This window comes from Miscanthus floridulus, chromosome 13, assembly GCF_019320115.1.
Source record: "Miscanthus floridulus cultivar M001 chromosome 13, ASM1932011v1, whole genome shotgun sequence".
Taxonomy (NCBI): Eukaryota; Viridiplantae; Streptophyta; class Magnoliopsida; order Poales; family Poaceae; genus Miscanthus; species Miscanthus floridulus.
In genome coordinates, this window is record NC_089592.1 from 77,346,042 (window position 1) to 77,417,685 (window position 71,644).

General features: G+C 45.7%; 4 protein-coding genes and 1 pseudogene across 5 annotated transcripts; 4 read left to right on the forward strand and 1 right to left on the reverse strand.

The window, feature by feature from the left end:
- LOC136500084 (receptor kinase-like protein Xa21) overlaps positions 1–704 on the forward strand; it is a 3,077-nt pseudogene extending 2,373 nt beyond the window's left edge.
- An 11,109-nt stretch (positions 705–11,813) lies between these two features.
- On the reverse strand, positions 11,814–16,030 carry LOC136500693 (bZIP transcription factor 29-like). Its single transcript, XM_066496103.1, has 4 exons — positions 14,867–16,030; positions 14,648–14,780; positions 14,479–14,563; positions 11,814–12,443 (listed from the first exon to the last, which is right to left on the reverse strand). Exons 1-4 carry the CDS (start codon positions 15,853–15,855, stop codon positions 12,199–12,201), a joined length of 1,452 nt encoding a protein of 483 aa, XP_066352200.1. The 5' UTR covers positions 15,856–16,030; the 3' UTR covers positions 11,814–12,198.
- Positions 16,031–32,848: 16,818 nt separating this feature from the next.
- Positions 32,849–37,850, forward strand: LOC136500852 (pentatricopeptide repeat-containing protein At3g29230-like). Of its 2 annotated transcripts, XM_066496313.1 has the most exons (4): positions 32,849–34,992; positions 35,250–35,298; positions 35,404–35,618; positions 36,496–37,850. In XM_066496313.1, the coding sequence occupies exon 1, from the start codon at positions 32,976–32,978 to the stop codon at positions 34,821–34,823; it is 1,848 nt and encodes a 615-aa protein (XP_066352410.1). In that variant the 5' UTR covers positions 32,849–32,975; the 3' UTR covers positions 34,824–34,992; positions 35,250–35,298; positions 35,404–35,618; positions 36,496–37,850. The 2 variants fall into 2 exon arrangements, with proteins under 2 accessions (XP_066352410.1, XP_066352409.1); XM_066496312.1 differs by lacking the exon at positions 35,250–35,298 and having other exon boundaries at positions 36,496–37,848.
- An 839-nt stretch (positions 37,851–38,689) lies between these two features.
- LOC136500085 (uncharacterized) lies at positions 38,690–39,358 on the forward strand. The gene is made up of 2 exons (XM_066495502.1): positions 38,690–38,813; positions 38,900–39,358. The coding sequence occupies exons 1-2, from the start codon at positions 38,690–38,692 to the stop codon at positions 39,181–39,183; spliced, it is 408 nt and encodes a 135-aa protein (XP_066351599.1). The 3' UTR covers positions 39,184–39,358.
- A 4,335-nt stretch (positions 39,359–43,693) lies between these two features.
- Positions 43,694–43,996, forward strand: LOC136500086 (uncharacterized). Its single transcript, XM_066495503.1, has one exon. The coding sequence runs from the start codon at positions 43,694–43,696 to the stop codon at positions 43,994–43,996; it is 303 nt and encodes a 100-aa protein (XP_066351600.1).
- The last annotated feature ends 27,648 nt before the right edge of the window (positions 43,997–71,644 follow it).

The following is a 71,644-nucleotide window of genomic DNA, read 5'->3' on the forward strand; positions in this document are numbered from 1 at the left end:
TTCTATTTGGGACCTACTGACTTTCTAATTCTCAATTTCTCACCATCAAAGAACAACATAACATCTATTCATCATAAATTGATCAGAACAAAACCAATATGACCAATTTACCATAGCAAAGGCAAAATTAACAGAACAAGATCAATCTGGTTAAATTGCTGTTGCAAAGGGTTTTTTTCCCCTCTGTAGAGAACACAACACCCAAATCAACATCACAAATTTGACGAATTGTTTGAATTTGCCAAAGAAGATGGCAAGGGGGGACTCACCTCGGGGAGCCACCGGTCGTCCTCAGCGTCAGCGAGCACGAAGCTGGCGGAACCACCGGCACCGTCCTCGAGCTCGCGCACGAGGCCCTGCAGCGAGGCGCACAGGCGGCAGCACGGGGGCGGGCGTCGGGGGCCGGGCGCGGGACGCCGGTGGTCGGCCGGCGCATGGGGGAGGGCACCGGGGGCCAGGCGCGGGACGCCGGGGGTCAGCGCGCGGGGGCGGGCGCCGGGGGCCGGGTGCGGGACGCCAAGCGCCGGGCGCCGGGGGCGGGCACGAGCGCGGGCGTGGGACCGGGGGTTGGTGTGGGCGGGCGCCGGGGGCCGGGTGCGGGATGCCGAGCGCCAGGGGACGGGTGCAGGACGCCGAGCGCCGGGCGCCGGGGGCGGGCGAGGGCGCGGGGGTGGGCACGGGTGAAGGGTCGAGATGGCGACTAGAGGGGGGGTGAATAGTCTTTTCTAAAACTTAATCGCGTCGGCTAACCGATATAAATGCGGAATTAAAACTATCGGTCTAGCCAAGACTATACCCCACTATATATGTTCACTAGCACCTTGCAAAGATAACAATTATGCAACAAAGGTGCCGGGCTAGCTAGAGCTCTCCTAAACAATTCTAGGAGCAAGGTCACACAAACCTATGCCACTAGTACTTTAAGCAACAAGGGAGCTCCTACACTTGCTAGTAAGCAAAAGCACAAAGCTAACTAAGCTCACTAGCAATGCTCAATAACAAGGCAACCAATGCCTAATTAGAGAGCGCAAATACTTAGCTACACAAACTAAGCAATGTGACTAACAAGGTTACTAAAACCAAATTAGGCACGCAAGGGAGCTACTTCTATGCTACACAAGCAAGAAGGTAATTAGCAAGCTACACAAGCTATCTAATTACAAGAGCAACTACACAAGCTTAATATGTATAAAAGTAATGGCAAGCTTGTGTGATGGGGATGCAAACCAACGGGAAGAACAAGGTTGACACGATGATTTTTCTCCCGAGGTTCACGTGTTTGCCAACACGCTAGTCCCCGTTGTGTCGACCGCTCACTTGGTGGTTCGGCGGCTAATTAGCATCACCCGCTAAGCCCGCACGTCGGGCGCCGCAAGAACCCACCCCGATAGTGAGGGTAGCTCAATGACACGCTTTACTAAAGTTGCTCTTCGCGACTCCCGCGGGGCGAGCACAATGCCCCTCACAAGCTCTTCTCCGGAGCGCCGCACAAGCTTCTTGCGGGCTTCCACGGAGACCACCACCAAGCCGTCTAGGAGGTGGCAACCTCCAAGAGTAACAAGCACCACCGGCTTGCAACTCGATCACCTAGTGCCACTCGATGCAACCTCACGATGCAATCGCACTAGAATCGCTCACTCACACAATCGAATGATCACTATCAAGTATATGTGTGATGGAGGGCTCCCAAGCACTCTCAAGCATGGACACAAAGTCCCCTAAGGTGCTCCACCCAAGCCATGGCCGAGGGCCACTTCTATTTATAGCCCCAAGGGCTAAACTAGCCGTTACCCCTTCACTGGGCAACGGTCGGGACGACCGGACGCTCCGGTCGTGTTGACCGGACGCTGGACCTCAGCGTCCGGTCGCCCACAGACGACCACGTGTCCCGGTTCCAACGGTCACTTGACCTGACCGGACGCTCCAGCTTCAACTGACCGGACGCTGAACCCCCAGCGTCCGGTCGTTTCCAGTAAGCTCCCGAGCATGACCGGACGCGTCCGGTCGAGCGCGATCAGACGCAGCCAGCGTCCGGTCACTCTCCAGCTTCTGCGTCACCGTACGTCAGCCTGACCGGACGCAGCCTTCCAGCGTCCGGTGCATTCAGATCCAGCGTCCGGTCAGTTGACCGACGCCGGCATCTTCGCGACCAACTCGTTTTCACTTCTAACTTCTTCACCCTTGCACCAATGTGCTAACCACCAAGAACTTGCATCCGGCGCAATAGAAAATAGGCATTCCATTTTCCCGAAAGCGCCGAATCCCGCCTCGCAAGCTCGGCGGGAGGGAGAGAGGGACCCAAACCCATCTCAACCCTGCAAACACCACCGCCTTTGTAAATGTGCCAACACCACCAAGTGTACACCACCATGTGTATGTGTGTTAGCATTTTCACAATCATTTCCCAAAGGATGTTAGCCACTCAACTTGCCACGCCACTCGATCCTAGCGACCATGCAAAGTTAGATCACTCGAGTGGCACTAGATGACCGATATGCAAACAAGTTTGCCCCTCTTGATAGTACGGCCATCTATCCTAAACCCGGTCATAAACTTCTCTACACACCTATGACCGGTGAAATGAAATGCCCTAGGTTTTACCTTTGCCTTGCGCATTCCATTCCATCTCCTTCAATGTCGATGCAACACATGCACCAACACGATCAACAATGATATGATCCACTTCATATCATCACATGATCATATTGGTTCATCGATCTTGACTCTACTTGCTCTTCACCGTTGCCATCGTCCATCGGCGCCAAGTCTTGCTCAAGCTTCACCGCCACGCGGTCCATCACTCCAAAGCCTTCGACTTGCCCTTCACGCTTGCAACCGGTCTATCAAGCCAAGTCTTGTCTTGATCTTCTCCACCTTGATCACATGACTCAATGTCATGTCTCATGTGCATTTAAGCTCCTTCATCATCACATGTGTGAGCTTTGCAACATCTCCAAGCCATTTTCACCTCCATGGCATATGTTGCTCACACACATGTACCTGTGGACTAATCACCTGTGTATCTCACATAAACACAATTAGTCCACCTAGGTTGTCACTCAATTACCAAAACCAAACAAGGACCTTTCAACGGGACTAGCGGCGGAAACCCTAGGCGCGCGGGCAGCCTGACGGCGTCGGTGGAAGAAGACAGCGCCCAGACTGACTCCCGTGTGTCAGTTCTCCTATTTATACTCCCTCCTATTTGTAGGAGCGGTTCCTAATCTAGCCGCCCCTACAAATACATTTGTAGGGGCGGTTCCTGATCTAGCCGCCCCTACAAATGCATTTGGTCAAATGAAAAAATAACACTTTGACTCTAGTATTATGAACTCTAAATGACTTCAAATTGAAAAGTTTTGAATACCAAGTTTGTTAAACGAATCAATATCTACAATTGTTGTTTTGGTCAACCTTCCATTTGAGAAAGTTTGGACGGTTCAAATTTGTGATTTTTAAATTTCAACGCCTACAAACTAGTTTTTGAAACCCTAGGTTATCTCAAATTGAAAAGTTTTGAATACCAAGTTTGTTCAGCTCATCAAGATCTACAATACTTATATAGTCCATTTTTTCATTTGAGAAAGTTTGAACAAAATGTAGTTCAAATTTCACAAGTGTATGACATAGTTTCAGAAAGTCTATATGAGATTCAAGAATTTGTGACTAGTGTTTGATAAAACTTTCTCAAATGCGAAAATAAGCTATGTAACAATTGTAGATCTTGCTGAGATGATCAAACTTGGTATTCAGAGTTTTTTCATCTGAGGTCATGTAGTGTCTCATTTGAGCAAGTTTGACCAAGTCAAATTTGGTCAAATGAAAAAACAACACTTTGACTCTAGTATTATGAACTCTAAATGACTTCAAATTGAAAAGTTTTGAATACCAAGTTTGTTAAACGAATCAATATCTACAATTGTTGTTTTGGTCAACTTTCCATTTGAGAAAGTTTGGATTGTTCAAATTTGTGATTTTTAAATTTCAACGCCTACAAACTAGTTTTCGGAACCCTAGGTTATCTCAAATTGAAAAGTTTTGAATACCAAGTTTGTTCAGCTCATCAAGATCTACAATACTTATATAGTCCATTTTTTCATTTGAGAAAGTTTGAATAAAATGTAGTTCAAATTTCACAAGTGTGTGACATAGTTTCAGAAAGTCTATATGAGATTCAAGAATTTGTGACTAGTGTTTGATAAAACTTTCTCAAATGTGAAAATGAGCTATGTAATAATTATAGATCTTGCTGAGATGATCAAACTTGGTATTCGGAGTTTTTTCATCTGAAGTCATGTAGTGTCTCATTTGAGCAAGTTTGACCAAGTCAAATTTGGTCAAATGAAAAAACAACACTTTGACTCTAGTATTATGAACTCTAAATGACTTCAAATTGAAAAGTTTTGAATACCAAGTTTGTTAAACGAATCAATATCTACAATTGTTGTTTTGGTCAACTTTCCATTTGAGAAAGTTTGGATGGTTCAAATTTGTGATTTTTAAATTTCAACGCCTACAAACTAGTTTTCGGAACCCTAGGTTATCTCAAATTGAAAAGTTTTGAATACCAAGTTTGTTCAGCTCATCAAGATCTACAATACTTATATAGTCCATTTTTCATTTGAGAAAGTTTGAACAAAATATAGTTTAAATTTCACAAGTGTGTGACATAGTTTCAGAAAGTCTATATGAGATTCAAGAATTTATGACTAGTGTTTGATAAAACTTTCTCAAATGCAAAAATGAGCTATGTAACAATTGTAGATCTTGCTGAGATGATCAAACTTGGTATTCAGAGGTTTTTCATCTGAGGTCATGTAGTGTCTCATTTGAGCAAGTTTGACCAAGTCAAAATTGGTCATATGAAAAAACAATACTTTGACTCTAGTATTATGAACTCTAAATGACTTCAAATTGAAAAGTTTTGAATACAAAATTTGTTAAATGAATCAATATCTACAATTGTTGTTTTGGTCAACTTTCTATTTGAGAAAGTTTGGATGGTTCAAATTTGTGATTTTTAAATTTCAACGCCTACAAACTAGTTTTTGGAACCATAGGTTATCTCAAATTGAAAAGTTTTGAATACCAAGTTTGTTCAGCTCATCAAGATCTACAATACTTATATAGTCCATTTTTTCATTTGAGAAAGTTTGAACAAAATGTAGTTCAAATTTCACAAGTGTGTGACATAGTTTCAGAAAGTCTATATGAGATTCAAGAATTTGTGACTAGTGTTTGATAAAACTTTCTCAAATGCGAAAATGAGCTATGTAACAATTGTAGATCTTGCTGAGATGATCAAACTTGGTATTCAGAGTTTTTTCATCTGAGGTCATGTAGTGTCTCATTTGAGCAAGTTTGACCAAGTCAAATTTGGTCAAATGAAAAAACAACACTTTGACTCTAGTGTTATGAACTCTAAATGACTTTTGAATGTTGCAATAGAGTGGATGTTCAAATAGAGTCATCTGGATGGCCCCTCCGCCAACCTACTGATGGTAATAGAGTCTATGGTTTCTTCAGGCGGTATGTTTTGGTCCTTCAACCATATAGTTAGTCGTTGCTTGTGCTGTTTCATGACCCAATCATCCGAACGGCCATTTCTCTCCGCCATAATGATAGCCAAGTGTTCATCAATATACGGTTGCATCAGTTGTGTACTCTACAAGACACTGTAATGCGCCCGACTCATCTCTTTGTAATCATGGTCGATGAATACTTTTCTACCACTGGTGCCCTTCCCAGCCAGCCTACCCTTGTGACGAGAATCGGGTTTACCAATCACTTTCTATACTTTTAGGTACTCTTTACAGCACTCGACGACTTCTTCAGTACTGTAACCCTCTATCATAGAGCCCTCTGGGTATGCTTGATTATGCACGTATCGACTTAAAACCGACATGAACCGCTCATAGGACCACATTTCATGCAAGTAGCAAGGGCCAAGCGCCTGTATCTGATGAACCATGTGAATCATAAGATGTGGCATTATATAAAAAAAAGCAGGAGATAAACACATCTCCAGTTGGTTTTGTGTCTCCACCACAAATTCATGTAGGTCACTTAGCTCTTCCTTGCCAATCGTCTTCTGTGAGATCTTCGAAAAGAAGTAGCACATGCGGGTGATGGCCATTTTCAAGAACTCTAGCTTTATAGCCCTAATTACAATAGGTAGAAACACTGTCAGCATCACATGGCAATCGTGAGCCTTGTAGTGTGTTATTGACAAGTCCTTCATCGACACTAGCTTCTTCACATTTGCTGAAAACCCAGTCGGGACTTTGATCCCCCTCAGGAAAGTGCATATAGCTCTCTTCTCGTCTGGTGATAGGTTGAAGCACGCTGTGGACAGAGTGTATTTTCCATTAGCCTCAGGTACCGGGTGAAGCTGTGGCATCATGTTTAGCTGCACCATGTCTTTCCATGCTTTCAGGCCATCCTTTGACTTGCCTATGTCCATCAAGGTAGCAATGAGACTCTCAAAGACATTCTTCTACACGTGCATAGCATCAATGGCATGGGGGACCTCCAAGTCTGGCCAATAAGGCAAATACTGAAAGAAGATCGATTGTTTCTTGAAAGGTATGCCTTCGATAGGAGGTGTGCTTCTATCTCTGTTTGTCCCATCCGGATTCTTCTTTCCATAGACGACGCGTATGCTTTTCACCATTCTGTACACATGTTCTCTGTTATGACGTCTCTTTGGAGGGGGTTCAATCTCCGGGGCGTTGTCATAAAATCTAAAGAATAATTTGCTACGGTACTTGTGATTTGTCTTTAAGAAGCATCGGTTTCTTAGGTAAACTATCTTCTTGGATGCATCCAAGTAAACCCATGTAGTACCATCCAAGCAAACCAAGCATCCCGTCTTCCCTTTGATCTGTCCAGACAAAGCAAACAGCACGAGGTAATCATTGATAGTAACAAATATTATTGCTCTACATATGAAGTCCTTTCAGAACGCATCATACATCTGCTCCCCATGCCTCCATAGTCTCTCTATTTCTTGCATCAAGGGCTCGAGGAACATGTCTATATCAATGCCTGATTGTTTAGGGCCAGAAATAAGAATAGCGAGGAGAAGGTACTTTCTCTTCTAACACAACCATGTTGGGATGTTGTACATGGTCAAGATCACTGGTCATGTGCTATGGTTGCTCATCCTCTCATTGAAGGGATTCATTCCATTGGTGCTCAGGCCAAACCGTACATTCCTTGGGTCATCGCTGAATTATTTGTGCTTCTCATCAAACCTTTGCCACTGACTACAATCAGCCGGGTGTGCAATCTTATCATCATCCACCTTGCGCTCATCATCCCACCATATCATGAGTGTGGCTTCTTTAGGGTTTAGAAACATACGTCTCAAGCGGTCGGTCACTGGCAGGTACCACATTACTAGGGCAGGAATTCTTCTCTGCTTTGCATCGTTGCCTAATGGAGTGTCCTCTAGGGGCTGAGATTCTTGTACCACCTTTTTTGTACCCTTCTTATTCCTCTTTTTCCCCGTGGATGGTTCGTCCCCACCATAAAGGTCATTGTTCTTGTACCGACTGGCCCCACACCGGGGACATTTATCCAATGACTTGAACGTTTCACCACGAAAAAGTATACAATGGTTGGGTCATGCATGTATTTTTTCAACCCCCATTGTCAATGGACTTATGATCTTCTTCGCTTGGTATGTGTTGGCGGGAACTGAGTTTGGTTGTGGCAGCACTCATGATAGGAGATGTAATAGATCATTGAAACTACAGTCTGACCAGTCGTACTTAGCCTTCAGGATGAGCAGCTCAAGCACGAAACGTAGCAATGTCCAATGTGTCGGACAACCCTTTTCAACACCATACACAGTCTCCTTTGATGCTTTTGTCACTCTTTCCAAATTTTCTAGACCTTTCGAGCTATTTAGTAAAATCTCTGGTCCAAGAGTTCGAATCATGTCATCTAAATCATCTTCAACTCCGACACGTGCTCCACCATCATTATTGGCACCACCTTTGTCGTTACCATCCCAACCACCAGCATCACCACCTTGTTTATTGCCAAACTCAAAATCCATTTGTACATCAAGCTCGGCTGAATATTGGGACAGGGATTCTATGGTTTCATCGTCGTATTCCTCCTCATCCTCGTCGTTAACAATAACCGTTTCACCATGATGAATCCACACTATGTAGTCCTCAACAAATCCTCGTATAATCAAATGTGATTTGATGATAGTCACATCTATCCATGCCATACGGTTCTTGCAATCTTTATAGGGGCAAATAATTGTATCCTTATTCTCTTTCAATGTCGTTGCATGCTTCATTGCGGCTTCAATAAATTTATCCACCTCTTCACAGAAATCTGCCTTGAACCTTAACGAACCATACATCCAAGAGTTCATGTACTCCATCTTTTACAACAACAACAAAACAAACATTAAAGGACTACTTATTCATATATATATATATAAATTAATCAAAGTAATAATTATTTGAGAATAATTGTATATACCTCAGATATATATGAATATAAATCTAATATAATTACATGAAGCATACAAACACACCATGGTAGAGGAAAATTAATTAATGGCCTATTTATCCATAAATAATTAAAATACATATTTATTGATTACAATAAACAATTTCAAAGACAATAATTAGCAATAATTATACTTTATCCAATATCTTTCGTACAAACCCTAGTCCAATTTTATCAAACATAAATTTACAAAAACAAAATTAATAAAAAAACCAAACCCTAGATCTAGATCACATGCACATGAAACCTAATGGTTCACTAAAATCAAGAAACATGGACCAAATAAGGGTATGGTCTTGTTTCCTTCCCTAATTTACCCTAGTACATTTAAAAGTTGGGTCTAATTTGCTCATAAATAGCTCAAGCACCATAGAAGAGAGAGAAAAACAAAACTCTAATTATTCACTAATCAACCATTAAAACTTCAAAAAAAAGTGTGGAATAGCATTTTCTTACCTTCTACAACCTCTTCACCAAAGGATTTGAGACCAAAACCTTCCCCCCTTAGTAGAGCAATTTTTGGGAGGTGCCCAAGGCCTCCCCACCTTTCTTTCACGGGTTGGAGTGAGTGACCCGAGGAGAAAGAAGGTGCTGCCTCAGTTTTATATGGGGGCCATTTGTAGGGGCGGCTGGTGATTGAGCCACCCCTACAAATAGGAGCTATAAATACGGGGCCATTTTTAGGGGCGGCTCAATCACCAGCCGCCCCTACAAATAGAATTTCCAGGGGCGGCTGGTGATTGAGCCGCCCCTACAAATCAGACCCTATTTGTAGGGGCGGCTCGTAACACCAGCCGCCCCTGCTGTTCCATTTGTAGGGGCGGCTGGTGTCTGAGCACCCGAGCACGTCACTGTAGGGGCGGCTCCATAACCAGCCGCCCCTAAAAAAAATCGATCCATTGCTAAAAATTGTTTTCTACATAGTGATGAGAACCCTAAGGGTTCAAGACTTCAACCCCCAGAGTTTTTTAAGCAAAAAACTGTAGGGGAGGTCCCCCTCAGCACTTCATTTTCATTTTATAAATTTAACAGAGTTATGAGGGCGAAACTAAAAAGAAAATGCTTTCCCAATCATTTTATACGTGACTACATCCATCTGCATCATGACGTCTATTCACCGTATGAGTATATCGCATGAGCTGAAAGGGGCACCTTAGCATCATATAGCTTCCCAATATCGGCAGAAACATATTTTCGTGTAGTAGACATAAATCGTTGCATGAATTCTTTTCGATCTCTATGTACACATGGATCTGATAAAAGCTCGATGTTTTTGTGTAGTCACAAAAATGCGCAAACGGAGCATAGTGATATGAAAGAAGCACAATGACCTCACATTGCCAAAAGTCGCCGAGGGGCTCATTTTGCGACCCTTCACCCCTCGCCGAAAAGGTGTGAGGGGTTGGCGCCAAAGTAATCTAAAAGCTAGCTCCGAGGGGCTCATTTCACAAACCTTCGCCTCTCGCCAGAAAAGGTGTGAGGGGTTGGCACCGAAGTAATCTAAAAGCTAGCACTGAGGGGGCTCATTTCACGACCTTTCACCTATCACCCGAAAAGATGTGAGGGGTTAGCGCCAAAGTAATCTAAAAGCTAGCACAGATGGGCTCATTTCGCAACCCTTTGCCCATCGCCTCAAGGTACAGTGGTTGGCGCCGAAATAAGCTAAAATCACCGAGTGGCTCCTTTCGCCTCTCATAGCCCCGTCGCCTCGAAAGGTACGGGGTTGGCTCCAAAAAAATCAAAAAGTGCTGCTTTCGCCACCAATCGAATCGGGAGGATCTCCATTTATGACATTTCTGACATCTACCATGCCTGCGGCGTTCAACTCAACCATGCGAAACAATTTCTAGCAAGAACCGGTCACCTTTTCAAAGGATAAATGTTCGTTAATAAAATTTTATCTAAATATATTCATGTGAGGTCTTGTTTTGAAGGATTTATCGCAAGAAACACAATAATGTAATCGGAATTTAATATGGATACTTGGTTTAGCAGCTACTATTTTTTTAGTTTGTAGAAAACTGACATCATATCGTCAGCCATGCAACCTCACTACCCGAAAAAAAAAGAATCTGTCAATAACTTTGCATCACAATATCGCATTCTACTACTAAAGAAACAGTCCAACGTGTTTATATTGATCCATTAGAATGTATGTTGGCCCACTACCGAAATCGTCTTAGTAATCGGGCCGGTCACTCAACGCATGGCAGCGGAAAAATATTTGTCGGCGCGTTGCTAGCCTCCGGCCGCCCAGTCCATAACAGCTCCCGAGCATTTCCAACAGCTCCCCGATATCATCCCTTGTCCCTGTAAAACTGTTGTATTGGGGGAGAAGGCAATTTCATTACTTCAGCAACTCCCCAATAGTTCTTCCTATTTTTCTGGTCACCGATATCTCCTCCATCTCCCCTCAAATAAAGGGAGAGTTGCATCTTCCCAATAATGTTAGGACCACAACAACTGTCATCTTTTTTCTCCCACATCCTCTATTGTGATATGTGGGTCCCATGTTTAGGGAAGATTTATTGATGATATGTTAGAGCATGTCCTTCAATATTTCAAAAAAGTATTATTAGTGACCACCAATACCATTCTATACTATTGAGGATGATTTGCTGACGAAGATGCTCTAATTCAGCAGCCGCCACACACCCCCTGGCCCACATCTCGAAAATCGCACAAGATTTCAATCCGAAGAAAAAACTAATAGTTTCCAAAATTCTGATTACACCATTGTGATCCTCGTGACGAGATCTTCGAAAGAAGACTACACTTAGATATATTTAGCTAATTTTCTGTGTGAACATTTTTTCTGAAGGCGGAACAATTTATTATGAAGCTAGAACAATTGTTCTAGCATTTAAAAAATTTGTTCCTAAAAAATTTCATCCAAATATGGTCAAGTGTGGTCTTATTTCAAATATCTCACCATAAGAAACGTAATAGTGCAATCAAAATTTAATTTAGATACCTAATTTGAAAATATTGAATTTTTTGTTTGTAATCATGGTGGGCTTTATTGCTACTGGGCCTTATTGAGCCACAAATCACAGCAGGGAAGGGACATATATATCCAGGACACAAGGATCTCCCCCTGCATCACGTCTCATCTATCATGATGCATACTATCACAAGTCAGCAGAAGATCACTTCACAGTGTGCAGCACAGCCAGGCACCATGTGCTGTTGCTGCTTGCCCCCAGGCCCCAAGGTCCAGTGACCAACCCACAGCGGCCTGCAGTGAGCAAGCAACGCAACCAACAGCAGCCACTGACTGATGATCAACGAACACGCATGTTAAGTTGGGAGCCCTTCCACAGTCCAGACTCTAAAGGTACACTATAGATAATAATTACACTATTACGCTGGTACATTGTGACACCCTAGCCCTCTTAGACAAAGAACAGAAGAAGAAGCACCTCCGAGAGAACGTTCAGGGACGCTACCAAGACGCCTCAACACTAGGCAGGCAGGCACTCATGTATGGTACGACACCAAGACGACATACTCCAGCTAAGGTACTTGATTCGGCGAAAACAACTCAAATCACGGGACCACGGCGTCTCTCGCCCTACTATTGCTGCTATCCTACAACCTGTCTGATATACGCAAAAGATTGGGGTTTTTTCTTCCCACCCAGCATCCTTCAATTGGCCATGCTCAATTAGCTTCCGCGTCCCTTCTCTCAACCCCGGTCTGTGATGATTTCTGGGGCTGCTGCTGCTGCTGTCGCTGGCCTTGCTGCTGCTGTGTCTGGGGCGCCTGCTGCTGTATTTGCAGCTGCTGGAGCTGGAGCATCTGGGAGTTCATCTGCTGCTGTAGCCCCTTCAGCATCCGGCCATCGGTTATCTCCCCAGTTGCGAGTTTCAGACGCTGGACCTCGGCGGTTAACGCTTCGTTCAGGGCTGCACAGAGCATTCACATGAATCAGATCACATTACAAGAAGAGAAAATATAAATGGATGTAGGTAGTGCAACAGATTGGCAAAACTAAATAATACAGCAGGCAGTCAGGCACCCAGCATCGTGAAAGCAAAATGGCTATATTTGTAACTAAGCAAACATTGCAACTTGACTATATTTGTAACCCAGAATCTGAAGACTTGAAACAATGAAAGAAATACCAAATGAAGGGTGAGCAAGTACCAAATAGATCACAACATGACCATGAACAAGTAGAGAGTGGCACCAACCATGGCGGTAATGCAACATTACAAACATATAGGATTCCTATGTGGAAGTCTTTCTGCAAACACGCATGCAAGTTCTAACGGTAGGCCTAGCAGTCGCTAAAATAGTACCATCATGAAAGAAGAATCAACTTGCCGTACACAGCAACCAACGTTTTATCATGCCATTTAGAGTCACCCCTATGATTGGGAGAACAGTAGTACCTCTGCCTATGCTTTATCAGTGTTTAACATGAGTCGATAATGGTTACACTGCAAACTTGTAATACACCTTAAGTAATGAACTAAAATCAACCAATAGCACGGCATCATGGCAATTCATTCACTAGTGCTATTTACTGATCCTGAAATCCTACCCTCAAGGCAGCATTTGCTGAAACCAATTTTGGTACACCAGAAATAACAAATAAGCACAAAAGATAGGGCATGCATGGTGCAGGGAGAGGCAAGAAAACAATAAGCATCCTTCCTGTAAAATTTCAGAAACAATAAATAGAAAAAGTTCATTTGACACTCAAACTTCGTCTAGCTATCAAATAATGTTTTGATAATTGCTAAACTAAATTATGTTCATTAATATTAATAAGAAAAGAGAAGAGAAGTCTCTTACTAACAAGTTAGCAAATGTTAGCATACATCTATGCAGAACTTGTCAAGATAAGCAATGAACATCAAATCAAAACATGGCATACATGTGAGTGTGTTTGGATGCCGCTCTAGCCTGGGGGCTCTCGCCCAGGCATGCGCTGTGCATCTGACCCCAAGTGCTCGAAATCAAATGTCCTGACGCAGACAAGTTTCCCAAGCCACAATCCAAACACGCCCACAGTGCACCAGACTAAACTGGATATGGCTCATATACTATGTGATCGTGATAATCCGCAAATGATACTTTCACCCTTCATGAAAGACCACGTAGCATGTTTGGTTCAACCAAATAAGCATGCATATAAAAAAAACTTAAATAAATATATAGATGAGTTCCTTCAAGATGCTAAGAGCCATGCTCGTGATGTGTAATCTCCGCACAAGCCTTCTGTATGATATGATTGTGCTGTTTCTGATCATCCATCAAATGATCAAATTTGAAGTTACCGGCCAATCTGGAACTAACAACCCATTCATGGTTCATATCAAAAGCCCATGACCAAAAGAAAATTATGTATCTACCTAGTAATTGACAAATTATATGTCAGGGGGATTTCACTCTAGGCCATTTTCACATACTAGCATTAAGAGAACCAGTGTCATAGGTGTCGTCATGAGTTTAGCTCTAAAATTGAGGATCAACAAAAAGAATTAACAAATCAGGTTCTTTTTCATGTCAGATTGGCTGTAGTGTCCGCACAAAAAGGCTGTAGAACTTAGCATTTGCATCCAGTTGTGATGTATAAAGTACAATGTTAAGGATGCAGCTCAAGTAATAGCAAAACTCAACCCAGCAGAAGTATTCTCTATTATATCCCACGTGGAAAATCTCCAAATGACTATATACTCTATACTAACATTAAGCTGAAGAATGAGATGCATCAACCACAAAAAATACTGCCACAAGATTTACAACAGCAAGCAACCCATGCATAAGTAACTCTGTGAGCAACTTGACAACTGGATTTTGGAAATCCAACAGAATGAGCCATGCAAGGTACATTAACCATTTGCTAGCTTTTGAAGCAAGAAATTCTTGATTTTGTCCATTGCCACTAGAAAACTTGGGACCAATGCGGACGAGCATTACAACAAAGCTTACCATCTCTCAGCTGTGCTTGTTGCTCCATTGCTTGCAGCCTGATTTTCAACTCGTTGTTCTGAGTAGCCAGTCCAGCTGAGTCCCTCTGCAAACAAGCACAGCAAGGTTAACTTAAAACCATCACAATCAGAGGTTGAATCAAAATCCCCAGCAGTTCAACAGAACAAACCTGCAGCATTGTCAACTGTGCTGAGAGTGTTGTAGCCTCTGTCTGCAGCACTTGCACCTTATGCTCAAGCTCCTGAATGTACCTCATCTTGCGCTCCTTTGACCTTGCTGCTGACTGCCGATTCGCCAGAATCCTGAAAAAAAAATCCACAAGTCAGAATGCCCAATTTCAGGAAAAGAGAGAAATGTACCCAGTATATGAAGAAGAAATGCACTCCACCTCTTGACCCTCTTAGGATCCGTCAAAGCTATCTCAGCAAGTCGCTCATTCGCCATGATCTTCTTCTTCTCAGACTCGGTAAACTCTCCGTTGGCAAACTCCATATCAAACAGCGCGACAGCACCACCTTCCAGTGAGCCACTCCCACTCCTAGTGAGGCTGCCACCAGGAGACGGCAGCGGCAGCTTAGGAGACTCATCCCCCGCGGCGAAGTTGAGCTTGCCCATGAAGCTGTCCATGGACAGGCTGCGACAATGCCGCGAATTGCCCCCGCCCTTCCTGTCCGCGGACGTGGACTGGCTCTCCGCCTCGTTCTCGCTGCTCTCCGCCGCGCTCCCGGCCCGCGTGCCGCTGGCGCGGCTGTCGCGGTCGTCGTGGCGGTCCTCCGAGGAGTTGAGCGGGTCCAGCCCGTCCAGGTCCATGTACGAGTTGACGAGGTCGTAGAGCGCGGCGTCATCGCCGCCGCCGACGCCGTCGGCCGCAGTGGTGACCTCGCGCTTGACCGGCGCCGGCGGGGGCAGCGGCGGGCTGAGCTGCGCGAAGCCGAAGGGGATGTCGCTCTGCGAGCGGCGGTGGCCGGCCCTCCGGGGCGGCAGGCCAAGCGGCGGCGGCGGCGGCGGGTCGGCGGAGGTCGACGGCGGCGGGGAGGGCGGTATCGCGGGCGCCGCGCCCAGATCGGCGTAGGGCGGCAGCGGCGGCGGGAGCGAGTCCAGCGAGAAGAAGAGCGGCTGGGAGAGCGAGCGCGCGTGGTGGGCGCCAGCGCCGGGCGAAGGGATCTGGCCGTAGGGCGACGGGAGGCGCGCCTGCGGGTGCGCCGGCGGCCGGAGCGACGGCGAGAGGCGGCGGTACCCGGACGCCGCCGCGGCGGAGGCCAGGTCGAGCGGGGTCGGGGAGCGCGGCACCGGCGGCTGGCCCCCGAGCTGCTGCTGCGGCGAGAGGTGGTGGCGCGCGGCACCGGCGGGGTCGGCGGAGGCGCCCGGGTCGTCCATCCCGGCGCTACCCTCTCGAAGGCACGGAGCAGGAACTGCCGGAATGCCGGCGGCGAGCGCGAGGGGGAGACAAAGCCAAGGCGCCGCTCTGCAGCTGGAGGAGATGGCGAGGTGGATGAAGGAGGCAGGCGCACACGGAGCCCCAGTCGCCCAGGCGAGAGGAGAGCGAGCAAGAGCAAAGCTATCACTAGAAACAAAACACACTCAAAAAAATAAAAAGAGGAAATGTTTTTTTCGCAGAAGCAATTGGAATTTTCTGATTTAATTTTTTTTGCGGGGCTTAATCGGCGGTGGGTTCGCGTGTGCATGTGGCCCGACGGGGTTACGTGACGCGTGATCCTATTGGATGAAATGTCTAATCAGTCCCTCCTTTCCAGCGCTTATTTTATTCCCTTTCCGCGTCCCTAGTTTTTTCACACCGGATGCGCCGCTGGCCCGCATGGAGGAGGGTGTTTCGGATAATTTCGCCGTGGGGTTTGGTCGTTAATGATTGCCGGCGCCGCAATTAGTGGGTGCGTGTGCGTGGGGTGACTGGTGTGTGTGTGTGGACCATGGACTACGCTTCCTCCCACGCTCCACATGGGGGTTTTGACTTCCTCCGTGATTGGAGAATTGCGATTTTACAGTCATCCTCGTGCCCTGATTTTCTGGTAGCAGATGGGACTTGTTTTTGAGGTAAATAAGTGGGTACTTGTTTGCAACACGATTCAAAGGTTTCTATTTGCATGGGGAAATGATTTCGTCAATAGCATGAACATATATTATATACGACATTGCTAGCGCCCGGTCGTCGGACGTTCTACGCCTGCGCCGGCATCTGCCGCTCCCACAAAACTGCGCCCCCTCTGCTTGCCGCACCCACACGTCGCATGGGGACCGCCTCTGCCCCTACCGCCATCGGTCCTGTTCGCTTCGCTGAAAAGACAAGCTGAAAAATATTGTTTGCTGATTTATTGTGAGAGAAAAATATTGTTCTTTCACTGAAAAAGTACGGATGAAAAAGACAAGCGGCCCTCCGCTTCCCGAGCCCACTGCCGAGCAGCACTCCATCCCTCCGCTCCCCCCACGTGCATGCACGACGCCCAAGCAGCTACAACAAGCGGGTGTGGCAGGGTGGGTCACATTGCAATATGTTCAACATTTCAATCTACCTTTCAAACATCCAGATAAAATACTTGCAACATACGTACGAAACAACTGAAAACACTTGCAACATGCGTCTGAAAACACTTGAAAACTTTTGAAAAACCACTACAACACATGCAATATCCTGATAAAACACTTACAACATATGCAACATCTAGATCAAACACTTGAAATGAACGTCTGAAAAGCAGATTCAACATTTGGAACATACACTTGAAACAAACGTGTATAGCCATTGCAACATGTGTAACATAACGATATACTTTGTAACATCTAGATGAAACATCTTAAGCACTTAAAACATAAGCTTGCAACATGCGCTGCGCAAAAATATCACCTTGCTACTTGGACAAGCTACCCGAGTAGCATGGGCACACTGGCGAAGGAGAGCGCCGCGATGGCTAGGAGCTTTCCACGCGCCAAGGTGGAGCTCCCCTCTAGGGAGGTCTGCGTTGATGAGCGCCCGGAGGTGTAACATCCCTGGTGTTAGGCTTGCCTAATTGCACTTACATTTTATGAACATGAGCATCATTCATCCATTCATGAGCTTATATCACGTGAAACATGTGAAACATGACTATGAAACAAAAGTATCATTTCAATTGTTTTTCATCGTTTTAGTACATTCAGTGTTTGATTCTTGTGTGGCCAATGTGTGGTATGGCTAAATATATTGTTAAACAACTTAGCTATACTTAGAATGTCATTAGGAATAATGTTCATGTTGATCATTTTGCCTGATTAAGTTTCCAAGTCATGGTTTGACTTGTTTTGACCCTAGGACTTTTTGGTTTGACTGTTCAAAAAGTACCGCTTAGAATGTTTGCATGTCTGAGCAACCTAAAACAAAGTTGTAGCAAATTATATAAAGAACAAAAGTTATTTTATGACCAAGTCATGAAAATGTGCACAACATGCTCTAAATGGGCTCACAAGTCAGAAATTGGGTTGGATTCAACACTTAGAAATTTTCTAAGTACAAAACTCCACTTTTCAGTTTCTTGAACACGACTTTGGCATGATTTTACTCTTTGTCCTTTGTGAATTAGACATTGATCTCTAAATAAGTTTTGTAGCTGGTATGTAGGTGTACAACTTTTGTTTTGATTTCTTTCGCTAACGATCAACGGATTAGGAGATAGAGCATCATCAATTGGCGCTGTCAGTCAGCCCTTTGTTCTCTGAATCGCGCTACAGTGTTTCGGCTTCAGACCGGTCATGGCCGACCGAGGTCAGATGGCGGCCGCCGCGTGCCCGCCACGCGCTCAGCTCGCCCGGACCACACCGCGCGCTGGCTGGCTTGAAGAGGAGCGCGCCCTGCTGCCCTCCGCACGCGCTCTGCCCTCATCCACTCCTCCATTGCCTTCCCCATTCACAGCCGCAGCGCACCACCGACGCCATCAGCTCCACCGAGCTCGCTTAAGCTCGCCGCGGTGCCACAGCCACCACCATCCCACCTGTAGCTCCGCCATCGCCTCACGGACCTCGTCAGCGCCCTCACGGAGCTAGCCAAGCTTTAGGTGAGCGGCATTGCCGAACCATGCACCACCGCGGCATGGCCGCCATGGTCGCCGCCGGTGATCTCACGTGGTCTTGCCTGACCGCTTCACCGTAGCCGGTAGCCATAGCGTAGGAAGGTCCGTCTTGTTCACTGAAAGCTTACACGCGCCTTGTCTGGCCACCAAACGCCGGGGTTCACCAGAGCACCACCGTGCGCCATGGCCAAGCCACCGTGGGCCATGGCCGACGTCCCTAGAGTCCGCTAGAGCTTAGGGTTAGTAGGTCTTTTGGAGTGGTAGGTCATGGCGTGCACGGAGGTACCCTCCACGTCGCCGGTGAAGCCACCGCCGGCGATCTACGCCGTCTTCCGCACCGTCGAAGCCGCCTCCTCTGTTTTGGTGTGGATGACATGCGGGCCCGATTTGCTGGAGGGCCCCAGCTGTCAGCGTCTATTGAATGAAAAGCTAGTGCATTTGTTCTGATTTTGATGCTATTTTGTGAAATTTGTATCTCAAGTTTTGTAAATCCAATTTAAGTGAGTCTAATTTTGTTAGGATCTGAGTGGAGTCTAGTATTTAAGAAAAATATAACATCAGCACTTATAGTATAATTTTTGGATGAATTAAATAGGAACTTGAAATGTATTTTTAGATGCATGCAAACTTGTTTGAATTTTATCTTGAGTTTCTGTGGTCCAAAAATTATGAAATTTTGTGGGTATGCTAGTGACTGCTTAAAGCAAGAGAAGAACAACAATGTGTATGCTACTTCCAAGACTCGCAAGAGAGCTTTTGAGTTGGGTCCGTCCTAGCCAAGGGCCCCAATGGCAAACCATTCTACGTATCGTTCGCCTGCCCCTGGTGCGAGGTTCAGGCCACCCCAACATAGGAATCAGAATGCCCAGCAACCTCAGAGGAATCAGAAGCCATTCAAAATGGCGGTGCCACAAGCCAAGACTGGACAAGGCAATTCTTCTAGAGCTGCTACTCAAGTAAGAGGACCGTGTTACAACTGCAATCAATCTGGGCACTTTGCGAAGTTTTACCCATATCCCAAGAAGCAGCAGAATCAGTACCAAGCTTGTGTGCACCACACCACCATTGATGACATCCCAGAAGGAGAACCCATGACAGCCGGTATGTTTTCTATCAACAATCATCCTGCAGTCGTTTTATTTGATTCTAGATCGTCTCATTCATTCATAAGTCAAGCATTTGCAAGGAAGTATGAGCAAAAGATAGTTGAAATGGAATATGCTTATCGGATCAGTTTAGCTGGGGCTGATCTGTTAACTAATCAGATAATCCGGGGGGTAACCCTGTGTGTAGCAAACAGGCAGTATAAGCTTAACTTGATAGTTATGCTAGGGTTAGTTCTGGATGTAATCTTGGGAATGAACTGGATGAATAAGATGGGAGTAGTAATTGATGTTGGAGGAAGGAACATTTCTCTCAAGGAACCTGTTGGAGAAGGTACATTTCAAGTAACTTTACCTCAGAGAATAGAGCTGGCCAGTACAACTTGTGCAGTCCAAACTACACTTATAGTAAGATTCCAGTAGTGTGCGAGTTTCTGGACGTGTTTCCAGATGAGTTACCTAGTCTTCCACCAGACTGAGATGTTGAGTTCGCCATTGAGTTAATCCCTGGAACACCACCAATCTCAAGAAGGCCGTATCGGATGCCTCCAAATGAATTAGCCGAGTTGAAGAAGCAACTCAATGATCTATTGGCTAAGGGTTTGATTTGTCCTAGTTCCTCGGAATGGGGATGTCCCACACTGTTCGTGAAGAAGAAGAAGGATAACTCCTTACGAATGTGCGTGGACTACCAGCCACTGAATGCAGTGACAATTAAAAACAAGTATCCTTTACCTTGGATTGATATCTTGTTTGATCAATTGTCAAAAGCCAAAGTGTTCTCCAAGATAGATTTGAGATCAGGGTACCATCAGATCAAGATTAGACCACAAGATATATCCAAAACTGTGTTCTCCACCAGATATGGTTTGTACGAGTATCTTGTCATGTCTTTTGGTTTGACAAATGCTCCTGCATACTTTATGTATCTGATGAATTCGGTCTTTATGCCAGAGTTGGATCAGTTCGTGATTGTGTTCATTGATGATATTCTGATATACTCTACGAACGAACAAGATCATGCCGAGCACCTAAGAATTGTCTTGACTAGACTCAGAGATCACCAGTTGTTTGCTAAGTTTAGTAAATGTGAGTTCTAGCTGAAGACAGTTCCTTTTCTCGGTCACGTGTTATCCAAGAATGGAATCTCAGTAGATCCGAGCAAAGTACAAGAGGTTATGGACTGGAAGGCACCAAGCATAGTTCATGAGGTTCGAAGTTTTCTCGGATTAGCCAAATACTATCGCTGTTTTATCCCAGACTTCTCAAAGATTGCCAAGCCGATGACAAGTTTGCTACAAAAGGACCATAAGTTTGCTTGGACAGAGGAGTGTGAGGCAGCTTTCTGCACCTTGTGGAAATTGCTAACCACTGCTCCTGTTCTGGCGCAACCAGACATAGAGAAGCCGTTTGATGTGTTTTGCGATGCATCAAAGAATGGTTTAGGATGTGTCCTGATGCAAGATGGAAGAGTTATTGCATATGCCTCACGTCAGTTGAGGAAGCATGAGGTTAACTATCCTACGCACGATTTAGAGCTTGCAGCTGTTGTGCATGCTCTAAAGATTTGGAGACACTACTTGCTTGGGAATGTGTGCAATATCTTTACAGATCATAAGAGTCTCAAGTATATATTTACTCAGTCTGAGTTGAATATGCGACAAAGAAGATGGTTAGAGTTGATAAAGGATTATAATTTGAATGTGCACTATCATCCGAGAAAGGCAAATGTAGTAGCAGATGCCTTAAGTAGGAAGTCACATTCTCTTGCTGTGTAACCATTGTTTGAGGATGAGTTCAATTTGTTACATCCTGCTGTGTTGCATAATATCCAGGTTAGCTGTACCTTGGAGAGCAAGATCATTGAGGGTCAGAAAACAGATAAGGGAATATTCTATATCAAGGAGAAAATAAAGAAAGAACCAACTAAGCACTTTAGAGTGGATGAACAAGGAGTGTTATGGTTTAAGGACCATTTGGTTGTACCGAAGGATCGAGAGCTCAAGAACAAATTGATGGATGAAGCTCATCACTCTAAGTTATCTATCCATCCTAGAAGTAACAAAATGTACCAAGAATTAAGACCTCGTTATTGGTGGACAAAAATGAAGAAGGAGATTGCAGCTTATGTTGCTCATTGCGACATATGTTGTAGAGTGAAGGCTCTTCATATGAGACCTGCGGGAATGTTGCAACCTTTGTCAATACCAGATTGGAAATGGGACGATATAAGTATGGATTTTATCATCGGATTCCCTACCACACCAAAGGGAAATGATTCGATTTGGGTAATTGTAGATCGCCTTATCAAATCAGCTCACTTTTTACCAGTCAAAACAACATTTCAACCACCTCAGTATGCTGAGAAGTATATTGCAGAGATTGTCCGATTACATGGTATACCAAAGACTATCATGTCTGACCGTGGGTCACAATTTACTGCTCATTTTTGGGAGCATCTTCATAAAGGTTTGGGTACTAGCTTGATTCATAGTACAGCTTACCACCCACAGACAGATGGGCAGACAGAGCAAGTTAATGCTGTTCTTGAAGATATGCTTAGAGCTTGTGTGTTGTCGTCTAAGGGTTCATGGGAATCATGGTTACCTTTGGCAGAGTTCGCTTACAACAATAGCTACCAAGAGAGTATAAAGATGGCTCCATTTGAAGCATTGTATGGTAGGAAATGTAGGACACCATTGAATTGGGTAGAGCCGGGAGAAAGAAGGTTTTACAGAGTCGATTTTGTGGACGATGCTGAGAAAAAGGTCCATATTATCCAACAAAACATGAAGGCGGCACAGTCACGCCAGAAGAGCTATGCTGATAGGAGAAGGAGACCGCTAGAATTTCAAGTTGGTGACTACGTTTATCTGAAGGTCACTCCAATGAAGAAAGTGCAAAGGTTTGGAGTAAAGAGAAAACTTGCTCCTAGGTTTGTAGGACCATACCAGATCATAGAAAAGAAGGGTCCCGTGGCTTATAAGTTACAGTTACCAGAAGCGATGGGTTCGATCTTCCCAGTCTTTCATGTATCATAATTGAAGAAGTGCTTGCGTATTCCGAAAGAGAGAATAGAACCTCAGAGTATTCAGCTCAAATCAGACTTGGAATACCATGAGCAACTATTTCGAGTTTTGGACACTAAGGACAGAGTCACTCAGAATAAAGTGGTAAGAACATATAAGATACAGTGGAGCCATCATGGTGATGGTGATGCGACATGGGAAACAGGAGAGTATCTTCAAAACGCTTATAAGGATTTTTATAATAAATGGTTCGTAACTCTAAATCTCGGGACGAGATTCTTATAAGGGGGGGGGGGGGCTGTAACACCCCTGGTGTTAGGCTTGCCTAATTGCACTTACATTTTATGAACATGAGCATCATTCATCCATTTATGAGCTTATATCATGTGAAACATGTGAAACATGACTATGAAACAAAAGTATCATTTCAATTGTTTTTCATCGTTTCAGTACATTCAGTGTTTGATTCTTGTGTGGCCAATGTGTGGTATGGCTAAATATATTGTTAAACAACTTAGCTATACTTAGAAGGTCATTAGGAACAATGTTCATGTTGATCATTTTGCTTGATTAAGTTTCCAAGTCATGGTTTGACTTGTTTTGACCCTAGGACTTTTTGGTTTGACTGTTCAAAAAGTACCGCTTAGAATGTTTGCATGTCTAAGCAACCTAAAACAAAGTTGTAGCAAATTATATAAGGAACAAAAGTTATTTTGTGACCAAGTCATGAAAATGTGCACAACATGCTCTAAATGGGCTCACAAGTCAGAAATTGGGTTGGATTCAACACTTAGAAATTTTCTAAGTACAAAACTCCACTTTTCAGTTTCTTGAACACGACTTTGGCATGATTTTACTCTCTGTCCTTTGCGAATTAGACATTGATCTCTAAATGAGTTTTGTAGCTGGTATGTAGGTGTACAACTTTTGTTTTGATTTCTTTTGCTAACGATCAATGGATTAGGAGATAGAGCATCACCAATTGACGTTGTCAGTCAGCTCTTTGTTCTCTGAATCGCGCTACAGTGTTTCGGCTTCAGACCGGTCATGGCCGACCGAGGTCAGATGGTGGCCGCCACTCGCTCGGCTCGCCCTGACCATGCCGCGCGCTGGCTGGCTTGAAGAGGAGCGCGCCCTACTGCCCTCTGCACATGCTCTGCCCTCATCCACTCCTCCGTTGCCTTCCCCATTCACAGCCGTAGCGCACCGCCAACGCCATTAGCTCCGCCGAGCTCGCTCGAGCTCGCCGCGGCACCACAGCCACCACCATCCCACCCATAGCTCCGCCATCGCCTCACGGACCTCGTCAGCGCCCTCATAGAGCCAGCCAAGCTTTAGGTGAGCGGCATTGCCGAACCATGCACCACCGCAGCATGGCCGCCATGGTCGCCGCCGGTGATCTCACGTGGTCTCGCCTGACCGCTTCACCGTAGCCGGTAGCCATAGCGTAGGAAGGTCCGTCTTGTTCACTGAAAGCTTACACGCGCCTTGTCTGGCCACCAAACGTCGGGGTTCACCAGAGCACCACCGTGCGCCATGGCCAAGCCACCGTGGGCCATGGCCGACGTCCCTAGAGTCCGCTAGAGCTTAGGGTTAGTAGGTCTTTTGGAGTGGTAGGTCATGGCGTGCACGGAGGTACCCTCCACGTCGCCGGTGAAGCCACCGCCGGCGATCTACGCCGTCTTCCGCACCGTCGAAGCCGCCTCCTCTGTTTTGGTGTGGATGACATGCGGGCCCGATTTGCTGGAGGGCCCCAGCTGTCAGCGTCTATTGAATGAAAAGCTAGTGCATTTGTTCTGATTTTGATGCTATTTTGTGAAATTTGTATCTCAAGTTTTGTAAATCCAATTTAAGTGAGTCTAATTTTGTTAGGATCTGAGTGGAGTCTAGTATTTAAGAAAAATATAACATCAGCACTTATAGTATAATTTTTGGATGAATTAAATAGGAACTTGAAATGTATTTTTAGATGCATGCAAACTTGTTTGAATTTTATCTTGAGTTTCTGTGGTCCAAAAATTATGAAATTTTGTGGGTATGCTAGTCTTGCTTAGTAGAAGCTCTGGTAAAAATTTGAGAGTCATTGCATATATGGTTTTTGAGTTAGAGATTTTACTTTTATCATTGATTAATACTTGTGTGAATTTTCATAATTTTTCTATAGATCCAGTAAAGGTAAAATTTGGTGAGTACTATTCTTATGCTAGAATGATACTAGAAAAAATATGAAATCTGTTGTTTGACACTTTTAACTAAGGTTTTCCTATTTATGCCTTTTTAAGCATTTATGCCTTGTCATTTTTGTGTAGGCTATTTTAGTTATCCAAATGCCATGAAAATTTTATGGTAGTCTACTTAGAGTAGTACTATGCTACTGTAATTTTCTCAGATTTTTATGAGCACCAAAAATATATGTTGCTGTGGTAGCCCTAGTTAAAATGAAATAAAATAATCTTCTTTAATGCGAGTTTAGTTGATAATGTTCGCTTTGGTGTATCTTTGAAGCATCTTAATTTGCTGTGGTGATTTGGCATGTTAGTACAGTGGTTATCGTAGTAGATAATAGTACATGTTCTTGGATGATGTTGACTACCTTGTAGAAGAGCTTTGCTACGACCTATACATGCTCCTCTACATTTCATGCATCATAATCATTACATGTCATCTCTCCGATGCACCTCTGCATTAACACTTATGCATCTGCATCATATAGGATCACATGAGGAGTTGCTAGTAGCAGTTCAGGAAGAGCAGACCGGGACCGATCCACAAGAAGTCTAGGCACAGGAGGTGCTCGAGGAAGAAGAGCAAGGAGAGGACTTGCCGGAGTGCGTGGATCACCAACCTAGTTCGTTCAAACGAGGCAAGCCCCGGAGCATTCAGTCTCCTACTTTATGAAAGCAATTCTTTCTATATATATATGCGTTTATATATTATTGCATTAAGTTGTAGGAGTTGATTGAAACCGTTGATGCATTCCTTACTATCCTTGCCCACCTTATTACCTTTTCCCTGTTAGGTCAGGATCGACTAACTGCTTAGCCTTGCTTAGACCGATAGCGATCGGTGATACCCGATCACCTACATTATAGGTGGTTACTGGAAGAAATTGGCTATGGAAAGAATGATATCCTGGAATTAACCATATGTGATGGAAAACTAGAGACCGGACGAAAAAGTTGGAGGCAACCAGACAGGGTTCTGGGGTGCTATTAGTTTCTGTCTATGTCGATTAAGGACCGATCGTTGCTCGTCCCTCTTGTCATGTTGAACGCATGCCTCACATTTAGCTGGCCGAATAAAGTACTTTTCGACCGCGAAGCTAGTGGCACTATTCAGGCCAGGATCTACACGGGTGCGTGTATTGGTGCTGATGGGGGTATGACAGGGGCACGAAGAGTGAGCCCAAGGGCAGGTGTGACCTAATTCCTAGCAGTCGGACAGTCCCTGGGTACTGCGGCTCCAGATTGTCCCGCGGCTACCTAAAAAGTGTCATTGGTGATCTATAGCTCACTTGATCGGTGGGTGTGGTTTGTGTGAGGAATAAACCACCAGCTGGTTAGGAATCGATTCGAATCACCATCGCTCCTGGATAGTGAGCACTTGACTCGAGCTACGGCATCGTAGTAATTATTATGGAACAATGATGGTTATCTGGATGGTATGGACATGCTAAAGCTAAATTGGTAACTGGATGTTAACGGTTAATCATGTGATTGTTATAGTATAGGTGCTTACCTAGATGAATAGGTTATAATAAAAGAGGATGCAAAGTATTTAAAATGATGTTTTCAGGATAGCTTATGCTTTTCGCAAACAAGTCAACTAGTCCACTAAAGAAAGCCTTGCATAATCCTTGGTGTCGCTTTATTTTGGTTTAAGACGGGTAAGTCTAGCTGAGTACCTTCTCGTACTCAGGGCGTTGTTCCTATTGTTGTTGCAGATGGTCAAATGTACTACGGCTATTGCATTAACTGCCTGTACCTGGCGATGGGTGCCAACTAGGACCGAGGGCAATTGATCACTCTGTATCTCTCATCTGATGCTTTTGTTGGAGATGACTACCTACTGGCACTATATCTGAACTAAAAGTGTGTGTGTGGCTTTAAAATGATTTACTTCCGCTATTTCTGTTGAACTTGGTTTGTAATAACTTTATGTTCTAAACTCTGATGTATCCACTGTCATTGTAAACTTTATGTAACGTGTGACGGTACTTGCTAAACTTGTGCGATCTTGGTTTGTATGTTGATTGGTTTGAAATCCTTCATGGTTTCACGGACTACCAGGTTATATGGGCTTAAGTTCGCTAAATTATCTGCTTCGGTGGAAGATTTTCTTACTTAATCTCGTATAATTGGTCAGTTCTGTTACAGGAGGAGGTTGTTGTTGTCGTCTCCCACACCGCCGAAGACGTTCGACTCGTCGACCACGCCGGCATCGACGAGGTTCCGGAGGAGGAGTGGGCGCAGCGTGGCGGCGGACGCGACGCAGAGCGGGATGGGGGCAGCGCGCGGCGACGAGGCAGAGTGGGGCGGGTGCTCGATGCGGTGAAGCCACGAATTTCTATCGGTGAGGATTCTGTTGTGGGGTAGAGTGAAGCAAGTCGATTGCCTGTTGGGCCTAATCGCTGTGTAGGCCGGGATGAGGGTATCCGGATGAACACGCCCTGACAGACACCCTAATCATAGCATTACGAATTATATAAGTGTGTTTAAAGAGCTTTAGGAGAGAGATAGACATGAATGACAAGTTCAACCTGAGAATCTGTGTTGACTCGGCGGGATGCGGTGAATTTGAGTTCACTGACTCCACCCTGCGTGCCTTGCTTGCCTTATGTTTTTCTTGTATTCAAGGTGAAATATAAGTGTATTTCTTTTATTATATATCTCTTCTTTATCTCTATCTCTATCTCTACACCTATAAATCACCAGTTATCTCTATCTCTATAAATCACCAGTTACAATTACCGTACATCTACCCTAAATTACCACCTCCATAGAGATGACTTTTACTTCAGCTACCCAAAATATGCACCCAAACATGCAACATCTTAAAAACGTATGCAACGGATCATCTCTCGGCCATTCTCCCTATTTACTCAACCAAATCCAATGTCCAAGGTTCAATGGATCTCCACATCCCGCGGTCGAGCACCCTCCCTCTGCCCCAGCCCCCCCCCCCCCCGCACCCACATCCTGTGGCAACGATTCGATCCCTCCGCAAGTTGTCATTTTTTCCAAAAAAAAATGAAACACCATCTGTTCGCGTCTCTCTCTCTGCCCCGATGCGGATTTCTGCCTCCTGTTCGCCATCGTCGTACGCTCATCACCGTCACCCCCGCTCCTCTTCCTCCCCTATAACCTCCTCCTCTCTTCTACTACCACGAGACGCGGCTCAGCTCCTCCTCAAAGCATGTGAAATCCAGGGCGTGTGGCAGCGGCGCGGACGAGTAGGAGGAGTGGGGGGATCCCGCATCTAGGGGTCCCCCGCGCTGCTGGTTCTTTCCCGCTAACATCGCCCAGCGGTCGGCCGCATGCACCAGAGGTGATGGACTCGCGCACGCGACGATGGAGGAGATGGCGACAACCTGGGATGATGACCGAATTGCGGCTATCTGCGCGTGACCCGGCGTGTGTGCCGTCCTAGGACGACGTCTTGCTCACGGCCACCAACCCCTAGCAGGTCGCGCTCTATAACCACCAACTCGAGTGCGCCCGCGCTCTCGGTCGCTTCCTTGTCTCCACCGCGACCATCGTCGTCCCAGCCCCGACGGTGTCCGCATCGGCTCCAGCACCACCATGCTCCACGCCGTCGCCACCCTTGCTCGCCACCTCGCCACCCAGATCCAACCTACTTCATCAGTTTCAAATTATAAGACGTTTTGGCTTTTCTAGATTCATAGTTTTTGCTACACCCTAGATATATGTTATGTCTAGATACGTAGCAAATTCTATGAATCTAAAAATGCTAAAACGTCTTATAATTTAGGATGGAGACCTACCCTCTGCCCTATCACTACCTTCCTTTACTCTACTCGACCCATTGTTCTATTGGCCTATTGGGATGTCTTCGCAGGCTTCCAAGGAAGAGATCGCCGAATTCCTCTTTGAAGGAAATGGTTGTTTGTGGGATGAGGCCGTGATCTCCGCGGCATCGGGCTTCGTGTGATCGACATGGGTGGTGCGTAAAAAAGGCGTCTTTTTTGGATCCGGGGAGAAGAGGATAGGATTTTGGGTGGGCTTTCTTCTTGTGTAATCAAGCTCACTCTTTGTTGAATCCTGCAAGTGGCTTGTGTTAGATTTGGGTCCTCTTTGTTCTTCATCATTAAACACAATTGGAAAAGGTCCTTTCTTCATCTAATTCCTTGATAATTTCCTTTTTCTGTTTACCAACTTTGTGAGATAGTGAGGAATGTGCAGAGGTTGGATCCTAAGATGGCCCTAATTATAGAGTTGAACGTAATGGAACGTCTTTTAGTTTTGCAATATCTTTCTTCTTGTCATAAGACAAAATATAAGGAAAAGATAAAATGTGAAGCTGGCAAATGATTTGAGATATATAGGAGATACGTAGATATGTTTGTGTCTATTTTTAAGAGGACGAAAGAAATAGCTGATTTTCATTAACTTCTCCTCCATCTAAAGATATCAAAAGTAAGTCATAGTATACACTAGAAACCAACAGATGACTTTATTCAGTAGATAGCAAACATCTTTTTGGAGGATTTCAAATCAAGAGGTTAATACTTTCTGACCAAGGAGAGGATGAAAAAAATAACATTATATAGGGGGGGGGGGGGGGGGTGTTAACTTAAGAATAGCAAGATTTACTCTGTCTTAGACATACAACAAGCCCAATAGTAAAGCCAAGCGTTTGGCTATAAGTCAAGTTGCAAAAGCTAAGCTATACAATAGTTGTTTTCTATTTGTCTATAAAAAATTATTATTATTATTATCTGGTACTACTTTTTACTTGTCTCACATCATCTTTTCCTGTTAGTTCCCAACTTGTCGGTTGCAGGAGAGTCAAGCTCTCCTCTCTTTCCCCTCCCTTCTCTTCTCATATCATCAAAAAAATACATATAGTGATAAGACTATTATTGTAGTTGCTCTTATATAGGATTCGATAACCTAAGGGCTAAGGGCAAGTGGCTTCTTAAGATGGATGGGTGGAGTATTTTCACATTCATGAGGGAAATTATTTTGTTGATTCCATGGGTGGTAACTTGAAAGATAATGAGGGGATAGATGCACAACAAGATCATCCTAGAAGAATCGGTGTTCTGTTGGCGGGACGCATGAGGCCACCATATATGCAAGGTGTTTTGTTTTATCTGGAGAGAAACTGACGGTTTGTCTACTGGTATTCTGGCGTGCCCAACAGATTCGCCGAGGCCCGAGAGCATAGCGTCTGAATTCTAAAGAGGTCCTACTAGCTTTGACGTTCAAACACAAAGAACTTTTTTTTTTTTTGCGATATCAGGGAAAGATAAAGTAAAAGAGAAGCAAGCAAATTATCTGTTCTGAGGTATATAGATGTGTCTGTCTCTAGTTTAAAAGGTCAAAATTTCAATTAATCGTGCAGCCAAGCAAAGAATTAACACAAATGCAGCCGAGAAGCAGACAGGCCCAGGCCAAGACTAAATAAAACCCAAAAGAAAAACACGGCGGTGGCTTGACGACCGAGCAGAGTCCCCAATTCGCCGGTAAGCAATGAAATTTTGACGATGTGCGCCAAAAGACTGGCAGAGACTACTACTAGTATATACTGTATGAAGAGCTGTATATCTTTTTTTTTTCTCAAAATATCTCTGTAGTCTCTTCCACCAGCTTAATTAATTAATTAACTCAGGTAATTCACGGCAGAGCTAGACAGAGGCGGCCGGTCAGAGAAAAAAAAGGGTTTCTTGCACGTCCTAGACGTCTAGACGATCTGGCGGACAGGAACAGGTATTGTCGATTGACAAAATTTAACAGGGAGCCGAGCCAGGCGACGGTCGGCGCGGCGCCACTCGTCGCCGTTTCACCCGCACTTGCCTGCGCCGGTACGGTGGGAGAGGAGAGACGAGAGGGACGGACAGCGAAATGGCCCGGGGCCCGGGCCCGGGGGGGAGGAGAGGAAATCGAGCCGCTGCTAGCCGGCGCCGGGGGAATCAGCGAGGAATATGGACCGGATGGGGGCCATGAGCGGGCCGGCGTCGGTGTCCATGCAACGTGGTGTGCGCCCGCTGGACGTGCGCGAGAGCGACGGCGCGCTGATCACCGACAGGAGACCCGAGACCTTACATCCTCCGACAGGCTATATAAAATACGATGTCAGAAGAGATATACCCTGAAAATCAATTTGTAAAAATAGTTCTCTTTTAGATCTTGTTATTAAAAAAAACTAAAAATAGATATCGAACCCTTTATCTGTAATACTAACTAAATGTAGAATGGGAGCGGTTATTGAAGAAAGTCTAATAATCAATAATAAATAATTTAATTAAAACAAATTGGTGGTCGTGTTGACCCCGCTGTGGCCTTTTGGCTAGTGCGGGCGGGAGGTCTCGCTCTCGGCTCTCGTCGTCGGCCCATCGTCCGCCGGTCCACGACGGGGGAGGCGGCACGTCCAGCGCCGGGACAAACCGCGCTTTCCGCGTCGCTGTCCCGCCCGACGAGGACCGTGGCGTCGAGGAGGGTCTCTCGCCGCCCTCGACTCCTCTCGCGGGTCCTGTGCCACCGGACCGGGCCGACGACCCACTGATGTTTCCAGTTTCCTCCTTCTGGGCCCCGAGGCCCCCGACGGCTTGTCCTGGCCTGGCTTTCCGGCCCACGCAGTCCCGAGTTCACCTTGCCCTCGGCCCGGAAGTCCCATGCAGCGGGCCTCTCCCCCACACAGGATGACTGTTAGGCATCTCCCTCACACAGCAGGCGGTGTGCTGTGCGATGTTTTCATGTTTCCTCCTGCCCATATGATATGACTAAAGCAAACAATGCAGAATAATGAAACTGAAACCGCGTTTCTACACTTTCAGAGCTAGCTTCAGAACTGTCCAACTTGAATTTGTCAGCTAATTACTGCTAAGCTTCAAAAGTTGCGAGGCAGGGACTGTGTGTGGCATGCAATATTATATTATTGATATATGTTTATCTCTTTCAGCATTATTGGCATCTCCGTTAGTGCTATTGGGTTTAGGCTAATTGTTAGATTTACCTTCACAATGTGAAACCATAAAGTAATCTATATGGTGGGTCACATGTCAAATGAAAAACAACACTCGTGTTCCCCCTCCGAGTCCGGACTCTTGTCTCGGTCGTTTCCCTCCCTCTCGTCGCACACGGCATACCTAACCACCTCTGGCTTCCCTTTCCAGCGGCAAAGATCCAGGCCCTCTCCTCTGGAATCAATCGGGTTTTGGGTTTTGAGGAATCAATCAGATTTACCATCTAAATTGGTGTTCGGAGCGATTTTGGATTTTGATTTCGGGTTTTAGGTTCGGGTCCACAGAAACTTCACCAGATCCGAATCCACCTGTTGCCATCCCTACGGGTGAAACAACATACCCACACCCAAGGGTAGAACCTTATCGTCCTGTTTTCAGCAGTACTTTTCAGCGAAGGAACAATATTTTCTTCTCACAATAAACCAGCACCAGCATCAACAACAGCCAGATTTGAGCGAAACGAACAGAGGCCTATATCCGTACCCACAACTTCGGGTGAAATTCTATCAGCCTGTTCGTTTGGCTGTGGCTTGTCGTAAACGATCATAAATTTCTAGCCGGAACAGTATTTTTCTCTCACACAAACCAGCCAGCAGTACTTCTTCACGAACCAGCAACGATACGAACCAGCCAACCAAACAGGCTGATATGTCCACGGTTCCACGTCCATACCCGTTACAATTTTTTTTTGAGAAACATACCCGTTACATTTTTTTAGCAAACATACCCGTTACATACGATACACCCGAGGAGAATTGCCATCCTTGGGCCCTCTCATTATCCATGCTGGCCTCCTGGGCACTCAAGCCCAATGCTTAGCATGGCCAGAAGTAGGCCACAGGGCCCCGTGGAAATAATGGTCCACTGCATGCCCGTCACCAGTTCACCACACGGTCCAACTTATCCCCTAGTCCAAGGTTTTGGCTCGGCTCCACATGTCAGCCAGCCAGACCACATCCCCAAGCCTCCCCTTTCCCGAGCTCCCTCCCACTCCCACCCTTTCCTCGTCGGCCGAGAACCCCCACCTCCGCGGCGACCATCCACCAAGGCGGCGCCGGCGCCGGCGCCGCCGACGCCGACGCCGACGCACCGAGATTCAATGTCCGCTGCCGCATCCTCCGCGCTGCGCCCGGCGCCGAAGTGGGGCGGCGCGCCGTCGCACCGCCGGCTCGTGGAGGAGCACCTGGCCTCGCTCCCGCACGGCCTCCCACGCCTCCGCCACGTGCAGGAGCTCCACGCGCAGCTCCTCAAGCAGGGGCTCCACCGGGACCCGCGCGCCGCGTCCAAGCTCATCTCCTCCTACGCGCTCCTCCGCCGGGTCCCCGCCTGCCGCTGCGTCTTCTCCGCCGCCGCGGCGCTCCCGAGCAGCCCGTTCGCCCCCAACACCGCCTTGCTCACCAAGACGCTACTCCGCGCCTACGCGCTCAACTCCCTTCCCCACGCCGCGCTCGCCGTGTTCGTCGACATGCCGTTGCGGCAGCGGGACACGTTCACCTACTCCTTCCTCATCAAGGCGCTCGCCACTGCGGGCCTCACGCCCGTCCGCGCGGCACACGCGCACGTCGTCAAGCTCGGGTCCGTCGAGGATACCTTCGTTGGAAATGCGCTGATCGACGCCTACTCCAAGAACGATGTGCTCTCGGACGCGAAGAAGGTGTTCGACGAAATGACGACACGGGACGTTGTGTCCTGGAACACGGCCATGGCCGCAATGGTGCGGCAAGGGGAGGTGGACGCAGCAAGGAGCATGTTTGACGAGATGCCCGAGAAGGACACGGTGAGCTGGAACACGATGCTGGATGGCTATGCCAAAGCTGGGGAGGCGGAGGAGGCCTTCGAGCTGTTCCAGCGCATGCCGGGGAGGAATGTGGTGTCTTGGTCGACTGTGGTGTCAGCCTATTGTAAGAAGGGCGACATGGAGATGGCACGGGTTATATTCGATAAGATGCCGGCCAAGAACTTGGTGACATGGACCATAATGGTCTCAGCGTGCGCTCAGAAGGGGCTTGCGGAGGAAGCAGGCAGGTTGTTTACTGAGATGAAGGAGGCTGCCATTGAACTTGACGTAGTTGCAGTTGTGAGTATCCTGGCTGCATGCGCTGAGTCTGGCTTCCTTGCCCTTGGGAAGAGGATTCACCGGCATGTGCGCCAGAGGAAGCTGGGAAGATCAACCCTTGTATGCAATGCCCTGATGGACATGTTCTGCAAGTGTGGATGTGTTAACCGAGCCGACTACATCTTCGACACTGAGATAGTCGAAAAGGATTCAGTGTCATGGAACATTATAATTGGAGGGTTTGCAATGCATGGGCATGGTGAAAAGGCGCTGGACCTCTTCGCACAAATGAAGCAGCAAGGCTTTCACCTTGATGCCGTGACGCTCATCAATGTTCTCAGCGCTTGCACGCACATGGGGCTTGTGGAAGAAGGAAGGAGGTTCTTTGCCAACATGGAGAGAGACTATGGCATTAAGCCTGAGATGGAGCATTATGGTTGTATGGTCGATCTTCTTGGCCGTGGAGGGCTCATTAAGGAGGCTGTCGACATGATCAAAAGCATGCCTTGGGAGCCTAATGAGGTCATATGGGGGTCCTTGCTCAGTGCATGCCGACTGCACAAGAACGTGGAGTATGCAGAACTGGCAGTGAACGAGCTGAGCAACTTGCAGCCCTCAAATGCAGGGAACTACGCTGTCTTGTCGAACATCTATGCAGAGGCTGGGAAGTGGAGCGATATGGCGAAGGCAAGGGTGCAGATGAAAGGAACAGGGTCTCAGAAAACAGCTGGCTCAAGCTGGATAGAACTTGATGAGGCATTCCACGAGTTCACAGTTGGGGACAGAAAGCACCCAGAGTCTGACCAGATATCTGATATGATTGATAGGCTGAGTTCGCATGTTAAGTTTGCTGGCTGTGTTCCGGTTGGCCATGAACTGCTTGTTCAGTGAGTGATATGGGCATGCTTGTGATTATACTACAAAAAGAAATGGTAGAAATTCCCACGGCAGATCTCAGAGACTTATGCTCTCCTCCAGCTTCTGAATTCTGATGCGATGCAACCATAAACAAAGCAGCCATCCATCATGTGACCAGTGGAACCGGCTGTGCTTGCTTATGGTAAGCCTCAACCATAGTGGGATTGGTACACCTTGATGTGTAGAATTTCATTTATATACTTAAATAAAAATATAAAGTCTTAAAACGAAAGAAGTGTCTATCACTGCTGCTGGTTTGAGGCAATATGCAACTCAGCATGGGGTGGGTTCTCATTATTTGACTATTTGTTGCAACAACCATTTTATTCATTCCTCAATTCTCTTTATAAAATGCCATTGTATACTATGTCTGCTCAATAACCTGTTACTGTTTGCCAGCTGCTATTATCAGATTGTGTAGGAAGATGATTTGGTCCGAGCCTTCTTGGTAGGGGAAACAATTTAGTTCCATGGTGCTTTTATGTCCTTTAATCTTTTTCTTACATTTTTAGGTTTTGCTTTATTTATTTGAACTTTGTATTATAACATGCAGAAACTTGTTTGGGATTTGTATGTGATGCTTGATGAAATACATCCTGAGGAAGTTCCTGTTGATTTGAAGATTCCAGAATCTTTTTATGAATTATCTGGGATATGAAGAAGGGAAAATTTGAAGACTGCCATTCTAATTTTGCTAAATTGGAGACTGCCAGTATAATTTTTGCTAAATATAATTTAAGGTCGTTTGCTTTTAAACCAAACGCTATGGTAAGCCAACTTCTTTCTTTCCCTAATTCATTTAAATGTTGAGAGTAAACTATCCATGCCGGCACTTACTTTTGGCAATAAACTTTTAGTTTATGTCAGTTCTTAGTTAATGTTGTTTGGTTATGTATAAACCTGATTCTCATAGAAATTGGATGTCCTTTTAATTTGATATTTAATGATGCTATCACCCATGCTTTGCTTTGAGATTATTTGTCAATGTTTTCTTGTACTATCAACACTAATGAAAAGATCTGTATTCACTTTTATATTGTCCAAAATGTAGTCTAAGAGCATGTTTTATACGAAAGGATGTCTTTTCATATAACAATGCGTACGGTTTCAATGTTTCACAAACTTACACCCTTTCAACTGAAATGTATCTAATTGAGCCAACTCATAAGTATTTTCAGATCTGAAGGTTCATAACTCAGCCTGTTTGCTTGGTCGTATTTGGCTTATAAGCCATGGCTTATTAGCCAACGAACAGTATTTCTCTCTCACACCAAACCAGCCAACAGTACTTTCAGCCATAGCTTATAAGCCAAACCAGCCCAAACGAACAGGGCGTTGATCGAATGACGTAATGAGGATGCCACATTTTAGGACTCAAATTTGCGGTAAAGAATGATTACTTGCCTCCATCTAGATCAGTAGCTCGATCTGAATCTCAAGTTATTGTACATCAGATCAGTATGGTAGAAATCTCTAAAGTTTTTGGTACTCACACAATGTCCCACAAAGCTAATGCACCTAGTGTGCGTGATCACCAACCTAAAGTTTGATATCAGCTAGTGTGCCAATCTATACAACTTTCTATGCTTCTCTCTTATCAGCAAGTTGCAGTTCGTATACTCATTTTCTACATTATACCATGCAGATGGAGAGCATGGATAAGGAATTGAGACCATCAAGGTTATCAGAGCAGCTAAACAAACACTATGCTGCAATTGCTATTCCTCAAGGCCTTTATTGCCTTTTGTTGCGTTTAACTGATGAATACTCCTCAAAAGCCTTTGCAAGGGAACAACTACCACCCCCTGAGTTGGTGCCTTGTCTTATGGACAACTCCTATTGCTATTTTGTTTTAGCATCAGATAACATCCTTGCGGCCTCAGTTGTGATCAGATCAACAGTTAGATCATCTCTGAAGCCTGAGAAGATAATCTCCCTTGTTATTACTGACAAAAAGTGGCATCTTGTCATGAACCTGTCCGCAGCGCATCCTGTGAAGCCAGCTTTCAGGGCCTTCTCTTGATCCTGTAGTTTGAGGAAATTTCTACCTTGTCTGCAATGCCTCGAGTTTTTTAGTACTGACAAAAATACTTATTTATTTGCCATGCATTCATTATCTGCTTTGAACTCTCTCTATCTTGCTACCGTTGAGGCGAAAAGGTGTTCACCAATTTGCTTAGTTAACAAAAGAAAATGTTCCTGTACTTGAAGCTATAGAAACTGTGCCACTGCCAGAGATTGTCAGCATGGCTATTGTCTTGCAAGAACCAGTGCTAGTGACAGCAAGAGGGTTGGTGGTCCTGTTGGGATCAAGAAGCAAGAGATGCTGATGAAATACATTTTTCTCTCTTGAGATATCTTGAGCTTTCTCTACCTATATGATACAAAATGTAGTTATATTTGTTGACCTAGTTGATGAGAGATAAGCTTAAGGAAGGTGAAGGTATGGGCCAAAGAACGGAGACCTCGTTTTTCTTGGACATGATGCATTTACTTTGTGCAATATTTCGCTGGTTCTGTAAATAAGGCAATGATGTATCTAATAAAATTCTAAATACAATTGTTTCACTTTTCTTCCCAAGGACCCAGGTGTATATCTGTAACTAGTATTATGCTACTTTGGCCTGCTAATGAGTCTGAAGTGGTGCTGGGCTGCTGATTAGTCCTGGGTATTGTTGTCTATGTTAAGGATACGGGACACAAACGGAATTGCCGATGATATCTTGTGCTGTTGAAATTGCATATTATGATAGAGTCAAATATGGTAAATGTTATTTCGGCATGAAGAATCATCTGCAAAAAAGTATGGTGAATGGTTGACTTGTACAGTTGTACTTTGCGGCCATATGTAGTTGCTGGTTAGCTGCTTGGAATGCATCTTGGTCTTGCTATACTTTTATTTACTGCATGATCTGAATTCTGAAAAAAAAAAATCAAGTGAGCCGCCATACATGTTCCTTTGGTCTGTGATGAACTTCTCTACAAGTGAACCTTGTGTTGGACTAACAGTAAAGCCCACAATTGCTGATTTTTAATAAAACAATGTTTAGTTCTTCTGCTATCATCCAATACACACAACACAAGTTGAATTCTTTGAAGGACTACTCAAATTCAACTTTTAAATAATATTAGCGATTAATGCTTACTGCTTCCTCCATCTGAAACAATAGTTCACTGTAGGTTTGTTCTAATTATTTCTCTGAATTCATGATCAAGTTCATATAGAAAATCCATCAACATATACCTAGAATATGAAATTAATTTCATAAATTTTCATGAGTGGTCTTGATAATACAATTATTTGAGCTTGTATATATGCTGATATTTTTTTTTCTAAAAATTTCGTTAAAGTTAGAGGAGATCAACTTAATTAGAGGTTAGAACAAAGTTTATAAACTATATTGGAGCAGATGTACAATTTAGAGGCTTTTGATGAAAGCGGGCTGGTGTTCATGCCACAAACGATAATACGATATTGCTATTGCACGCACCGAGTTGGGCCGCAAGCCCGTTTGTGGGGCCGTGCATGGCAAGAGGAGTTGATGAGCTTCCTTTATTAATTCAAAATCGTTTTGGAAATACAATTATCCCAATAATAAGATTTTAGAGAGATACTCCTATCGCCAGTTGCTGCCGCCTAAAATATTTTATTATAGATAGATATGCTCTTATGACCAATTACTGCCGTGTAAGGCAGCGCCGGTGAGTGCACGGACTCTGTTTCTTCTTGATGAGGAGGCGGAACGGAGCAGATCGAGACTCGAGACAGCAACAATATTGGGATATATAATATTTATTTATATAAATATATGCGACGGAGAAGAGGGTCACGTGCTGAGATGGCGCCCACACGCGGTCGACTGAAGGGTATCTATCCGGAGAGGAAGAAAGGCAGCAAGTCGACGCCCAAACAGACATCGAAGAAAGGCAAATCGCAGCAGCAACAGTGCCAAGGCGACGCAGGTACGTACACCTACTATGCGGCATGTCGTGCGTACAGTATACATGTATCGTCGCATTGACAACTTGACATGTATGTATATGCTCAGATTCCGGCGGCGGGTGCACCGCCGAGGAGGAGGAGCTCCGGCGGTTCGACATGGACATGTGCTACGGCCCGTGCATCGGCGTCACGCGGCTCCGGCGGTGGGAGCGCGCCGCTGCGATGGGCCTGCGCCCGCCGCCGCACCTCCGTGACCTCATCCTCCGGCAGCAGCATCACGGCGGCGGCGCCTCGTCTCCACCAACCAAGAGCAAGAGCAAGAGCGACGGCCGCAATAATGGCGGCGACGTCGTCTCCCAGCTCGAGTGCCTATGGGCAGGCAAGGTGTAGCTGGAGATGGATCTAATCGGTCGACGTCGACCCAGACCTTTCCCCTTTTGAGATAAGAATCGCTGGTTGTACGACCCATGGAATGCGACCGATCTTCACCTGCAGCTTTATTTCCGTTAGACCGTTACGTTGTTTGTCAAGTCGGTCGGGTACGGGACTCTACTCGGTCTGGTTTAGTCGCTAAATTTTGGATGCGCAAAGTTGGTAAAAGTACTGTAGTATCACTGTAGCATTTCGTTTGTATTTGATAATAATTGTTCAACCGTTGACTAATTAGGCTCAAAATGTTCGTCTCGCAAAGTACAACCAAACTGTGCAATTAATTTTTAATTTCATCTACTTTTAGTATTCCATGCATGTATCGTAAGTTTGATGTGATGAAAAATCTTCTTTTTGTATAGTGTCAAAGTTGGAAATTTGGGAGGAACTAAACATGCCCCTAGATTGCGCCACCACCGTTACCTTTCGTTTCAGTTACAACTTGCTCCTAGGAGCTACTTTTGTACGTTTGCTTGGGAATGCGATGTGTGTACAAGCTACTTTTCGTTTTAGTGAAGTACATTCTTTGCCATGCGCTCTTGTTTTAGGAGACAATTCCTCGTTGCCACTAAAAAAATATAGCACTTCCTTTGTTTCCAAATTTCCTTCACTGCCGTCAAATGTTTTCTGTGTTTCCTTCAGCTAGGCCCCACCATTGATCCTCTGTTACGGTCGCCAGATGAATGCAGCGGCGGACTTGTCGCAACCGATCCCCATCCACCCCGACCCGACGAGCCTACGTGCAACCCGTCCCGACGACTGACGCAGAGCCCTGCGCCCACAAGCTCTGCCTCGCCTGACCTTGAGGCCACGGGCTCTGCCTCGCCCGACCTCTGGGGGTGGACTCCACCTCGCTCGACCCTTGGGTTCGCGCTCTGCCTCGCCCGACCCTAGGACCGCGGACTCTGCCTCGCCCGACCCCAAGGCCATGGGCTCCGTCTCGCCCGACCCTTAGGTTGGCGCTCCACCTCACCCGACACCGAGGCCGCATGCTTCACCTCGCCTGACCTCCGGGGGCAGGCTCCGTCTCGCCCGACCTCCGTGGGCGGGCTCTGCCTCGCCCGACCCTTGGGTTCGCTCTTCGCCTCGCCTGACCCTAGGACCACGGACTCCGCCTCACCTGACCCCAAGGCCACGGGCTCTGCCTCGCCTGACCCTAAGGCCACGGGCTGCGCCTCGCCCGACCCTTGGGTTGGCGCTCCGCCTCGCCCGACCCTAAGGACGTGGGCTCCTCCTTGCCCAACCCTTGGGTTTGCGCTCTGCCTTGCCGACGGAGGCCCATACCTCCACCAACCACTCCAGGTCCAAGCATATGGCACTAGGTCAAATCCCTAACACCAGGGAAGAGACCAGCATGCCCTGATGTAACCCGTGGCCATGATGAGCCATACTGGAAGATTCACATCAAGAACAGTGTCGGGCGTACCGGTATTGGTCTGCCTAACCCTTGTACGAACACTGATAGGCACGTCGGTTCACCACGACGTCCGCTAGGACAGAGTGGAGCGCCGTAACTGGTAGACAACGCCTGCGCATGGCGCCAGTGATGGACAAGACCACGATGTGGCGCCGTCCTTGTTGACATCTATAGTGTCAGTGGGACCCACATGAAGGGGAAGAAGGACCCGGCGACCCTGCTCTCTCTCGTTCTTCTCTTTTCTTCCGCTGTAACCCGTGCTTTCCCTTGGCCTATAAAAGGGAAAGCAGGGCGCCGCTAGTAACTTAAAACACCGACAGTTGGCGTGCCAGGTAGGGGCCTTTTGTGCGTCTAGACATCCACACCAGTCCTCGAATGGCTAGTCACAACGTCAGCTGGGTCCCGGGTGCGCACGTGTGTTTCAGAGACTTGGACTTCATCGTCACGACAGAGGGAGAGTTGGTGCAGGCTCCCGCCACTGTCCAACCTATCCACTCTACCGGCCTCGACATGATCGTCGAGGTGCTTGAGGAGCTATAGCTGCATGCACTAGAGGCCCATGTCCCCGGGAGCGACCAACTCCTCTGCATCGACTATGGTAGGTTAGAGCGCCAGCTTGGTGGCTTCCTGGGACCCCGACCCTCCCGGGAGGACCTACGCCACCATACCTTCTCATTCGCCAATGTCATGGCATAGCTTGCCGGAGGAGAGCCGCTCTCTTTGGCATACCTCATCTGGAGCGCCCCGACAACGCTCCCGTTCGGTCTCCGCAACGCCACAGAGACCGTTGGCCACCTTATGGCGCAACGCGCGCCTCCATCCCCTGCGAACGATGAGTTTATGGGGATGACCGAATACATCATGGAATCTTTCCACAACCTCCTCGTAGGAGAGTCAGAGTCGCCCTCTAGCTCTGACTCTAGCAGGGGGAGCCATCACCCATCTCAAGAATGTTTCATGGTAGGTACCCCTGAGGGACACATTGAAAACATCCATGAGGAAGAGGCTACCCTAATGAACGACCTCGATGACGAGGCTGAGAGGGATGCAGGGCCCCACCTCGCCTATGGGTGGAGCAGCTGAAGGCCTAACACCACGAGCTCGAGGAAGCGCGACTCTAGCTCGAGCAGGAACGCGTGGAGCTCGATCGAGAGATCGAGCGCCACAGAGATGGTGGGCGTGCACACGCCATGGCCCGTGACATGAACTAGAGGATCATCGAGGATGATGAAGCACTCCCACAGTTCGCTCGGGCAAGCCAGAACATCGCTGCTACGGTGGCCTTGCACCGAAGGCTTCTAGGCCCCCCAACGCCCGAGGATCGTCGGGCCCATCATGAGATCCGCACGCTACTCGGGTGTGTGGCGGCGCAGCAAGCCGAGAGCTCGCTGTCTTGACAATGCGAGCTCAACGCTAGCCAGCGCGTACCCTTAGAGTGACCCAATAAGGACATGTTAGTCCACCAGGCGCATCAAGGCGGTAGGCCGTGCACCGGGGTCCTGGTGCATGAGCGTCTTAGCCACCACCATGACGCACGTGACACCCTCGATGCCCGTAGGCATGCCCACGACGATGCGGGGGAAAGGGCTAGCCATGGCTATCACCCACGTCGTGGTAGACGCTACAATAGCGGCGACGACCGAAGCCCGAGACCCAACCTACCGGGACCACAGGCCTTCGGCCAACACATCCTCGACGCCGTCTTCCCACCACGGTACCGACCACCAACCAACATCCTGAAATACTCTAGGGAAACAAACCCTAGACTGTGGCTCGAGGATTACTGGCTTGCCTGCCAAGCCTATGGAGCGGATAATGACGATTTCATTATCCGCAACCTTCCATTATTCCTAGCCGATTCGGCACGAACATGGTTGGAACACCTTCCGCCTAATAAAATCCAAAGTTGGGCAGACCTAAAGGAGATCTTGGTGGTAAACTTCCAGGATACGTACAAGCATCCTAGGAACCCATGGGATCTCAAAAACTACCGATAGAAGGCCAGAGAAACTCTTCGTGGGTACATCCGGCGCTTCTCCCGGCAATGCAATGAGCTGCCCAACGTCGCTGATGCCGACGTCATAGGAGCCTTCCTGTCTAGGACCACCTGCAAGTCCCTAGTTCATAAGCTAGGATGTAAGGGCCCATGAACCACCAAGGAGCTCCTCGACATCGCCACCAGCCATGCCTCGGGCGAGGAGGCGGTCGGAGCGATCTTCGACTGTCTCAAGGGTAAGGAAAAGCAGGACGAGGATGTCGACGAAGGCGCCTCCAACTATCCTAGTAAGAAGAAGAACAAGCAACGGCGCGAGGGCTCGCTCGTGGCCGTCGCTAACCGTAAGGGGGGTCACAAGCCCATTGAGGGTACCCCAGACCACTTCAAGAAGCTGCTCGAAGAGCCATGCCCGAACCATGCTTTCCCCGTCAAGCATCTATACAAGGACTATGACCTCATGAAGTGGTTCTTGTCTGGAAGCTTCAATAGGGGGGAGCATGGGAAGGACCCTAAGCCGACCACAGATGACGCCGAGGGGATGGACAACGACTTTTCAATATTAGATGGCTGCCTCATGATCTTTGGAGGGTCGATGGGCCTATGACTCCAAGAGCCGCCAGAAGCTCGCGAGCCATGAGGTCTATATGGCTGAGCCAGCTGCACCTACCTTCCTCTGATGGTCGGAGTCTGCCATAATCTTTGATCGGACCGACCACCTGAAGAGCGTCCCGCAACCGGGGAGATATCCACTCGTGGTTGACCCAATCATCGTCATGAAGTGGCTCACCAAGGTACTGATGGATGGAGGCAGCGTCATCAACATCATGTATGCCAAAACACTCGATGCCATGGGCATCGACCGATCGTTCATCCGACCGACCGGAGCTCCTTTCCACGATATCGTGCCTAGAAAGCAGGCCATGCCACTTGGGCAGATCAATCTACCCGTCACCTTTGGGAATCTGACCAATTATAGGACGGAGACCCTTACCTTCGAGGTGGTCGGGTTCCACAAAACCTACCACGCCATCCTAGGACGTCCATGCTATGTGAAGTTCATGGCCATCCCCAACTACACCTATATGAAGCTAAATATGCCAGGACCATGTGGGGTCATCACCATTGGTACCTCCTTCCAGCGCGCCTACGAGTGTGAGGTCGAGTGCTACGAACATGCCATGGCGATCATCGCCTCCAAGGAGCTTACGGCCATCAGGAAGGAGGTCGCCGAAGAAGCACCTAACCCCAAGCGGTCGGTCAGGTCTTTCGAGCCAGTGGAGGGCACCAGGGAGGTCTTCATAGACCCTAGCGTCTCCAAGGGCAAAGTGGAGCGCATTGGCACCACACTTTCCTCTAAATAGGAAAGCACGTTCATTGATTTCCTCCGCTCCAATAGAGACATCTTTGCGTGAAAACCCTCAGACATGCCAGGCATTCTGAGAGAAGTCATTGAGATGCCTTGAAGATCAGGCCAGGCTCCAAGCCGGTGAAGCAATGCCTATATCACTTCGACGAGGGGAAACGTAGGGCCATCGGCAAGGAGATCACGAAGCTTTTAGCGGCTGGGTTCATCAAGGAAGTATACCACCCCGAGTGGTTAGCCAATCCTATTCTTGTACAAAAGAAGAGTGGGAAATGGAGAATGTGTGTTGGCTACATGAGTCTCAACAAAGCGTGTCCAAATGATTCATTTCCTTTGCTATGCATAGACCAAGTAGTTGACTCTACCTCAAAGTGTGAAACCCTTTGCTTCCTTGTGCGTACTCTGGATACCATCAAATCACGATGAAAGAGTCAGACCAGTTCGCAATATCTTTCATCACCCTATTAGAATCATTCTGCTATGTCACAATGCCATTCGGTCTGAAGAACGCTGGGGCTATGTACCAACGTTGTATGCTCAAGTGTTTTGGGGACCTCATCGGGTGAACCATTGAGGCCTACATGGATGACATCATGGTCAAGTCCAGATGAACTGACCAGGTCATAGCTAACCTTGAGCAGACCTTCACAAAACTCTGAGCAAACAACATTAAGCTCAACTCCAAGAAGTGCGTTTTTGGGGTCTCGAGGGGTATGTTGCTGCGTTTCATCATCTTCGAGTGTGACATCGAAGCCAACCCGGAGAAGATCTTGGCCACCATAAGGATGGGCCCAATTCAGAACATAAAGGGGGTACAACGAGTTGCAGGGTGCCTTGCCACGCTCAGCCGCTTCATCTCATGCCTCAGCGAATGGGGTCTCCCCCTCTATCGGCTTCTAAAGAAGGTCGACCATTTCGAATGGACGCTCGAGTCCCAGGAGGCGCTTAACACGGTCAAATGTCTTGTGACAAAGGCCCTGATCCTGGTCCCTCTGATCGATGGGGAATGGCTTCTGCTCTACATCGCAGCCACCACACAAGTGGTCAACGCCACCCTGGTGGTAGAGCGAGAAGAAGAGGGACACACCCTGAAAGTGCAGCATCCCGTGTACTTCATTAGCGAGGTCCTGTTCGATTCCAAGACCCGCTGCCCCCAAATGTAGAAGCTCCCATATGCCATCCTCATCACCAAGAGGAAGCTACGTCACTACTTCAAGTCACATCTGGTGACGATCGTGACATCCTTCCCCCTCAGCGAGGTCATCCAAAACCAGGATGCCATGGGGAGAATCGCGAAGTGGGCACTCGAGCTGATGGGTCAAGGCATTTCGTATGGCTCTCGGATGGCCATCAAGTCCCAAGTGCTAGCTGATTTCATTGCGGAGTGGACCGAGGTCCAAATGCCACTAGCAGTCGTGGACCAGGAGTACTGGACGATGTACTTTGATGGATCGTTGAAGAAGAAAGGCTTCGGTGTGGGGCTAGTCTTTGTTTCGCCCCTTGGGGTACGCATGAGGTACATGGTTCACATCCATTTCTCCTCCTCCAACAATATGGCTGAATATGAGGCGCTCATCAATGGCCTATGCATTGCCATCGAGTTGGGTATCTGATGGCTTGACATTCAAGGTGACTTCCAGCTGGTCATCGACCAAGTCATAAAGGAGTTGAGCTACCACAATGCTAAGATGGTAGCATATTGCCAAGAAGTCTGCTAACTAAAGGACAAGTTCGATGGTCTTGAGCTCAATCACATCCCAACATGTCTCAATGAGGCGACCAATGCACTGGCGAAAGCATCATCCAGCCGAGAGCCGATGCCAACGGGCATCTTTGCTAGTGATCAGCACAAACCCTTGGTTCACTATGAGGAGCCAGAACAAGCCGATGCCGGGCCACTTGCCTTGGGCTTGGGGGCTAACCAACCATCGACTCCATCCGACCCCGAGGTCATGGAGCTTGACAAGGATCCAGCGACATAGCTCGACCCTCTGGCTGACTAGAGGACGCCTTACCTCGACTACCTTCTTCATGAGGCACTGCCGATGGATGAATCAGAGGCTCAGCGGCTCACGCTTCGCGCCAAGTCCTTTGTCCTTATAGACGGCAAACTCTACAAGTGAAGCCACACTAGGATCCTGCAGCGCTGCATCCCCATCGAATAGGGAAAGCGGTTGCTGAGCGATATCCGTGGTGCAGTCTGCGGTCACCATGCCACGCCTAGAACCTTGGTTGGAAACACATTTCAACATGGCTTCTATTGGCCAACCGCAGTAGCCAACATCGAATAGATTATGCGCACCTGCGAAGGGTGTCAATACTACGCTCGGCAGACCCACTTGCTAGCCCAATCATTCCAGATGATCCCCATCACATGGCCATTCATGGTCTTGGGGCTCGATCTGGTCGGACCTCTCAAGAGGGCGTCTGGGGGCTATACGCACATGCTTATCACCGTAGACAAGTTCACAAAGTGGGTAGAGACCCGACCGATCTCCATGATTAAGTCTGAGCAAGCCGTGCTGTTCTTCCTTGACATCATACATCGCTTTGGGGTCCTGAACTCCATCATCACGGACAATGGCACGTAGTTCACCAGAAAGAAGTTCCTCCGATTCTACGATGAATACCACATCCACGTTGATTGGGCCCCCGTGGTGCACCCCTGCACGAATGGGCAGGTCGAGCGCACAAACGGCATGGTCCTACAAGGCCTCAAGCCTAGGATCTTTAACCAATTGAACAAGTTTGGTGGACGATGGGTCGCAGAGCTTCCTATGGTGCTCTGGAGTCTGAGGATGACCCCAGCCGAGCCACTGGCTACACACCATTCTTCATGGTCTATGGTTCTAAGGCTATCCTTCTGACCGACCTCGATTATGGAGCGTCGAGGGTCAGGGCGTACGATGAACAGGGAATCAAGGCATCCCTCGAGGATGCCATAGACCAGCTAGATGAAGCGTGCGATGTCGCCCTCCTCTGCTTGGCCAAGTACCAGCAAGCGTTGCACCGGTACCACAGCCATCGAGTGTGGGGTTGGGCCTTCAACATCGGGGACCTGGTGCTCCATCTCGTCCAGAGCAACAAGAACCGCCACAAGCTCTCTCCACCATTGGAGAGACCGTATTTCATCATAGAAGTGCTTCGACCAGGCACCTACAAGCTCAAGACCATCAACGACAAGGTCTTTGTCAACGCCTAGAACATTGAGCAGCTATGCCGCTTTTACCCTTAGTATACGCATGCTTTTTCTTATTAGTTTTTGCTATCGACTCCCCGATCTTTAGTGACACCCGACCCTAGCAACGGCAAGGGGCCAGGCCTCACTCGGGGGCTAATAAGAGTGTATCTGGTGGGCATTCTCTACGCCTGACCCTTTCTCACGTTAAGACCCAGAAGCGAGGTTTGTGGAAACAAACGCTGAGTAAAACTGGTCGGACTGTGAGAAACCTATGCCCCAGTGGCTATGGCGCCTTTACTCACCAGCGTGATCAGAGTTTTTTTCTGCACCCCAAGCTTTTTAGCATTAACTAAGGAAAGCGTCGATGCACCTTTAAGAGTATATCCACCTAGCAAACATTCTCTGTGCCCGACACTCTCTCACGTTAAGACGTGGAAGCAAGGGTTGCGAAAACGAACGCTGAGTAAAACTGGTCGGACTACGAGAAACCTACGCCCCAGCGGCTATAGGGCCTTTGCTCATCAACGTGATTAGAGTTTGTTCACCCGCACTACGGGCTTTACGGCCTTAACAATGGAAGGGGTCAGAACACACTAACTTTTTTATACAAAAAGGGGAGAAGGGCTAAAAAGCTGTTTGGCCATAACAAAATTTAAGAACTTGTCCATTTATTACAAGTTCGCCACCTAGCTTATCTGCCTAACTAATTTCTTGGGGGGATGATCTCATCATCTATCTCTGTAGGAAGGCCCTGTGCTAGCGGGTCACCCAAGCCGATCGAACGGCTCAGGCTGCTGTCGAGAGACAGTTAGAGAGTAGTGGAATGCCATCGAGGTAAGGCTTGTGCCATTGGATCACACAAGTCAATTGGATGGCTTGAAGCCGCTACCGAGAGATGGGCCACCCTTAATTTATGAATGTTTTCTCTTATTTTCGCTGTCGAGCCCCTGACCCCAGCAACAGCAAGGGGTCGGGCCTCACTCAGGGTCTGGCAAGAGTGTCTATTCGGTAGACATTCTCTGTGTCTGACCCTTTATCACGTTAAAAAACTAGAGGCAAGGTGTGCGGAAACAAACTTTAAGTCAAACTGGTCGGACCGTAAGAAACCTATGCCCCAGCGGTAACGGTGTTTTGGCTCACCAGCGTAATCAAAGTTTTTGTTCCCACACCCTGAGCTTTAGCCTCTGCCTTTCTAGGAAGGGTTTGGAGGGGCCTACCTGCGTAATCTTCATCGCAGAGAGGCTAGCAGGTCACCCAAAGTCAATTGGATGGGTCCAGCTGCTGTCGAGAGATGGGTAGGGAGCAGTGGGATGTCCCATGTAGGTCACACCAACTCCATCACAAATGACGGACCTAGACCCCACATGGACATATCTGGTAAGAGCTCCCTGAACCCGTCACTCGAGTCATCAAGGTAACTTTACCAGCCCCCACTTTACTTTTCTAGTGCATAAGCATTCATTCATCCATTAATTCATACATTCATCCATACATTCATCCCATACATCCAAGCATTACATATGCAATTGCTGCATCACAATGCTTCGTGTCACGTCACGAAGCGATAGCCATCTCATTCGGTATGAGCGGCGATCGACCAAGGTTCGAAGGCCGGCCTGCAAAGGGCTCGAGGCTGCCTCGCATCAAACAGAGCTAGAGGAGAAAAACATAGATGAGCCCTAGTGGCCTTGCTCAACCTTGCTCAGAAGTGGACAGGGACATCTCAACCTTTCTCGTTCGATCCTAACCTCGAGCCAAGCCCATAGAATCACCATCGAGAAGAGGCCAGTGGGCCACCTGAGTCGCTCTCTAGAGCGACATGGGCATCTGCTAGGAGGCAGGTTAAGGAGCAGTGGAATGCCACATGAGGGCTATGTCGACCCCGTCAGTGAATGATGGACCTGGATTCTGCTCGAGCATGCCCGTTAGCGAGCTCGCCGAGCACGACACTCAAGCCATCGAGGCAAGTGTCATTAGCTCAGCCCCTCTAGTTGCGGAAACCACGGATGGGGTGACACATGAAATTCGGCCGACCCCTACCAAGCCCAATGAGGCTCGGGGGCTCGAGCTGCCCGACCCTAACTCGAGAATCCAACTAACCGGGGTTCAAAGGCCGGCCCGTGAAGGGCTCAAGGCCACCTTGTGTCGAACAGAGCCAGGGAAGGAAACATAGATGAGCCCCAGCGGCCTTTGCCCAACCCACTTATAAGCGGACAGAGTCATCTCAACCTTCTCATTTGATCCTAACCTTGAGCCGAGCCCACAGAATCTCCATCGAGGAGAGGCCAGCGGGCCACCTGAGTCGCTCTCTGGAGCGACACAGGCATCTGCTGGGGGGGTGGGTTAAGGAGCAGTGGAATACCACATGAGGGCTATGCTAACCCCGTCATGAACGATGGACCCAGATTCCACTCGAACATGCCCGTTAGCGAGCTCACTGAGCGCGTCACTCGAGCCATCGAGGCAAGTGACGTTAGCTCAATCCCTCCGGTTGTGAAAACTACGGACGGGGTGATGATCACAAAGATGAGCCAACCCTGACCGGACCCCTGCTACGCGTGGGGGCTTGAGGAAAGTTGGACTCACAAGAAGACCAAACGCACGGTCACAGAACGACAGACCCCTATAGGGGTCAAAATAAAAAAAGACCTTTTTCGACCCACCAAATCTCACGGCTATACCCCGAGGGATCCGATCTCGATGAAAGGGAATCACCGTCCCTAGGTCACGCCGTGGGCGACAAAAGAAGGCCAAGGCCCTCAGAGTCCTCCTGTCTAGAAAAGCCTCTGAAGGAGTATTCTACTCCTCCACAGGCTCAGGGGCTACTATCGAGGGCCAATACTAGGGTACCCGAAGAGGAGGAGCTAATGACCATCAATATTGATTCATCCAAGCAGTCAAGAGCGTGACTACAGCTCCAACCAACCCTAGGTGTGCAAGATCTGCCTTGCCCGACCCCTAGGGGAGGGCTCCACCTCGCCCGACCCCAAGGCCGCGGGTTTCGTCTCGCCTGACCTATGGAGGCGGTATCCGCCTCGCCCGACACCAAGGCCATTGACTCCGCCTCACCCGACCTCCAGGGGCGGGCTCCGTCTCGCTCGACCCTTGGGTTCGCGCTCCGCCTTGCTCGACCCCGAGGCCATGGGCTCCGCCTCGCCCGACCCTTGGGTTTGCGCTTTGCCTCGCCCGACCCTAGGACCGCGGACTCCGCCTCGCTTGACCCGGCCACGGGCTCCACCTCGCCCGACCCTTGGGTTGGTGTTCTGCCTCACCCAACACCGAGGCTATGGGCTCTGCCTCGCTCAACATCCGGGGGCAGGCTCCGCCTCGCCTAACCCTTGGGTTCGTGCTTCGCTTCACCCAACCCTGGGACCACGGACTCCGCCTTGCTCGACCTCCGAGGGCGGGCTCCGCCTCGCCCGACCCTAGGACCGTGGACTCCACCTCGCCCGACCCCAAGGCCATGGGCTTCGCCTCGCCCGACACTTGGGTCGGCGCTCTACCTCGCCCGACCCCAAGGCCGCAAGCTCCGCCTCGCCCGACCCTTGGGTTGGCGCTCCGCCTCGCTTGACCCTAAGGCCACAGGCTCCTCCTCGTCTGACCCTTGGGTTTACGCTCCGCCTCACCCGACGGAGGCCCATACCACCGCCAACCACTCTAGGTCCAAGCGTATGGGCCTGGGTTAAAGCTCTGACACCAGGGAAGAGACCGACACGCACCGATGTAACCCGTGGCCATGACAGGCCATACCGGAAGATTCACATCAAGAACAGCGTCGGCCGTACCGATACTGTTTTGCCTAACCCTTGTACAAACACTGATAGGCACGTCGGTTAACCACGACATCCGCTAGGATGGAGTGGAGCGCCGTAACCGACAGACAACGCCTACGCATGGCGCCAGTGACGGACAAGACCGCGACGTGGCGCCGTCCCTATTGACATATACAATGTCGATGGGACCCGCATGAAGGAGAAGAAGGACCCAGTGACCCTGCTCTCTCTCGTTCTTCTCTTTCCTTCCGCTGTAACCCGTGCTTTCCCTTAGCCTATAAAAGAGAATGCAGGGTGCCCCATTAAGGGGCATCGGATCGATTCAAGCCAGATAAGAACAAACCCATCAAACCCCGAACACACGGCTAAGCAGCAACCGAGCTCCCTCAGCATCCGTTTACTCCTTTCACTAGAGTCTTGGGACCTGTCCCTCTCTCGCTCATTTGTAACCCCTACTATGAACTTTCAGTGCTAGTAACACGAGCAGCAGCAACGAACTGGACGTAGGGACATTCTGCCCGAACCAGTATAAATCTCGTGTCCTCTTAGCACACCATCCGAGCCAGACGCGCAATATTAGAAATTTACTCGTTAGTGGTAACTCGAAACACCGACAAGCAATGCCGAGAAGGAGCTTTCAAGAAAGTAATATAAAGTTTTGATAGCATATTAATTGCATGCCAGGACTTGTCCTCTTAGAAAAATCATATCATTCTTATATGGTTTCGGATAAAGGTCCTCTGTACATGAAAATTATAGTTTTAAGTTTTGTCATTTGGAATCCTTAATATGCTAAAAAATAATATAAACTTTATATTATTATTTTGAGCATCTTAACGATCCCAAATGAAAAAATTTAAAACTAGAAAGTTGTATATTTCATCGAGATTTACAATTTTCATATAAAAATTATCTTCATTTGAGGTTGTATGGAAAATACATAATTTTTTAAGGTGAAGCCTTGCCGCTAATATGTAAGTCCAATCTGTCAGATCCATGCCACTTAGGATAGTGGGTTGAGTAAATGCCCATGAGACCTGGGTGCATTGAAACCCGTTACCACTTTAGAGAGCTAAAAATACATTTCGAAACTTACCGCTGATGAATTTTTCTCCACAAAAAATTAGGACCCCAACTCCCAGTGTAGGTTGCACAACAGAGAAGCTATTCTTCACTAGACGTAGGCTATTCTGTACCTGAACTAGTATAAACCCATTTCCATATGCTACCCCTCAATTCGCTATGCGCAATACACTTATAACTAGTTTTATGCAAAATCCATCTACATTTATGTACTATGATACTAGTACATATTTGTAGTCAAATGAAAAAGTGGATGGCCGTGATAGCTGGTTGGTTTCCGATTGAGCTCGAGCTAGGTGGGATGTTTTTTTTTGAAACAAGACAAGTAGGAGATGGAAATTTACAACAAAATACCTTTTGTGTAGGATCTCACAGTCAAGTGGCATATATATGGTGATATCTAGGATTTCCCTTAGGTCCCATTTGGATCATTGGAATTGAATTTATTTTAATAATCATAATTTAGACACATATTAATTAAGCTTATATGGTTGGATATGGAGTATATTTGTATATTACTTTGGAACATACGAGAGATACTTTTGTGTTGCATTTCTACCATAGGGGAGTGAGTTGAAGAGCATGTTATAAGTTGCAAAGTAGAAATATAGCATGATGGTCTATAGAATCAATTTCCAACTCTCACCTATGAATTTGAGATAGACTTATATGTGAACTTTGAAAAGTAGTAGAATGTCAAATTTTAAGTCAAATAGCCTAGTCTATTAAGTAGATTCTAATTCCTCTACAATTAAAGAAAAAATGGCCCCATAAGTATATGGCCATCGGTCTGTTCGCTTGTTGGTTTCAGCCAGGGCTTATCTGCCAGCCAACGGTGTTTTTCTCTCACAACAAACCAGCACCAGCCAGGTTTATCAGCCCAAAAACCAACCAGCGAACAGGCCGCATGTCTGGTACATTCTTGAGAAGCTATACAAATGGAGGGAAAAAGTGATAATGATAAGCTGATCTACCAACCTTGCGTTTTAAATTTAGTTTAAATGATGGTGGTGGGAAGAAGCACGGCTAGAAAACACTGTAGAAAACGTGACGTTTGTCATCTAGTTTCAGATTGTTTTAACCTTATAAGCAACTTGTAGTAATATATATTAAACGAGCACTATATTCCACGGCTTTTGCAATTCATTGCATATTTAGTATAAACAGTTTGTTGCTCCACTTTTGCAATTCAGTGCATATCTAAACAGTTGCCGCCCTCGCAAAAATGAATCCACGACATAGTATAACGCACACATGTGTTGAACTTTTAACAGTGTGTTGACTTAGAAATTAGTGTGCGCCCTCAGTGGCGGACCCAGGATTCGGCCAAGACTAGGGCCCAATTGGGCCAAGACTAGGGCCAAATTGTGGTGGCCAAAACCCAAAAGCGACACCATAGTCTGTAAACTCTATATGGCACATTGTCCACTACCATGTCCTCGGTATCAACTCCTAACTTGGAGAACATGAAAATGTTATTAATAAGAAAAGGCCAAAAGGGACAAGCAAAATATTAAACTTATTTAAAGTTGAGACTTGTTACTGTGCTTGGGGGTTCCTCCCTAAACAAAAATTGCCAGCTTCGGCGTCAGGCGCGCCCACCTATCCTCCTGCCCATACTCCACGCCTCCCGCTTCGCCGCCTTCCAGGGCAAAGTGTAGCCGCCATTTGGCCCGCTACGTTGGCTCCGTGGCTCGTGCTCTTGTCGCATGCGGTAGAACCGCAGAAGATGGACGGGTGAGCACCGGTAGGGGTGGATTAGGCATCACATGTGACGTTGGTTCGCCGGCCGCCATGACAGAAAAGCCTCGCACCCAAGAAATTACTATTGTATCCAACGAATTTAACTTAACGCGGGTTCCTGGCCCACTAATTTTAGGTCCCGGTCCATGACTTAAGTTCTTTTGAATCGGTTTCTCCTAATTTTAAACCATTAGATCTATCTGAATGGGCAACTCTTATTATCTCCAAGCACCTTAAAAATTCTCTTTAAAGTTATGTATTTGTATCTTGCATGCAACGTACCAGAAGTATTGCTACTAGGTAGTGTAGGTAACCTGTTCTTTCGGGTCTATAATTCTTGAAAAGGACGTAAGAATGTAAATGCAAAAATTACAGTTTGCAAAGGGTTGAAATTCGGAACTTAGAATAAAAATTAGTAGAGAAAATAAAGAGTGATACCTTCCAATTCTAGATCCAATCAAAATCAACTAAACAAAAAAGGGCTGCTGCTGCTCCCTGTTCCTAGCCTGTTCTGTTCGCCTGGATGTCTGCTCCTTGCTCCTGCTTGGCTGGCCAGCGGGCTGCGGCCCCTGGCCACCTGGCAGCCGAGCGGGCAGCCGAGTGGGGCGCTAGGGCTGGGCAGCAGTAGGCGGGCCCGCCGGCGACCTGCCGAGGGGCAAGAGGCGAGGGCCAAGCCGCCGAGGCCGAGCGGAGGGGGAGTGCAAAGCGGAGCGCAGAGCGACGGAGGCCGGAGCCTGGAGCCCGGAGCCTGGAGGGGGAGACCGGTGACGGGCGGAGGGGACGACCGGCGACGAGCGGAGGTGGAGCGCAGAGCGGCGTGCGGCGCGACTCCAGTGTCTAGTCCAAACGAGCGAGGCGGTGCGACTCTGACGCGCTTGCGCTCGCGCGAGCGCTGCCCCTGCCTTCGCCGTTCGATTGGACTCCTTTGTTGGGCTGGTGTCTCATGGGCTGTAACACCCTAACTTTTGCCTCTTTTGAAAATAGGTATAAAATGATTTATTTATAAATTTTGTGCTCATAAAATATAGAAAAATAAAATTTTTCATTAAATTAAAATTCATCATAAGGTTTAGCAATATGTTTGAGCATACATGCCGGTGCATTTGCTTCTTTGAATTGTGTGGATTTGATTCAAACTGAAAACATTCAAAATGCTTTTGAAAAAAATAGAAATGGCATTGAAATAAAAGAAAAGAAGGAAAAAGAGAATTAGAAAAAAATAAAAGAATTTAAAAAGGTGTAGAATTTATTTTTGGAGAACTTACCAAAATTTCTTAATTTGAATAAAAAAGTGTATTTCAAATCCTATTCAAATTTGATTTGGTTTGCATTTGGATTTGAATTTGGAAACAAAGTTGAAAAGATTTGGAAAATGGAAAATTCCTTTTCCCCTCCGCGCGGCCCTCTCTTCTTTTTCCTCCGCGCGGCCCGTTCCAGCTCCGAAGCGGCCCAGCTCCGCGGCCCAGCCGCAGCAACCGAAGCCGCCAGCGCGCCTTCTCTTCCTCTGCCGTCGACTGACCGGTGGGCCCCGTTCGTCAGGTCGGACTCCTACCTCGTCACGATGCCAGATTCTCCATTGCCGCTGCGGAGAGTCCCGCCGCCAGAGAAATTCGTGCCCGCGCCGTTGCCTTGCGCTCTACGAAGGCCGTCCCATAAATAGCGATCCTCCACGCCCCTTTCGTCCTCCACCGAGCCATAGCACAGCCGCCATGCCTTCCCGTGCGCCAGCTCCGCCGTCCAAGCTGGAGTCGCCGAGCCGCCTAGTTGGTTCTCTGTCAAGGTAAGAGCATCTACGAGCTTCGCATTGGATTCTAAAGTGCACAGATCCCCTTAATCCTCTCTCTCCCGCTCTATTCTTCCTTGTTCCGCGTAGGAGTTGCTCCGACACCGCTGTTTCGAGCCGCCAGCCATCTCCGTCCGCTCCTAGCCATTAAAAACCACCGTGGTGAGTTCGCCATCACCTCCTCTCCTCTCCCGTGCTTCCCGTTTATTTTTCTGTGGTCGGTAGCTCGTTTTCGAGGTTCGCCGCCGAGCTCTCCTTGCTCCGGCCATGGCGCCACCGCCATCCCTGTCATCGCCGGCGTCCAGCTCTCTCTCTCCCCTTGCTTTTGTTTTCGGCCGTCCATCTTGAGATCTGTGGCTCTGATTAGAAGGTACCGTTTCGTAGGAGATTTTGCTAAAGAGCCCCTTTACTTTTCTGATTTCGAACCCGCAGACCCTAGCGCCTTTCCTCGACTTCGTTTTCTTGTTTTGAAAGCGTAGTATCTTCGGTTTAGATCCAAAATACGCTTACAGCTATTTACAGATTTACCACTGATTTTGTTTTAGTCATAACTTCTCCGTTTTAACTCCGATTTGACCCGTTCAACTTACGTTAGGTCCGTAATTTCATAATCTACATGTTTATACTACTGTTAGATGTGTTTTCAACTTTTAAAATTCGTGATTAGATTTAATCTATTATTTTATCAAAGGAAATCTTGTTTAAATCATATCTTCTGCGTTTTAGATCCGTTTTAGCCCATCCAAGTTGCGTTAGATTCATAGCGACGAGTTCTACGCGTTAGTAACCGTGTTTACCATATTACTATTTCTGAAATTTCATGGTTTAGATCATATCTTGATTAATGATTATGCAACTAGATGATTTTACTTTAGTATTATATTTCAAACTTAAATTTGACTTAATTTCTATTATCTATAGAATATCTTATATATGTTTTCATATAATTAAAACACATGAAGCTAGTAGTTTTATGAGTAAATCTATCGATAGTTGTATCTTTTTAACCGTAGCTCCGATTAGCGTGCTTTTCGCGTTTGTGTGTTCATAGTAAGACGTAGATTCGTTTTACAAACTTTTTATCTTGATTTTATGTTTGGTGTACTATTCTAATTTAGATCTATTATTGCTTCGTGTATGATTGTATGGATGCTTGTGTGGTGCTTTATGATTACGTCTAGTCGGTGAGATATACGTGGTGATAAGAAGAAGAAGAAAAACGTTGAAGATTAAAGCTTACCAAAGGATCGGTGTTTAGAGCAAGTATAGCATGGGATCTTCCTTGTTACCTATTCACCTTTAAGCATTTAATTCATACTGCATGTGTCTACCTTGGCAACCATAGTAATTTTCCTAGTACTTTGTTACCCTATACCTTGATACCTTTGGGTTATTACATTGAGTAGTATGATGCTAGTGCTCAATTAAAGACCATGATCTTGTAACTTGACTAATGGTATATGCAATAAACACTAAAAGATGCTTTTTAGCAACATGGAACAAGGGGGCTAGAGCATTGGGCTGTTTTATGGTGCTCTAGATTCCTCTCCCTAAAGACTTATCTGTAAGTGATCATCCAGGACTTACAATACAGCTGTGAGGGCTATATGGCTCTGGCTTTAGCTCAGTATGAGGACATTTTCTAGCTTGTTAGTGGTTACCTTTATTGGCATAAGAATGGCTTGCCGAATCGGGTATAGGACAGCCTCTACTCTTATGTGTATAGCGGTGATGGAATTGTGCCATTCGATAGGGGGGTTCCTACATCTGTTTGCCGAGTGAATCTAATGGCCCTAACTTGTTAGACGAACCTTTGATAGACTTCATAGTGAACCCTGCCGACCTTCCTTAGTAGTGGGTCAAGAGGTTGGCGAAAGGGTAAATCACGACTCATAGTGAAAGTGTACAACCTCTGCAGAGTGTAAAACTGGTATATCAGCCGTGCTCACGGTCACGAGCGGCCTTGGAACCCTTACGGAATAGAGGATCACTAATGGTTAATGATGATGAACATGGATGATACTGATGATGAATATGCTCACTAATGATTACTGTTTATGCTATTCGTTATTCATGTTTACCTGATCATGTGTTTATGGGCTTGTGATAAACTTGTTGCTACTCAATTGCTAAAAGATGACTCATTAAAAGCTAATCGCAGCTAACCAGTGTCAGCCTTTTGAGCCTCATGAACCCCATGTTATATTTGTTGAGTACGACATTTACTTACGCTTGCTTTATTTTTCAATTATTTGGATAAAAATCCCGGATGGGTACCAGATTGCTAGAGTTTGGAGGAATTATGCTTGTGATCAACCAGTCAGTTGTCCCTGTGGAAGTGGAGTCTTTGCCTGAGGACCGGAGTTGTCTTTCCGCGGTCTATACTCTGAGGTTATATTCTTTATACTAATACGTTATGTATTTGAGCATTGCCTTATGATATTATCCTTATTTGTAGCTATATGTGAGATTTGACTTTCTGGGCTCACATATGATGTATATCTGGTTTTGTTCTTCAAACCGGGTGCTACATGGACCAAAAAGACTGAAGAACTGCTCCCTTGTCACTTAGGCCACGACTAGGGCCATGGCCCAAGTTGCCCTAGTGCTGGGTCCGCCCATGTGCGCCACTGCACATAGCACTCGACGTCAGAGATGATGGACGCGATGGTTAAACCCGTACACACGCGAGCATAGATGGCTCATTATATCCATGTAGAACTAGCTTAGTACATGTATTTTTTTTGCTATGCTAGGATATATATTTACATCAATTGGTTGGCTGCTCAAATCGACATCACATCGATTACTTAGCTATCTGAGGACTTATTGTGCCAGCGAGTCAGCGACAATGGTACTAACCTTGATATAAATGTATAAAACAATGCGGTTCGGATCGGAATATTTGGGTACCATTTTCATCCCCAGTGCCAGCGACAATGGTACTAACCTTGATATAACTAATCGATATGTATCAGTTCGTACTCAACGTGCTACTGTGCCTTGAGTACAGATAGAGAAGGATAACGCTTTTATTTACATTCAAGCCACCGGTAACGTTTTCTTATCAACCCGCAAATAGAAGGAGCCCATTTTTGCTTGATATTGGGGAATGTACATTTGTGCCTTACAGCCGTAAAATTTATCCCATAAGGCGATTGCCGATTACCATGGTGAAACAAACAACATATTCCTCTCAGTTTCTAATCTCTCCTCTGTATTTCGAGGCAAAGCACACGTTTCAATTAGCCCTGCTAATAGGTTACAACCGACCTCTTACCTAACCTAATCCATATCAAAATATTTAATAACTACCTTACCCTAACCCATAATTTTATTATTTCGACTCAACCCAATCCAATCTATCAATTAGTAGAACCCACAAGTTTGCTAAAAAACCCATATTTTTTTGCATAAAATGGACATGTAATTTAAAATATATGGGTTCACATCAAAAGTCAAACCCTGAACCTCAAATTGCGCGTTTACACTTCATTCGCATTTTATAGAAATTGGTTAAAATTCACTACGTGAAAAATATTTATGTACTATGATACTAGTACAGATTTGTAGTCAAATGGAAAAGTGGATGGCCGTGATAGCTGGTTGGTTTCCGATTGAGCTCGAGCAAGGTGGGATGTTTTTTTTTGAAACAAGACAAGTAGGAGATGGAAATTTGCAACAAAATACCTTTTGTGTAGGATCTCACAGTCAAGTGGCATATATATGGTGATATCTAGGATTTCCCTTAGGTCCCATTTGGATCCTTGGAATTGAATTCATTTTAATAATCATAATTTAGACACATATTAATTAAGCTTATATGGTTGGATATGGAGTATATTTGTATATTACTTTGGGCCATACGAGAGATACTTTTGTGTTGCATTTCTACCATAGTGGAGTGAGTTAAAGAGCGTGTTATAAGTTGCAAAGTAGAAATATAGCATGATGGTATATAGAATCAAATTTTCCATCTCTCACCTATAAATTTGAGATAGACTTATATGTGAACTTTGAAAAGTTGTGGAATGTCAAATTTTAAGTCAAATAGCCTAGTCTATTAAATAGATTCTAATTCCTCTAAAATTAAAGAAAAATGGCCCCTTAAGTATATGGCCATCGGTCTGTTCGCTTGTTGGTTTCAGCCAGGGCTTATCTGTCAGCCAACAGTGTTTTTCTCTCACAACAAACCAGCACCAGCCAGGCTTATCAGCCCAAAAACCAACCAGCGAACAGGCCGCATGTCTGGTACATTTTTGAGAAGCTATACAAATGGAGGGAAAAAGTGATAATGATAAGCTGATCTACCAACCTTTTGCGTTTTAAATTTAGTTTAAATGATGGTGGTAGGAAGAAGCACGACTAGAAAACACTTTAGAAAACGTGACGTTTGTCATCTAGTTTCAAATTGTTTTAACCTTATAAGCAACTTGTAATAATATATATTAAACGAGCACTATATTCCACGGCTTTTGCAATTCATTGCATATTTAATATAAACAGTTTGTTGCTCCACTTTTGCAATTCAGTGCATATCTAAACAGTTGCCGCTCTTGCAAAAATGAATCCACGACACAGTATAACGCACACATGTATTGAACTTTTAACAGTGTGTTGACTTAGAAATTAGTGCGCGCTCTTACTGCAGATAGCACTCGACGTCAGAGATGATGGACGCGATGGTTAAACCCGTACACACGCGAGCATAGATGGCTCATTATATCCATGTAGAACTAGCTTAGTACATGTGTTTTTTTTTGCTATCCTAGGATATATATTTACATCAATTGGTTAGCTGCTCAAATCGACATCACATCGATTACTTAGCTATTTGAGGACTTATTGTGCCAGCTAAGGATGAAAACGGTTGGAAAACCTCTTCTCTGTTTTCTACTTCTACATTTGAATACGAAAACGAAAGCGAAAGCGGTAAAGCCGGACACAAAAACGAACACGAACTTACGGAATATCGAGAATTTCGAAAACGAACTAATTCGTACGGAATTATGTCGAACACGGTCGATATATAAAAAATCAATACGGAATTGACCCGTAGCACCAAGTGCATAACAATTAACAAGTGAATAATAATTAACAAGTTCTACAACTTGCTTAAAAAGTAGCTCCATTCGACAGCAGGTAAGAAAGATATGATTTTTCTAAGGTAACAAGCGCGTGTACGCGATTAATATACCGCTAAAACTTTGTTTACTTTTTTTGAATATCTTAAAGACCTCAAATGAAAAAAACTAAAAACTAGAAAGTTGTAGACCTCATCGAGAGCTACAATTTTCATATAAAAATCATCTTCATCCGAGATCGTACGAAAAAGATATAGTTTTTCTAAGGCTGGACTTCTAGTGGGCCAAATTTGGTTTAAACCGAATTTTGAAACCGAATTTCGAATTCGGGATATTCCAAATTAAAAGTAGAAAACGGTCGAAAAAATGTCAAAACCGTTTTTGTTCCGATTTCGAATTTGATGTTATGAATTTCGAACCGAATTCGAATTTGTCTGAAAATACGAATCCGATCGGATTAAATGTATAAAACGATACGGTTGGGTTCGGAATATTTGCGTACCATTTTCATCCCTAGTGCCAGCGATAATGGTACTAACCTTGATATAACTATTCTATATGTATCAGTTCGTACTCAACGTGCTACTGTGAGTAGTTCTGGTTGATTACTGCCTTGAGTACAGATAGAAAATGATAACGCTTTTACTTACACTAGGTAGCATGTTCGTGCGTTGCTATGGGACAACTAAATCTTTTGTACTAAAAACACACGGATCGCACGATAAGATAACAGTACTGTTAAATTAAATACCGACGTCAAAGTGTCATTTAATTCAAAAAGCAAAGTTCGTGAAATTAACACAGTCACGGAGAGGGCGACGTCGCATGCTCACAAACTATACTGTATAGACTTTTTCATGATACGGCTAAGATAATATTTTATATCGACAGAAAGAATTCTACGATATCCATTTCTTTCATGCGTCAATAAATCCATGAATAAGTTCCACTGCATCTCCATATAATCATGTACACACAGGTTCGAATATATATGTAAATAGATTCGTGTCCGTGCGTTGCTATGAGACAGCTAAACTTTTGTACTAAAAACACACGGATCGCACGATAAGATAACAATACTGTAAAAGTATATGACCGACGTTAAAGTGACATTTAATCCAAAAAGCTAAGTTCATGAAATTTACACAGTCACAGAGAGCATGGCATCGCAGGCTCACAAACTCTACTGTGTAGATCTTTCCGTGATGTGGCTAAGATCATTTTTTATACCGACAGGAAGAGATTTCCGATATCCATTTCTTTCGTGCACCAACAAATCCACGAATAAGTTCCACCACATCTCCATACCATCCTGTACACGGTGCTGGCAAGCGAATTAGCCACAACTTATGTAATTAGTTTTATAATTAGCTCATGTTTAGTCCTCCTAATTGATATCTAAAAATTTAATGTGACATGGACTAAAGTTTAGTCCTGGGATCCAAACACTCCCTAACTCTCAACTCCTGCTGGCTGCTCAGTTGCACCACCATGCCTATGTGTCTACACGTATATACTCTAATGCCAGAACGTCTAAGATGGTCTTTAAGGTTGTCATTTGTGTATGCTGTAGGATTGGGATGCTTTGCACTGATCCATGAGGGTCTCCATGAAAATCGAAATTTTTGATGCCATTATGATGTCTAAGATTACCAATCAGACAGAGACGAACTTGATTGTTAAAATATTTTCAACACTGCTTTCATATACTCCATCTGTCCCAAAATAGAATTCATTCTCGCTTCCCGAGAAGTCAACTTTTTTTAACTTCGACCAATTATAATACAAGTATTTTTTACATGCATGTGGCCTTAGGAGTCGACCAATTGATTGTTAAATGTTGCACGTATTTTTTACAAACCTAGTCAAAGTTGAGAAAGTTTGACCTGCATACATCCCATAACGACTTATATTTTGGGGGCAGAGGAAGTATATGCTAATAGGAGTAGTCAACTGGAAGTCGTGATGAACACAACAATACTTTCATATTATATGCTAATTGGAGCGCGAAGAAACGCAGGGGAATGGACCTATATACGAATGGTGGGAATATTTGTTTAGGAAATTGCAGAAGGTTCACCTGTCTCACCATGTATAACCTGCACATCTTTTATTTAGCACCACTGATGTTCTCAAGGAGCAGCCACTTTTTAATTTCAGGTCTACATGCTGGAAACACTAAAATTAAGGGCCAACCTCATTGAGTCGTCTTGCTTGATCTTTGCTAATTGTTTTCTTCCATGCATGATTATTGTTTCCTTCCATGCATGTGGCCTCAGGTGATCGATTTGTTTCCTTCAAAGCAGACGGGGATCGCAGGGATGGCAGTTTCTTTTTCTATCGCGTGGGGTATCGCATGGCCGAAAGGGAGGAGTCTTGCTTGATCTTTGCCAAATATTTCCTTCCATGCATGATTATTGTTTCCTTCCATGCATGTGGCCTCAGGTGATCGATTTATTTCCTTCAAAGCAGGCGGGGATCACAGGGATGGCAGTTTCTTTTTCTATCGCGTGGGGTATCGTATGGCCGAAGGAGAGGAGCGACCCAAAAAAAAGTCGAACAAAAAATAGTCTTATTTTTAGTCTTTTTAGTTGTAGGAGATAGGAGATACTACCACCTTATTAATTCTAGAGCTCAGAGAAATGATGTGGTAAGATATTTCACTACCTTAAGCAGTCCCTGTTTGTATTATTACCAGCAATAATCTTAGTATTTTTTTATGAAACTATCCGAAGGTACAAAATTACACGTGACAATTGAGTCATGAAAAGATTAGATAGAAAATATCAACGGTGTATGAACCCCATCATCTTCTTCCTCATCATCGTCCCTAGCATCATCCTGCTCAATGGCTCGCCATGGTACAGCGGCAGATTATGCACCATACAAAAATAGGAAAAAAGATTATCAAGGTTGACTGAATTTTGACACTGGTCTGTACACTCACAATCACCGATTTCAACGAGCGCCATCAGGCTGTCGGCAACGTCGAGCTCCTCGGTGTCCTACAGGGGGCACACGAAGGCCTCGAGATCACATACTCGCCACCGACAGCATCATGTATGCTCGTTCCTGCAAAAAGCAGGAGGAATTAGCAGCGATCAGCGAAGTGCCCGGCCTGGGCGCAATCGACCCTGCGAGATTGGCCTCTTGCTAGCTCCTGGACGACGCGGGCGAGGGTGAGATTGTCCTCTTGCTAGCTGAGGCCCGTGAACGGACACCTCCCATCAGCCGGCGGCGCGACCGCCACCGCAGGGATCGACCGCCACCTCAACATGGTAGATAATCATATTCGGTTGTTTTGCATGAAGGAAAATCATAACCTCTTGATGAGAATAATTTCTTATTTGATTTGATTTGATTGATTGATAGTAGTTTCCTTTTGCATGCAAGAAAGTTATATCACAACAAGCGTGATGGTCGCGCGAGGGAGCACTTCCTTTTGCATGGAAGGAAACTGTCATGATTGCCACCGCACGTGGGTCTCATGCAAGGAAAATCAACAACTGCCGTGATTGTCGCACGAAGGTGGGATCGATCGCATGGGGTGGCAGACAGACGAACCAAGTCATTTGTTGCACTAAAACGATGGCCACACTTTATTCTTTTTAGTTGTAGGGGATTCAAGCCACCGGCAACATTTTCTTATCAACACGCAAATAGAAGGAGCCCATTTTTGCATGATATCGGGGAATGTACATTTGTGCCTTACAGCCGTAAAATTTATCCCATAAGGCGATTGCCGATTACCATGGTGAAACAAAAAACATATTCCTCTCAGTTTCTAATCTCTCCTCTGTATTTCAGGGCAAAGCACACGTTTCAATTAGCCCTGCTAATAGGTTACAACCGACCTCTTACCTAACCTAATCCATATCAAAATATTTAATAAGTACCTTACCCTAACCCATAATTTTATTATTTCGACTCAACCCAATCCAATCTATCAATTAGTAGAACCCACGAGTTTGCTAAAAAATCCCATATTTTTGCATAAAATGGACATGTAATTTAAATTATATGGGTTCACATCAAAAGTCAAACCCTGGACTTCAAATTGCGCATTTACACTTCATTCACATTTTATAGAAATTGGTTAAAATTCACTACGTGAAAAACATTTATGTACTATGATACTAGTACAGATTTGTAGTCAAATGGAAAAGTGGATGGCCGTGATAGCTGGTTGGTTTCCGATTGAGCTCGAGCTAGGTTGGATGTTTTTTTTGAAACAAGACAAGTAGGAGATGGAAATTTACAACAAAATACCTTTTGTGTAGGATCTCACAGTCAAGTGGCATATATATGGTGATATCTAGGATTTCCCTTAGGTCCCATTTGGATCCTTGGAATTGAATTCATTTTAATAATCATAATTTAGACACATATTAATTAAGCTTATATGGTTGCATATGGAGTATATTTGTATATTACTTTGGGCCACACGAGAGATACTTTTGTGTTGCATTTCTACCATAGAGGAGTGAGTTGAAGAGCGTGCTATAAGTTGCAAAGTAGAAATATAGCATGATGGTCTATAGAATCAATTTCCATCTCTCACCTATGAATTTGAGATAAACTTATATGTGAACTTTGAAAAGTTGTGGAATGTCAAATTTCAAGTCAAATAGCCTAGTCTATTAAGTAGATTCTAATTCCTCTAAAATTAAAGAAAAAATGGCCCCTTAAGTACATGGCCATCGGTCTGTTCGCTTGTCGGTTTCAGCCGGTGCTTATCTGCCAGCCAACAGTGTTTTTCTCTCACAACAAACTAGCACCAGCCAGGCTTATCAGCCCAAAAACCAACCAGCGAACAGGCCGCATGTCTGGTACATTCTTGAGAAGCTATACAAATGGAGGGAAAAAGTGATAATAATAAGCTGATCTACCAACCTTTTGCGTTTTAAATTTAGTTTAAATGATGGTGGTAGAAAGAAGCACGGCTAGAAAACACTGTAGAAAACATGACGTTTGTCATCTAGTTTCGGATTGTTTTAACCTTATAAGCAACTTGTAATAATATATATTAAACGAGCACTATATTCCACGGCTTTTGCAGTTCATTGCATATTTAGTATAAACAGTTTGTTGCTCCACTTTTGCAATTCAGTGCATATCTAAACAGTTGCCGCCCTCGCAAAAATGAATCCACGACACAGTATAACGCACACATGTATTGAACTTTTAACAGTGTGTTGACTTAGAAATTAGTGCGCGCTCTTACTGCAGATAGCACTCGACGTCAGAGATGATGGACGCGATGGTTAAACCCGTACACACGCGAGCATAGATGGCTCATTATATCCATGTAGAACTAGCTTAGTACATGTTTTTTTTTGCTATCCTAGGATATATATTTACATCAATTGGTTAGCTGCTCAAATCGACATCACATCGATTACTTAGCTATTTGAGGACTTACCGGTTAACCACGACGTCCGCTAGGATGGAGTGGAGCGCCGTAACCGGCGCCAGTGATGGACAAGACCGCGACGTGGCGCCGTCCCTATTGACATATACAATGTCGGTGGGACCCGCATGAAGGAGAAGAAGGACCCGGTGACCCTGCTCTCTCTCGTTCTTCTCTTTCCTTCCGCGGTAACCCGTGCTTTCCCTTAGCCTATAAAAGAGAATGCAGGACGCCCCATTAAGGGGCATCGGATCGATTCAAGCCAGATAAGAAGAAACCCATCAAACCCCAAACACACGGCTAAGCAGCAACCGAGCTCCCTCAGCATCTGTTTACTCCTTTCACTAGAGACTTGGGACCTGTCCCTCTCTCGCTCATTTGTAACCCCTACTATGAACTTTTAGTGCTAGTAACACGAGCAACAGCAACGAACTGGACGTAGGGACATTCTGCCCGAACCAGTATAAACCTCGTGTCCTCTTAGCACACTATCCGAGCCAGACGCGCAATATTAGAAATTTACTCGTTGGTGGTAACTCGAAACACCGACAAGCAATGTGGAGAAGGAGCTTTCAAGAAAGTAATATAAAGTTTTGACGGCATATTAATTGCATGCCAGGACTTGTCCTCTTAGAAAAATCATATCATTCTTATATGGTTTCGGATAAAGGTACTCTGTACATGAAAATTATAGTTTTAAGTTTTGTCATTTGGAATCCTTAATATGCTAAAAAATAATATAAACTTTATATTATTATTTTGAGCATCTTAACGATCCCAAATGAAAAAATTTAAAACTAGAAAGTTGTATATCTCATCGAGATTTACAATTTTCATATAAAAATTATCATCATTTGAGGTTGTATGGAAAATACATAATTTTTTAAGGTGAAGCCTTGCCGCTAATATGTAAGTCCAATCTGTCAGATCCATGCCACTTAGGATAGTGGGTCGAGTAAATGCCCATGAGACCTGGGTGCATTGAAACCCGTTACCACTTTAGAGAGCTAAAAATACATTTCGAAACTTTGAGGATCTAGATAACATCCGTAGACAACTTTATATATGTACCGCTGATGAATTTTTCTCCACAAAAAATTAGGACCCCAACTCCCAGTGTAGGGCGCACAACAGAGAAGCTATTCTTCACTAGACGTAGGCTATTCTGTACCTGAACTAGTATAAACCCATTTCCATATGCTACCCCTCAATTCGCTACGCGCAATACACTTATAACTAGTCGTATGCAAAATCCATCTACATTTATGTACTATGATACTAGTACACATTTGTAGTCAAATGAAAAAGTGGATGGCCGTGATAGCTGGTTGGTTTCCGATTGAGCTCGAGCTAGGTGGGATGTTTTTTTTTGAAACAAGACAAGTAGGAGATGGAAATTTACAACAAAATACCTTTTGTGTAGGATCTCACAGTCAAGTGGCATATATATGGTGATATCTAGGATTTCCCTTAGGTCCCATTTGGATCATTGGAATTGAATTTATTTTAATAATCATAATTTAGACACATATTAATTAAGCTTATATGGTTGGATATGGAGTATATTTGTATATTACTTTGGAACATACGAGAGATACTTTTGTGTTGCATTTCTACCATAGGGGAGTGAGTTGAAGAGCGTGTTATAAGTTGCAAAGTAGAAATATAGCATGATGGTCTATATAATCAATTTCCATCTCTCACCTATGAATTTGAAATAGACTTATATGTGAACTTTAAAAAGTTGTGAAATGTCAAGTTTTAAGTCAAATAGCCTAGTCTATTAAGTAGATTCTAATTCCTCTAAAATTAAAGAAAAATGGCCCCTTAAGTATATGGCCATCGGTCTGTTCGCTTGTTGGTTTCAGCCAGGGCTTATCTGCCAGCCAACGGTGTTTTTCTCTCACAACAAACCAGCACCAGCTAGGCTTATCAGCCCAAATACCAACCAGTGAACTGGCCGCATGTCTGGTACATTCTTGAGAAGCTATACAAATGGAGGGAAAAAGTGATAATGATAAGCTGATCTACAAACCTTTTGCGTTTTAAATTTAGTTTAAATGATGGTGGTAGGAAGAAGCACGGCTAGAAAACACTGTAGAAAACGTGACGTTTGTCATCTAGTTTCATATTGTTTTAACCTTATAAGCAACTTGTAGTAATATATATTAAACGAGCACTATATTCCACGGTTTTGCAATTCATTGCATATTTAGTATAAACAGTTTGTTGCTCCACTTTTGCAATTCAGTGCATATCTAAACAGTTGCCGCCCTCGCAAAAATGAATCCACGACATAGTATAACGCACACATGTATTGAACTTTTAACAGTGTGTTGACTTAGAAATTAGTGTGCGCCCTCAGTGGCGGACCTAGGATTCGGCCAAGACTATGGCCAAATTGTGGTGGCCAAAACCCAAAAGCGACACCATAGTCTGTAAACTCTATATGGCCCATCGTCCACTACCATGTCCTCGGTATCAACTCCTAACTTGGAGAACATGAAAATGTTATTAATAAGAAAAGGCCAAAAGGGACAAGCAAAATATTAAACTTATTTAAAGTTGAGACTTGTTACTGTGCTTGGGGGTTCCTCCCTAAACAAAAATTGCCAGCTGTTGATTATGAAAATTGCCAGCTTCGGCGTCAGGCGCGCCCACATATCCTCCTGCCCATACTCCACGCCTCCTGCTTCGCCGCCTCCCAGGGCAAAGTGTAGCCGCCATTTGGCCCGCTACGTTGGCTCCGTGGCTCGTGCTCTTGTCGCATGCGGTAGAATCGTAGAAGATGGACGGGTGAGCACCGGTAGGGGTGGATTAGGCATCACATGTGACGTTGGTTCGCCGGCCGCCATGACAGAAAAGCCTGGCACCCAAGAAATTACTATTGTATCCAACGAATTTAACTTAACGCTGGTTCCTGGCCCACTAATTTTAGGTTCCGGTCCATGACTTAAGTTCTTTTGAATTGGTTTCTCCTAATTTTAAAACCATTAGATCTATCTGAATGGGCAACTCTTATTATCTCCAAGCACCTTAAAAATTCTCTTTAAAGTTATGTATTTGTATCTTGCATGCAACATACCAGAAGTATTGCTACTAGGTAGTGTAGGTAACCTGTTCTTTCGGGTCTATAATTCTTGAAAAGGACGTAAGAATGTAAATGCAAAAATTACAGTTTGCAAAGGGTTGAAATTCGGAACTTAGAATAAAAATTAGTAGAGAAAATAAAGAGTGATACCTTCCAATTCTAGATCCAATCAAAATCAACTAAACAAAAAAGGGCTGCTGCTGCTCCCTGTTCCTAGCCTGTTCTGTTCGCCTGGATGTCTGCTTCCTGCTCCTGCTTGGCTGGCCAGCGGGCAGCGGCCCCTGGCCGCCTGGCTGCCGAGCGGGCAGCCGAGTGGGGCACTAGGGCTGGGCAGCAGTCAGCGGGTCCGCCGGCGACCTGCCGAGGGGCAAGGGGCGAGGGCGAAGCCGCCGAGGCCGAGCGGAGGGGGAGCGCAAAGCGGAGCGCAGAGCGACGGAGGCCGGAGCCTGGAGCCCGGAGGGGGAGGCCGGTGACGGGCGGAGGGGACGACCGACGACGAGCGGAGGCGGATCGCAGAGCGGCGTGCGGCGCGACTCCAGTGTCTAGTCCAAACGAGCGAGGCGGTGCGACTCTGACGCGCTCGCGCGAGCGCGAGCGCTGCCCCTGCCTTCGCCGTTCGATTGGACTCCTTTGTTGGGCTGGTGTCTCATGGGCCAAAAAAACCAAAGAACTGCTCCCTTGTCACTTGGGCCACGACTAGGGCCATGGCCCAAGTTGCCCTAGTGCTGGGTCCGCCCATGTGCGCCCTTACTGCACATAGCACTCGACGTCAGAAATGATGGACGCGATGGTTAAACCCGTACACACGCGAGCATAGATGGCTCATTATATCCATGTTGAACTAGCTTAGTACATGTTTTTTTTTGCTATGCTAGGATATATATTTACATCAATTGGTTAGCTGCTCAAATCGACATCACTATGAGGACTTATTGTGCCAGCTAAGGACGAAAACGGTTGGAAAACCTCTTCACTGTTTTCTACTTATACATTTGAATACGAAAACGAAAGCGAAAGCGGTAAAGCCGGATACAAAAACGAACACGAACTTATGGAATATCGAGAATTTCGAAAACGAGCTAATTCGAGCGAAATTATGTCGAACACGGTCGATATACGAAAAATCAATATGGAATTGACCCGTAGGACCAAGTGCATAACAATTAACAAGTGAATAATAATTGACAAGTCCTACAACTTGCTTAAAAAGTAGCTCCATTCAACAGCATGTAAGAAAGATATGATTTTTCTAAGGCAACAAGCGCTTGTACACGATTAATGTACCGCTAAAACTTTGTTTACTTTTTTTGAACATCTTAAAGACCTCAAATAAAAAAAACTAAAAACTAGAAGGTTGTAGACCTCGTCGAGAGCTATAATTTTCATATAAAAATCATCTTCATCCGAGATCGTATGAAAAAGATTCAGTTTTTCTAAGGCTGGACTTCTAGTGGGCCAAATTTGGTTTAAACCGAATTTCGAATTCGGGATATTCCAAATTAAAAGTAGAAAACGATCGGAAAAATGTCAAAACCGTTTTCGTTCCGACTTTGAATTTGATGTTCCGAATTTCGAACCGAATTCGAATTTGTCCGAAAATACGAATTCGATCGGATTAAATGTATAAAATGATGCGGTTCGGATCGAAATATTTGCGTACCATTTTCATCCCTAGTGCCAGCGACAATGGTACTAACCTTGATATAACTAATCGATATGTATCAATTCGTACTCAACGTGCTACTGTGAGTAGTTCTGGTTGATTACTGCCTTGAGTACAGATAGAAAAGGATAACGCTTTTATTTACATTCAAGCCACCGGTAACGTTTTCTTATCAACGCGCAAATAGAAGGAGCCCATTTTTACATGATATCGGGGAATGTACATTTTGTGCCTTACAGCCGTAAAATTTATCCCATAAGGCGATTGCCGATTACCATGGTGAAACAAACAACATATTCCTCTCAGTTTCTAATCTCCCCTCTGAATTTCAAGGCAAAGCACACGTTTCAATTAGCCCTGCTAATAGGTTACAACCGACCACCTACCTAACCTAATCCATATCAAAATATTTAATAACTACCTTACCCTAACCCATAATTTTATTATTTCGACTCAACCCAATCCAATCTATCAATTAGTAGAACCCACGAGTTTGCTAAAAAACCCCATATTTTTTTGCATAAAATGGACATGTAATTTAAAATATATGGGTTCACATCAAAAGTCCAACCCTGGACCCAAAATTGCACGTTTACACTTCATTCACATTTTATAGAAATTGGTTAAAATTCACTACGTGAAAAACATTTATGTACTATGATACTAGTACAGATTTGTAGTCAAATGGAAAAGTGGATGGCCGTGATAGCTGGTTGGTTTCCGATTGAGCTCGAGCTAGGTGGGATGTTTTTTTTTGAAACAAGACAAGTAGGAGATGGAAATTTACAACAAAATACCTTTTGTGTAGGACCTCACAGTCAAGTGGCATATATAC

Excerpts from the sequence above, each read along its gene's own strand:
- LOC136500693 (XM_066496103.1), bottom strand. The coding sequence starts at position 15,855 with ATGGACGACCCGGGCGCCTCCGCCGACCCCGCCGGTGCCGCGCGCCAC. Across the intron at positions 14,781-14,866 it reads GATCCTAAGAGGGTCAAGAG|GATTCTGGCGAATCGGCAGT; the intron begins GTGGAGTGCATT and ends TTTTTTTTTCAG. Across the intron at positions 12,444-14,478 it reads ACAAGCACAGCTGAGAGATG|CCCTGAACGAAGCGTTAACC; the intron begins GTAAGCTTTGTT and ends TGCTCTGTGCAG.
- LOC136500852 (XM_066496313.1), top strand. The coding sequence starts at position 32,976 with ATGTCCGCTGCCGCATCCTCCGCGCTGCGCCCGGCGCCGAAGTGGGGC.
- LOC136500085 (XM_066495502.1), top strand. The coding sequence starts at position 38,690 with ATGGCGCCCACACGCGGTCGACTGAAGGGTATCTATCCGGAGAGGAAG. Across the intron at positions 38,814-38,899 it reads ACAGTGCCAAGGCGACGCAG|ATTCCGGCGGCGGGTGCACC; the intron begins GTACGTACACCT and ends GTATATGCTCAG.
- LOC136500086 (XM_066495503.1), top strand. The coding sequence starts at position 43,694 with ATGGCCATCCCCAACTACACCTATATGAAGCTAAATATGCCAGGACCA.